The 71,894-nt window shown below is 41.4% G+C and overlaps 3 protein-coding genes across 7 annotated transcripts in view; 1 reads left to right on the top strand and 2 right to left on the bottom strand.

The window, feature by feature from the left end:
- LOC133450742 (sia-alpha-2,3-Gal-beta-1,4-GlcNAc-R:alpha 2,8-sialyltransferase-like) overlaps positions 1-2,091 on the bottom strand; it is a 10,836-nt gene extending 8,745 nt beyond the window's left edge. For both annotated transcript variants that reach the window (XR_009783122.1, XM_061729589.1), the window contains exon 1: positions 1,821-2,091. Coding sequence is in view for 1 of the 2 variants with exons in the window: in XM_061729589.1 (XP_061585573.1) it covers positions 1,821-1,975 (155 nt within the window). In the remaining variant the exon portion in view is untranslated. The remainder of the gene's footprint in view (positions 1-1,820) is intronic.
- Positions 2,092-2,955: 864 nt separating this feature from the next.
- LOC133451157 (cyclin-G2-like) lies at positions 2,956-9,833 on the bottom strand. The gene is made up of 8 exons (XM_061730114.1): positions 9,664-9,833; positions 8,235-8,358; positions 7,972-8,109; positions 7,018-7,268; positions 6,815-6,893; positions 6,615-6,713; positions 6,237-6,439; positions 2,956-3,494 (listed from the first exon to the last, which is right to left on the bottom strand). Exons 2-8 carry the CDS (start codon positions 8,355-8,357, stop codon positions 3,383-3,385), a joined length of 1,005 nt encoding a protein of 334 aa, XP_061586098.1. The 5' UTR covers position 8,358; positions 9,664-9,833; the 3' UTR covers positions 2,956-3,382.
- A 2,529-nt stretch (positions 9,834-12,362) lies between these two features.
- LOC133451156 (coiled-coil domain-containing protein 158-like) lies at positions 12,363-47,424 on the top strand. Of its 4 annotated transcripts, none has more exons than XM_061730113.1 (21): positions 12,363-12,576; positions 14,160-14,217; positions 28,939-29,069; positions 29,745-30,070; positions 30,186-30,238; positions 31,502-31,612; positions 31,753-31,834; positions 31,977-32,099; positions 35,510-35,725; positions 35,834-36,046; positions 36,153-36,321; positions 37,732-37,884; positions 40,709-40,821; positions 42,113-42,271; positions 42,443-42,535; positions 43,897-44,022; positions 44,355-44,512; positions 45,669-45,728; positions 45,930-45,985; positions 46,934-47,086; positions 47,243-47,424. In XM_061730113.1, the coding sequence occupies exons 1-20, from the start codon at positions 12,480-12,482 to the stop codon at positions 47,044-47,046; spliced, it is 2,610 nt and encodes an 869-aa protein (XP_061586097.1). In that variant the 5' UTR covers positions 12,363-12,479; the 3' UTR covers positions 47,047-47,086; positions 47,243-47,424. The 4 variants fall into 4 exon arrangements, with proteins under 4 accessions (XP_061586097.1, XP_061586094.1, XP_061586095.1 ...); XM_061730110.1 differs by having other exon boundaries at positions 45,666-45,728; positions 47,258-47,424; XM_061730111.1 differs by having other exon boundaries at positions 45,666-45,728; positions 47,246-47,424.
- Positions 47,425-71,894: the final 24,470 nt, after the last annotated feature.

Raw genomic sequence — 71,894 nt, 5'->3', positions numbered from 1 at the left:
AGTATAGTACAAAATAGTTTGAACCAAATGACAAAGTCCCAGCTCCTCTCGAATGCTCTGCTGCTTCTATGTGCTTTTGCATTTGGTTTTTCATGACTTTGTAAGTTTACCTGCTTTTTTTGCACTTTTTTCCTCTCTGTAATTAAATAAGAGATTTAAGTTTATATTTACTTTTCACTTGCCTCCATTCTACCAGTTTGGACCATTAACTCAGACCCTGACTGGTCCCTGTTCTATTTATTTATTTATGAATAAGTAGTCTTGTATATTGTAATATTAAAATGTATAATCCATTTAATCAGGTTTTACTCTCTATTTTAATTCAAACTAATGAATTATAATATTTTGTGATAAAGGTAACTCTGTATGCATATATATATATATATATATATATATATATATATATATATATAAAATGTGGGTGTCCTTTTCATGTTGCAAGAGGTTCAATTAGCAGTGGCGCCACCATGTGGTGGCCACGGCCCCCCTACAGATTTGCTGGCCACCCCATTGGTCTCAATAAAAAAATAAATACAATACACTTGCCGGTCACATAGATTCTATCGTCAGTTATGTGTTTCATCCCAAATCATTTGGGTCAAATGCATATCAGAAGATGTTTCTGAGCCAACAGTATAATAAAATCCTGCAATGATGGCTTTTAGTTTTGGTTTCCACCCCAAAAATCTAAGTGGCCCCATCTGGCCCCCCCTATGAAAAATCTTTGGAGGCACCCCTGGAAATTAGGATTTTTTATACCGCCGGTGTTCTGCCCATTTCTGCTCCCTGCAGAGAAATGCTACTTTGCGGTTCTGCGCATGCGGAGAGTCGATTTTCAAAGTTTGATTGCCACGCTAAATCGATATGGGATGTTGAGTATTTGATCCTTCAAAATACACTACCCATGACATGAATTGCATTACACTTTGTGAACATTATACGATAAAGAGGGGGGAAAAAAAACAATTCTATCGCTTTATTTGATATTCATTCATTCATTCGCCTTTATTTAACCATTCTTATTTACAATAACGGCCTGGCAAGCGACAAGGGCCACTTGGGGGGAAAGGAAGTGGTTTAGGGAGTAAGACACAGTAAAACTGTAGCTCTACAAAGGTAGAAAACCATTAGGTAGCATTTTTTGGCAAAGGAGCAGAAATTGGCAGAACACCGGTGCTGTGCCAAAAAGTGATTGCCTGCCAGAATCTGATTTCTCCCCTGAAAATGGGTCTTTTTACCTGCCAAAAATTGATTGAAGGCCGAATACAGTTAATGAAAGGTTGTTTCTAACTAAATATGATTTGATCTCATTCTTGAGCTTCACAATATAAACACTAGAGCTCACAGGATTGCTTTTAACTCTTTTTAAGGACCACTACAACACAAAATAGGCATTTTCACCTGCCAAAAATTGATTGATGGCCAAATACAGTTAATGAAAAGTTGTTTCTGCCTAAATATGACTTGATCTCATTCTTGAGCTTCATAATCTGAAAATCTGACGTTTTAGCGCTATCGCTCAACGGGCTGCTGTGCGCGCTCCCGCGGCCACAAATCAGAAGAAATCAGATTCTGGCAGGCAATCACTTTCTGGCACAACACCGGGTTACCTTGCTGAAAGCAATTTGGAACTACAAAAAAAATGGTTGTTGAACTACAAATATTGGCCAATGTCTTAATATATGCATTTCCATTGAGTGACTCGATTCAATTCCGCGGTTTTGTTGAACGCGTCCCGGTTTACGCGAGGCCACGCAGGGCCACGCGGGGCCACGCACCTGTTTACGCTCGTCCCGACGACCTGCTGAACACGTACTCACCGAAACCCCGCGTGGAACATGATCCGCGGGCCTCCCATATACTTGGAGGAGGCGTAGAAGCTGTCCTTCCTCAGAGACACGTAGCTGATGAGCGACAGGACGAGCACGACCACGCACAGGATCACCAAACCCAGGGCCTTGGCGATGCGCACCATGGTGGGAGCCTTTTCATTCCCTGCGTGTGTCTGCGGCGAGGCGTTGGCTCATGTTGCCATGGTGAGGGCCGCTGCTGATGCTGATGCTGCGGGTGATGCTGCTGATGCTGCTGATGCTGATGATACTGGTGCTGATGCTGCGGGTGCTGCTGATGCTGCGGGTGATGCTGATGCTGCGGGGCGGGCTGGCGCTCGGCGGCTCACACAGTCGCGCAGAATCTGCTCACACAGTCGCGCAGAATCTGCCGGCGGGTGTCGACGGATGCATGATGGAGACTCCGAGACTCGCTCCGCTCTCATCCCTCCGCCGCCAGCGACGCCGAGCCCCCAGACTGCCGCTTTAATCAAGGAGATTGGGCAGAAATGCGTGTCAGCGCATCCGGCCAGCCGCACACAACAAGCCCCGTCCACCAGCAGCAGCAGCAGCATCATCATCATCACCGCCACCTCCTCCCCCATCCAAACCCAACCCCCTAACCCCCAACCCCCCCTCACTGATGCACACTCCTCTTTAGATAAGAGTACAAAGAGAAGCTTGTATAGTGAGGAAGTGAGTGGGACAGAAATAGAGATGAGCAACACCATCTGAGCAAACGGTGAAATCCCTAAAATTCTGAGGGAACAGAATTGAAACAAAGAAGCGGATACAAAAGCATTTTCTTTTTTAATTGTACAATGGTTATTTCTAAACACGCATACATAATCGACACACAATAATCTTTAGCACCACTAAACATTTGTTCTTTTTTTTTTTTTTTTACAACTTATGTACATTTTTTATAGTTTTCTTTTTTTACAGTAAGCTTATCTTGGTAAACATCAGCAACATGCTTTGATAATCATGTGTTTCAACATATATCCATGCATTTACAGTTTGGCATTTTCTTACCACGTCATACGACTCATGAGAATAACATCTGGATGGAGATACATTTTCATATGGAGAATACTGTGTGTGTATATATATATACACAGTATATATGGTACTATGGAGTATAAATATATTATAAAACCAAATGAGGACATGTAATAATGATAGCTGGCATTAAAAACTGAATGTACGATCCGGAAGTCATTTCTTGTGCTTCGCTGTTTTTACTGGAATGTGCCGAATGTGGACACAAACACCAAAGAGAACAACTTGTAACATTTGGGAAATATTATAACCGAGCTGCCAAAGTATTGCAATTGTCTCTTTTTGCTTGATCTAGATATGTCCTATGGTCACCAGAGAAACAGACAGTAAAGTGAATTAACAGAGGCACTTGATGGAAAAACCCTCACTTTGCATACATATTTGACCTATACAATACACACAAATGAAACACACGCACGTTTGCCCCTAAAATCGGGATACAATTCAGAGTAAAATCACACTTCAGTTTCTAGTGCATGATCGAGACTCAGTCACTCTCCGCGGGCGAGAAACATGGAGGGGAAGAAGGCTCCTTCACCGTCGCTTCCCAGTGAACCACATGGACTGTCTTCTCCACAGCTCATGTCCTCGCAGGAATCCTCGCTGCAAGGGAAGAGGCATCCGTTAGTGCACAATTGTGCTTAAATGCCAATCCCACCCCCATGCAGTCGTAAGCCATTGTTCAGGTAATGTCACACAAAATCTCACTTATCAATAAAGTTCAGGTTTTATGGAGCATTAATTTTAAAATCCAGAACAGCCTTCACTAATCCTAATCCATCCTCTCAGTAACTGAAGGCAAAAATAACAACTAGAAGATGTCTGATCAGATTCAAAGTATTGAAGATGGGAATATTAAGGCCCGGAGCAGCTGAAACATTACTTTTCTAAAACACTACAGATGAAGTATTGAGCAAATATAACCAGACATTTTTTTGTCTAGTGTTTACTGTAATCAAATCTGAACTGAACAGGCTGTCAATCAGGATAGAAAAGGATTCCAGTCTACTGACTCTTCCATCATATTTATTAAATGCGAGACCAGATAATGATGATAACAAATATGTAAGGGAAAAAAAAGCAAATGATAGTATTTTTACAGGACTGTTCTGGTCTTGCTCAGCACTCAAAGCACTTTAAACCACACTAATTCATTCATTCATGCACATTCATACAGCGGTCTTAGGGCCCGATTTACTAAAGGTTTGCGTGTGTTAAAACGTGTGCAAACTTGACAGCACCCGCAAACCAAAGTGCCAGCTGATCTACTAACAGCGTGCAAAGACGACTGCGTCTCTGAAATGCGCAAAATTGCACACGCTGTTCATTTAGTACTTTTGCCCTGATGAATAATCAATATAGGGCGTACCCGGCAGAAATCCTAAATACTGGGAGGGGAAAATGCAAATTGGTCCATTTACCACGCGCAATGAGATTTACCAAGCCTGAAAGTAGTTGCGCGTATTGTGATTGCGTCTGTATTTAATACGTTCGAAAGGAAGGTGCTAATCTGCTGCTGCCGTTATTGTGACAAGGAGGCGACGTCCAAAATCAAAGAATACGCAGAGAGAGTCTTTATTCTGCTGCATGCTATTTTAAAAATGGTTGCACAAGTTTTATTAAAGGCCACTTTTTCTTTAGTTCTCCGCCTTATATCTTGCCACCTTCTCTTATTGTGCCCCCCTCCACTCGCCCACAAGCAGGCCAAGCCTTTCTGCAAAACTTTGTATTTTATTGATTACTTATCTTATTGAACGTGAAATCATCCTTCGTAAATTACATTTAATTAAAACCCGTGCTTATTAATCACAAAACACAGGTTAAACATCATGACCATCCGCTCCGACCCGCTGTGTCAGGATCAGCGCAGAGACTGCAGCTTCGCCTGAATTATGCTTCTGCGTTAAATCGACGGCCATATGATGGTCCCGTCTGTCACACATTTACTGTCAGTGTTTGCTATATAATATATAATATTTGCAATATACTGTGGACATCTGAATAAAAACTTAACTCATAAATAGATTGAATCAAAGCGCTCTCCAGCTCTGTGTCTGATTGTCTTTTTCTCCTCAGATCATGCCGAGCACCGCGGGGTCACGCAAACCCAAACAAACCAAATTGAAATATGAAAAACCAGACGTTTTTCCGTTTTTTGTGTTACCAACTGCATTTATTCTATCGAGGTTTTCTCTGATATTGCGTTTCTTTTGGTAATGTTTAAATTTCTTTGCTGTAGTTCATGAATGTGTTTATTTGCCTCTTCCACTAATATCTCTAACTCCAACTCGTCAAATTTCATTTTGCGCTTGTGACTTGTGACTGTGCATTCCATCCAGACTCTCCATGGCGCAGATCTGCGCTCGCAAACCTTAAGACACGCAACACCTCATTTAAATACTGCTGTTTGCACCTGTTATCAATTGTGCACGCAATCTTAGTTGATCACCCGCAAACCACACGCAAACAGCACGCGCAAACTTTTTCAGTGCACACGCAATTTAGTACTCTTTATTTAGGATCTTAGTAAATCGGGCCCTTAGTGGGCAGAAATGTACAAAAATGTCTAGACAGTGATTTTCCACCTCACACACACTATCACACACCAACGAATGCACCAGAGAAAATGTGGGGTTCAGTGCCTTGGTAGAGGACACTTTGACTTGTGAAGTGGCCAGGAATCCAACTTTACAGGTTGGAAAAAACAGCACTACCACCTGAGCCACAGATATCTACAGGCAACAAGCAGAATAAACAAGACAATGACCCCGGCCCGCAGAGGTTAAGTCATTAGACAACAGCAGATACATCCTCAAATGTTTCTTTCAGTGAAGAAATCTCACTGAAACATTATCTAGTGAGATCGGCCAGCTTTGGTGCTGAAAAGCAGCCACCATTTCAGTTGTAAAACTGGGTTTCTGAACAGTATGATCCAATGTGATTATACATCTAGAGCAGACTGGCTGTGACACCTGTTTGGTTTAAATGATGAAACGTTCATTTATAGTCATTTATAAGCCAATACCTCTTCCAATATGCATGTGCCTCTCTGGATGCATGTCTTTGTTTAATATTATTAACATTTTGTTGAATAGGCCGACATTTTAAAATGTTAGCCCAGATTCTTAGGAACCAGAAAAAGCAGTATCATGATCCTTTCAAAACAAAAATAGAGCATAAAACCATGTAGTTAAAAATGATTAATCCGACCTGAGAGATTGATGTAAAACTTGCAACACTGACTTGTTTTCACACCATTCCAACTTCTTCTAACTTGGGACAGCAGGACATGAATTCTACCTGTCACCGGCAGAAAGAAGGATGAATAGAAACGGGTTTATTAACCTCTCGCTTTCATCCCAGCTCATCTCAGGAATAGTTGGCAGGCCAGGTACGCTGAAATGACTGGTCTGCAGACTTTGCGCTGTTCTCCTCGACACAATCCAAACAAGCTTTTTGTTGTCTGGTTTGATGCATTCGCTAGAGCGGTACTCAGCCATGCACTTTGTCACAAGCTCTTTCCAGTTGAGCAGCTCACTGTCACTGATCTGGGAAGAAGACAAAACAAGAGGCATCTGAAAGGCTGCAGATGGTTATAGAAAAATGACATCACAGATAAATCGAAACAGAAAAAATGCAATGTGTCAAATATTATCCAAAAATGTGTAGATTAGGGATCCTTTCTCTGTCTTTAGCAGATTTATTTTCCTAACAAAAACATACCTTTAGATGCCTTTGGAATTGCTGGACGATCTTCGACAATGAGACTGATTGGAGAGATTCAAAGTCCTGAGCAATGAGGGACAGTGCCAACACTGATGGCTGCGGAGAAAGGAAGACGGAGCAGGTAGAGCATGGTTAACTTTGAGGTTTCCAGCAAATCCTTTTATGCTGACTAATTGTCACCTGAGAACAAGTCTTACTTTTGCTCTAGAGAAAACAAGCCGGCATAAGCAGGCTTTTAGCTGGGCTTCCAGTCTCCCAATGCTTGGGATCTCCTCCCTTAAAATATAGAGGGAATCCTAATGTGATCCTGTAGTACCGACCTCACAAACAAGAAATCTGTTTGCCCAGCTCTATGCAAACTGGAATAAGAGCAGCAAGTATGAGAAAGTGAAACACGTACCTTCCAGCAGTCAGGGAGGTGATAGCTGAGTGATAGAGGTGTAGAAAGGTTAAGGCTGTCACTGCTTTTGGCTCCACACAGAGTTTCTCTGAAATGATCTTCTCCATACGGCTGAGGTCGGACACAGTGAACTTGCTTTGGCTGATGCGAATGAGTTCGTGAATAGGTGAGACATTGATCTCTTCCTCAACCATTTTGGCAGCAATGTGAAGACAGCAGATCCCAATACATGGCACATGTTTGGGTTGCACCTGTCACAATGACAATACAATTAATAAAAATAAGAATCAAAGTAAATTATTCTTATTGTTAGTTATCTTTTTTTATATAGGTATAGATGCTTCATAACTTAATGCTAAGCCATAGCCAGACCACACTGGACTAACATCAAATATAAATGAAAGGAACATTGCATCAAAAAGACAAAATAAAAAAGGCTAAAAGTGATGTGCAAATATATAATCAAATAAGTATAATAGTAAATGTAATAAAGCACTCCAATCAATTAAAGTAATGTCTATCTGAGTCAAAAGCTGGCCTAAAAGCTAAGCGCCGCCTCACCAGAGGTTTAAGTTCTGTACTTTGGCTCAACTAACAGACTCATACCAGAGGCCCTGAAGGGTCATACCAGTTCACCAAGTGGAAGCACGTAAAGTACATATGTCACTGCCAGCTCAAGTCTGTGAGGTGCTTTGCACACACATTTAGGAATCTTGAATACAAATTAAAATCTTAAAGAGTCCCGAATCATCTACAACTGACATATAACATTGGTGAAAGGAGCAAATAACATTAACATTATATTTACTGCATATTTTCATGGAGTTTTTATTACAGATGGAGAAAAAAAAACTAATAGAGATGTTGGAGATGTGATATCAACATGCAACACTCACACCCGAGCGAGCAATACATTGTAGTATGTTTTAATATACCGGTAACTAAAATATTTACCTTCATAAGGGCAAGAAATCTATCAAGCAAATTGACAGCGTGAACAAAGGTTTGGGTGCTGTAGCCAAAGAAATTGGTCAGGCCCCATAGGTCTTCCACTCTGCTATCTCTGCATTTTGCAGACACTCCACTGAGATTCTAAAATAAAACACACAATTTTATAAAAAAAAAAAAGGGTCATAAATGGAAACAGCATACGTTTCAGCAAACCAAAAACATCTGCAAACGAAGTAAAAACAACAACATTGAAATAAGTGGGTCACCTCTGGAGGAGTTGCCTCCATCAGCTTCAGGCCCGCCTCCCTGGGAACAAAGTTGGACTCTTTGGCACAACATAGCCTGAGTTCTTTCAGCAGCACACTGTCGATGCTTTGGAGATCTCTCATCCTGGAAAAAAAAAAAAAAAAAGCATATTTAAACAATTTGACATTAAACTGTAAGAGAACAATAACCAGAGGTGTCAAGTAACGAAGTACAAATACTTTGTTACCTTACTTAAGTAGAAATTTCGGTTATCTATACTTCACTGGAGTCATTATTTTTCAGATGACTTTTAACTTTTACTCCTTACATTTTCACGCAATTATCTGTACTTTTTACTCCTTACATTTTAAAAACAGCCTCGTTACTCTATTTCATTTCGGTCTTTAAAAAAAACTATCCAGTTAAATTGCTCCATCTGGATAAAGTGAATTTGGTTGTGGTTGTTTCAGATGTTCTTGTCCAGTTTCGTTCTTACATCCGTTCCCTCAGATTCCTGCAACTAAACTTGGATGTACATTCCAATAAAGGTTAGGATAAATGATAACATGAACATGAAGTTTGACTTTTTGCACCATTACAATACTTATAGGCAACTAGTCATCATATCTCCTGCTCTCTGAAACACATGTTAATGCTCAATAGTACACATATATGCTTCTTTAATATGTTTACATTATACTAAGATACATTTATTTTCAATGGCTTTTGTCCTTAATGGCTTTTTCCCCCCTTACATTACTTTTACTTTTATACTTTAAGTAGTTTTGAAACCAGTACTTTTATACTTTTACTTGAGTAAAAAACTTGAGTTGATACTTCTACAGGAGTATTTTTAAACTCTAGTATCTATACTTCTACCTGAGTAATGAATGTGAATACTTTTGACACCTCTGACAATAACAGTAGAGCCTGAATTATGGTTCTGCGTTAAATCGACGGCGTAGCTAGGGCGTAGGGTGCGCGTCGCCGCGTACCCTACGCCGTAAGTTCTGCGTCGATGTGACGCGGAACCATAAATAACGCTGAGAAGAGGAGCCTATAAACGGCTGTTCCTGAGCCACACCTACGGTGTCAGGTATCAGCCGCCCAAAGACCAACACAGCGCTGTTTCTTACTTATTAATCACAATCAACATGAATAATGTTTCAAAGTACATACATATTTAACAGTTACAGGTTAAAAGTCGATGTTGCATTTACTTATACTAAATCAAAGGGCAGAACAACAAATCAATCTCAGCAGTCTCACTGTTTCGTGTTGTATAACAGGCTGACTTCCTCGATGTTCAATTTAAGCTATTTAAAAATATTACATTCGAGTAAAAAGCTTTAGCATAAAAAGAAAAAAAGACTAAATCACGGATAAATAACGTCGGTTTCGGCTCACGTAGCTAGGTTGCTATCGTGGATGAATAAACTGTCATTTTACCTTTTCCAGAAGCCGCTGCTTGCAGGAAAATAACAGCTCTGCAACCGAAATGCCAAGTTCACTCATTCATGTTTCCACTCTGAACCATAATCGGCAGTAAATGGAACAAAACAGTCGAAAGTACAAGACGTTCAAGCCCAGCTGCAGAAGGATGCCCTGGATAAACAAGCTGCTTGTGAACTACGTTACCCATCATGCACCGCTGCGAACACGGCGTGCCTGCGTCACGATAACGGCTCTGGATGTTGATTTCAAATAATTGGGAGGAAGATCAGAAAGGACAGGCTGTGACCATGGATGTATTATAAAACGGCTGTGACTGGGGGGCAGATAAAAAAATCATTAATTGACATATACAGGGCAATTATGAGGTCAACAATAGACTATGGTTGTATAGTATACGGAGCAGCAGCAGAGACATCATTACAAAAAGTAGACAGACTGCAGGATAGAGCACTGAGAATATGCATAGGAGCCATAAGTCAACCCCCATAAACGCAATATTAATAGAAGCAGGAGAGACACCACTGGACTTAAGAAGGGAAAAACTGACACATACTGTACATACTGGGTAAGATTAAAAGGGAGTGGGGAAGAAAACCTTGCAACAATGACAATAAAAGACTGTTGGGAATACTCTAAATTCCAGAGACATGGGTTTGGGTGGTCAAGGGATGAAAGCTGAGAATATGGAATGGAGACATTAGAATTCACTAAGTACACACCGGCGATGAGTAATATACCTCCTTGGCTCTTCCCAGAAGCAAAGATAGACATGAACATACTGGAACAGAAAAAAGAATGGAGAATGAATGAAGTAGGAGTCAAAGCGAGTGCTGAGAAATAGTTATTACAACTACCTGAAAATATATACAGATGGGTCAAAAAAATCAAACAGATTATGTGGGAATAGGTGTGTATATCCCTGAGTTCAATGTAAATATCTCCAAAAGATTATCCAACCAACTATCAGTATATACTGCAGAAATGGTGGCAGTCTTTATTGGGTTAAGGTGGGTGGAAGAGGTCAGTCCTGATAAGGTGGTGGTATGCACAGATTCAATAGCTGTATTGGAAAGTATACAATCAACAACAACGTGCAGAGAAGACTTACTCATAGATATTTATCATAGTTTACTAAGAATACACAGATGTGGCATAGACGTACAGTTCTGTTGGGTACCAGCACATGAGGGAGTAACAGGGAACGAGGCTGCTGATAAATTAGCAAAAATGGCTCTGCAAAAGGAACTAACAATACCAGTTCCACTAGGGAAAGGAGAAGGTAAAGCAATAATAAAGAAGAAAGGAATGGAAATATGGCAGAAAAGGTGGTAAGAAGATCAGAAAGGACAGGGATATCACAAAATACAAAAAGTCTGTCATAACAAAGAATTATACAGAAAGGAACAGAAGGGAGGAAACAGTTATAACAAGACTCAGACTGGACCTGACAGGATTAAATGGCACTTTGTATGTTATGGGGAAAAGGGATAGTGATAAATGTGAGAACTGTGGAATAAAAGAAAACAGTGAACATATTTTAATGTATTGTAACAGGTATGAAATAGAAAGAGAAAGGCTACAGGAAAAAGCCAAAAAGGCAGGATGTGAGTGGAATTTGAGGGGGATACTGGGAACAGAGGGAGAGGGGGTTGAAATCAGAGGTGTCCAAAGTATTCACATTCATTACTCAGGTAGAAGTATAGATACTAGAGTTTAAAAATACTCCTGTAGAAGTTGAAGTATCAACTCAAGTTTTTTACTCAAGTAAAAGTATAAAAGTACTGGTTTCAAAACTACTTAAAGTATTAAAGTAAAAGTAATGTAAGTGGGAAAAAGCCATTAAGGTCAAAAGCCATTGAAAATGAATGCATCTTAGTATAATGCAAATATATTAAAGAATCATATGTGTACTATTGAGCATTAACATGTGTTTCAGAGAGCAGCAGATATGATGACTAGTTGCCTATAAGTATTGTAATGGTGCAAAAAGTCAAACTTCAGAGGCATGTTATCATTTATCCTAACCTTTATTGGAATGTACATCCAAGTTTAGTTGCAGGAATCTGAGGGAACGGATGTAAGAACAAAACTGGACAAGAACATCTGAAACCACAACCAAATTCACTCTATCCGGATGGAGCAATTTAACTGGATAGTTTTTTTTTTTTAAAGGCCGAAATGAAATAGAGTAACGAGGCTGTTTTTAAAATGTAAGGAGTAAAAAGTACAGATAATTGCGTGAAAATGTAAGGAGTAAAAGTAAAAAGTCGTCTAAATAATTACTCCAGTGAAGTAGAGATAACCAAAATTTCTACTTAAGTAAGGTAACGAAGTATTTGTACTTCGTTACTTGACACCTCTGGTTGAAATCACCAGAAAGGCACTAATTCATTTCTTAAAAGACACTAGGCTGATAAATAAAATTTAAAAAACAGGCTAAATGAAATGATGTTACGCACTCTTGTACAGTAGGGGGCGGTATGCACCATAAAGTTGGTTGCAATCCGCCAATAAAACAGAAGAAGAAGAAAAGAAGATTTGAAAGAATGGGCGCTAATGCTCTTTCCAAACTATTTTTTTGTCTGAAAGGAGCAATTTATCAATCGACTTTTTCGTTTAACTTCGACAACTTGACATTTAATGAACTGTTAACGTGAAGCAGCAGCCAAATATATATATATATATATATATATAGAATGAATGCATGACAGGAATTCACTTCGTTTTCATGGTGACTTTCTGTTTACAATCAGCCTTCTAGCTGTTTTTAGTAGCCAGTTGTTGTTTTATGAGCGTAACATTTACTGTCCATGATTATAAGCAATACCGAGGACTTTATTGCGAGGTTGAGTCCAGATGTCATCGGACTTCACTCCCCGAATGACACATTACCAACACAAACACCTGGTGAGAGAAACAACCTTCTCAGTTCTGCTTTGGTGTGTTTGCTGAGTGCTGTTAACCTGAAGACTCTTATCACAGATATCTAGTATTGGATGGCAACAAACCTTTTACAGCTAAATGAAGGAAAAACAGATTATTTTAATTGGTCCAAGTGCTCTGAGGCAACATATTCTCCCTTTGTTAACTCCTCTGTCAGTAAAACCTTGTGAGCTTGTCAAAAACTGTTATTTTAGATGCTGATCTTAACTTCCAGAAACACATAGCTAATATCTCCAGGACTGCCTTCTATCATCTTAGAAATATATCTAAAGTAAGATGCTTTCTGTCACAATCAGACTCTGAAAAGCTGCTTCATGCCTTTATCTCCAGTAGATTAGATTATTGCAATGCACTTTTTGCAGGACTGACAAAGCAAGTGTTACATAAACTCCAGCTTATTCAAAATGCTGCAGCCAGAATTCTAACCAAAACCAGGAGGTGTGAACACATCACTCCTGTTTTATCCTCTCTTTACTGGCTCTCTGTTAAACAAAGAGTAGATTTTAAAGTACTTCTTATTGTCTTTAAATCTATGAATGGTTTAGCTCCCTCCTACATGATTGACATGCTGAATACATACTGGACAGATCCCTTAGGTCAGGGGTTCCCAACCTTTTTTCCTTATTCCCCCCCTACTTGTGTCTAAGACCAGCCAGGCCCCCCCGACCCGTACGTACTAGCACCAAAATAGTCTTTAATTGAAAAAATGAACATTAATTATGTTTTTTTTTATACATTTCTCTTCGGTTTACTCTATGAATTTGTTTTTCTCTTATGTCACCAATGTATAAAATACGCACAAAAGGACATAAAAGGACATAAAAATATTTCTGACAAATGTCTCTTCTAATATGAGACCAACATTTTTTAACATTTTTCCTTTAACAACCTGTCGGAGTAGATTAAATGTTGAGTAATGATTTAATAATAAGTAATGAAATAATTTGCTGTGTTTGTCACCAGTGTATAAAAAACAGAAAAAATATTCAAGACATTCATAAATTATTCCTAACAATGTCTTGAATGACTCGTGCGCAAATATAATTTTTACAACTGCATAATTTCAAAGCAGACAAAGCTTAGTGGCCCCCCAGAGATCTCTAGCGCACCCCCGGGGGGGCCCGGACCCCAGGTTGGGAGACACTGCCTTAGATCATCAAATAAGAGTTTATCATACCTAGATTTAACACTAGATCTGTTCATGGTGCTTTCAGTCACTACTACTCTCTCTGGAATTCCTCTCTGCAGGAACTAAGTTCTGCTCCAACAGTGCCCTCTTTCAAAAGCAGACTAAAAACGTAGCTTTTTGCACAGGCGTTTCATTAAACTCTACATGGTTGGCAGGGTGATCGCACTTTTGTTAAAATGGAATTATGGTTGTTATTATTGTTTTTCTCTTGTCATACTTGTTATCTATTTTTGTTATTGTAAACTTGTAATTTTGTTTGTTTGTTTGTTTGTTTATGTATTTTGAGCACATTGAGTCCATGCTCATCATGTGAAATGTGCTTTATAAATACATTTGCCTTGCCTTGCCTATCTTATAGAAACTCCTTGTGCCGATCGGCTGCTGAGATTCAACAGTCTGACACTGGATGAGCTGAGGTAATGTTGCACTCTTCCTCATCCACTCAACCTGTTCCTTTTCACCTCTTTTCTTAACTTTCCATACAGCTGAGCTGAAGTATTTCTGCAACTTTTTCACCTCCTTCTTGTTGCATCCTTGCTGTTCCCCTGTTTCGTTTTCTTTGACACATAGATCAGCTGTTTTGCTTCAACCGTCTCCCATTCCCTCATCATTCCTCCTCACCTGAGAGGACTTCTCCACCTGTCCGTAGTTCTTTCTTCCCCTAACTGTTCCCACACATAACTAAAACTAAGTTCATAATTTTTGGCACTAGAAAAAAAAAATCAAATAACAATTAAAATGAGTAGTATGGAAATAGAAAGAGTATATGAAAATAAGTTCCTGGGGGTAATAATTGATGATAAACTTAGCTGGAAATCACATATAAATAGTGTAAAATCAAAAATGTCTAAAACCCTAGCAATATTAAATAAAACAAATTATTTTTTCTGTCAAAGAGCACAGTTTTTGATGTATAACTCACTCATAGTTCCATACATGACTTATTGTGTGGAGGTATGGGGTAACACCTATAAAACAAATATAAACCCTGTTACAGAAAAGAGCCTTAAGGATAATTAATAGATCTGACTATTATAAACCATCAAATAATCTTTTTATTAAATATAATACTCTAAAATTCCATGATATAGTAGAGCAGAAAACTGTTTTATTTGCCTTTTAAAGCCCAGCAGAAACTGCTTCCAAACTGCATTCAGGAATTGTTCCAGATAAAAGAAACCCGCTATGACCTGAGGGGGAAACTCATGTTTGAGACGACGACAGCAAGAACTAATATTAAAAAGAGATGTACATCAGTTAAGGCTAGAGAAATATGGAATAGTTGTGACAACAACCTAAAAATGTCTAGTTCTATCTTCAAGTTTAAGGAAATGTTTAAAGAAAATACTGTAAATAAATATAAAACACTATAATTATAAAGTATACTATCTTAAACATTCTAGAATGTGAAACGTCAATTTTATATTTTGTCTTACTTATTTTTGTCTTCTTTATGTATTGTTTGTTTCCACGGAGTAAAGTTAATGTCTCATATTTATGCTGATCATAAGAAAAAAGGGTAGGCACTATAAGCTACGGCTTCTGCTACACCTTTTCGGCAAAAGAAATGTTGTTTTTTTTTTTACCTTTTCATCTTGTTATGCAAAAAATGTGTACAAGCCGAAATAATGATTCATAACTAACTAACTAACTTCTCTCACTACAGATTACAGCATTTGCAAACATCATACCACTTTCTGTCTGACTTCATATGCCAATATTTCCAAACGATAATCCCATCATGCAGAGCAGAAGAAAAGCAGGGCTCATCATTGGTGCCTCTGACTTTCACCTGGAAGTCATTCTTCTTTTTCTTTGTTACTTCCTTCATACATCAGTTCTCCAACGTGTTCTTTCCTCCTTGGCCTAATCTGTTGCAACATAGTTTCCATCTTCATCTCTCTCTCCAGCCAGTCCATACAGATCTTTGTCTCCATCCTCAGGTTTCAACTTCTGATGCAACTCTACGCCTCTTGTTTAACCTTTGCCTTCTCACTCTTTGCCTTTATGTTGCATTTTTTTGTATTCCCACTTTCTTAATCTCTCTTGATATCCAATTTCTTTGCTGTTAACATTTTCCTACTTATACTATATAGCCTCACATCTCATATACTCGTATACCTGAGCTTCCTCATGCCCCCACAAAGTTTCCCTATTATCTTTCCTCCCTCCAGATCATTTTTTAACATTTGCAGTAGTTGCCCAGTTACTGGGAGTTTTTTTTGCTACCATGCAGAGCCTGTTTTTTTAGGGTTTTTGTGGCACTTGTGGCCTTTATTGAGAAAGTAGGGAGAAAGGAAACGGGTAAAGAGTCCAAAGAGGTCTGTATGTAGGTTAGCATATATGTAGAAAGCCTCTTGCAGCCTGTGGGGCTTGACCAGGTTGGAAAACACGTTCGAATCAAAGACAGTTGTGGGTCTAGAGGCAGCAAGACATGTGGGATTCATCAAGGACGTTGTAAGGGTTCATTTATTTTACCCTTACCACCACTCCCTCCTCCCAGTCTTTGGCAGCTGATGGAGACAGAGGGGTGCTTTCCTTCATGGACTTTTACCATTTGATCTTCAGCTCTCCCTTCTCTCTTTTCCTCTTTTGTACAAGCAGTACTGAAGTTGAGGGGGGATGAGGGGGGGTGGCATCCCCCCCTGAAATAAAAACAGTCAAAATCATCCCCCCTGTAAAACTGCCATCCCCCCTTTCCATCCCTTATGTCATTTCATCAATGAATTTGGTTTTACTGCTATTTCAACATTTAGGGCCCGATTTACTAAGATCCTAAATAAAGAGTACTAAATTGCATGTGCACTGAAAAAGTTTGCGCGTGCTGTTTGCGTGTGGTTTGCGGGTGATCAACTAACAGGTGCAAACAGCAGTATTTAAATGAGGTGTTGCGTGTCTTAGGGTTTGCTAGCGCAAACTTTGCGCCATGGAGAGTCTGGATGAATCCGTGTATCATTCGTTCTTTCCAATCAAAAACCAAAACATGAAAAAGTGGTTATGTTGTTATTAGTTTTTTATTATAACACAAAAAACGGAAAAACGTCTGGTTTTTCATATTTCAATTTTAGGCACAGATCAAAAATACGAAATAGAAAAACGGGCCACAGGACTGAATTTGATTTTAATATTTAATTGGTCGGGTTTACGTGACCACGTGCTCGGCATGATCTGAGGAGAAAAAGACAATCAGACACAGAGCTGGAGAGCGCTTTGATTCAATCTATTTATGAGTTAAGTTTTTATTCAGATGTCCACAGTATATTGCAAATATTATATATTATATAGCAAACACTGACAGTAAATGTGTGACAGACGGGACCATCATCCGAAAGAAGAGAAGTGTTCAGAACCGCGCACAGAGCGCACACTAAAGGCTGATTTATGGTTCCGCGTCACACCAACGCAGAACCGACGGCGTAGGGTACGCGGCGACGCACACCGCACCGCGACCCTACGCCGTCGATTTAACGCAGACCATAATTCAGGCGAATTAACTTATTAACTTATTTGCATCTTATTATATACTTATTATTAACTTATTTGCATCTTCCCCTCCGAGTATTTAGCGCTCTCTGGCGGTTACGCCCCATATTGATTATTCATCAGGGCAAAAGTACTAAATGGATTGCGTGTGCTATTCTGCGGATTTCAGAGACGCAATCCTCTTTGCACGCCGTTAGTAGATCAGCTCGCACATTGGTTTGCGGGTGCTGTCAAGTTTGCACAGGTTTTAACACACGCAAACCTTTAGTAAATCAGGCCTTTAGAGTCATCACCAGAAAAATAACTTGTTTGACAATTTTCACCTGTTTCAAGTAAATTTTCACTTGAAATAAGTAGAAAAATCTGCCAGTGGGACAAGATTTATCTTCTCTTTACAAGCAAAAAAATCTTGTTCCACTGGCAGATTATTCTACTTATTTCAAGTGAAAATCTACTTGAAACAGGTGAAAATTGTTGTTTTTTCCAGTGATGAGTCTTGTTTTAAGTGTAATGAGATTTTTTTTTACTAAAATGAGACATTTTAACTAGAAATAAGACAAATATTCTTGTTAATATTTTGAGTTTTTGCAGTGATCCATTTTACTTATCCTGTGAAGGACAGAGTCATATTGATAAGTTCAGAAAACAGTTTTTTATTGTTGTGTTTTGATGTATTTGATGTAAGCCCAGTGGATATTTAAAGCTTACAGAAGGCTGCATTTATCTGCTGCTATGTCATTCCTGTGTCATTCAAGCTGTTTTGGTCAGTGCTATTATTTGTAATATATTATATTATTTGTAATCAGCACAAATTATCTGTCCCCATATGATAAAATCCACCACCCCCCCTGATTTGTTTTTACAACTCGAATACTGTGTACAACCAATGTCATTCTACATACTACCTACAAACCCGTGCTGCCAGGCTCCTCCCTTATTCTCTCCGATTGCATCAGCAGCAAAAACTGCAGCCCACCTGTGTGCCCCCCCAGCTTCATCTTCAAACATGTATTCACCACAGGCATTCCCATGATCTTTGTAAAACTGACAGCCACATATCCTCCCACACTCCTGACCATAATGCTATACTTTCCTATCACTTCCTTATTTCGTCTTCACTAACATGATTATTAAAGTCTCCTCCATAGATACTCTTTGCCACTTCATCTCATTCACTTCAGAAATTCTCTTTCTGTTCCCACTCCAACCTACTTGTGGGCCATAAAAGCACAGGCAATATTCATCATTACACCTCCCAGTTTCTGTTTTCATGCTCATCAAGCCTTTCCTCCATCACCCACTCTCTTAACCTCCAGATCACGCTTTACATACTCCTTCAGAATCACACCTACACCATTTCTCATGCCATCATCTTAATGGTAAACCAGTATGAAACCCTTCTCCCGTGTTTTAACCTTGCTGCCTTTCCTTGTCTCTCACTGTCTTTGACATGTCTGCTGTTTGTTAACAATGCTGTTGTTGTTAACTTGTACCCTAACCAATCTGACTTAGAGATCATCTTCATGCTCAGCATATTGATTTAGCACGGGTATGACAACATGAGGTGAGATCATGTGACTTTCTTTGATTGCAATGAGTGTTTACCAATCAACTCCAGTTTTATTTGGACTAATGGATGTAATTGGAGGTGGATTTTATCCTCTTGTTCAATACTGATAATTCACATTGTATGCTCATATCTGATACAGCTTTTCCAGTTTGTCTTAGCTTGGGATTGGAACAATGACAACACTGAGTTGTTAACCCTTAAAGGAGCTTGAGGCAGGATTGAGGCAGGATTTATGAAACGTTTTAAGTTTTCTAGTAATAAGGTCAGATGAAGCGTTCCAAACCAAAAAGAATGAGCCCTCTATGCCGCTTTTGCACTGGTACCACCTCAGCTCGGTTCTACCCGTTTTGCGCTTTCGCACTAGGGCTGAGACGGGTAGAGCCGCTCCAAGTCGGTACTTTTTTCTGTAACCATTTCAGCCAGGTTCTTTGCGGGCTGAGCAGGGACTATTTCTGACGTCACCACCCTCCGCGCCAGTGATTGGTCGGAGGGCGGGGCCGTCAGACGTTTGAATCAGGAAGCGGGAATCAGCGCGAGAACGATTTATGTTTGTGGTGCGCAACCGGTACGGGAGCGGCCAGTCTATTTCCTTATATCACAATATCACACGTTTTTTTCCCCACTTATTCCACCGAACACTGAAAGTGTTTTTTTGCCATTTTCGGCCGAACAATTCCGGTTACCGAACAATCGGTGCATCACTACTGCTAAACAGTCCCCTCACAAACAGTGTCCAGCGGCGCTACGTTCCGCCGCGCCGCGTTCCCAACGTTGTGTACGTTACTCTACATACTCACCGGTATTACGGTATATGAAAAATTCATATCATAAGAAAAATAAACACCGGTATTCGGTATGAACCGGTATACCGCCCAGCCCTATGTAGACGGGCTGTTTTACTCTCAGCCGCTCCCGGCTCCAGCTGATTTCTCATCTGCGCCGACATGAACAAAGGTGTTGCGCAATCGAGTACGTCACAGCAGCTTCACCCAAACCTGCCCGCTTCTCCCCTGGCAGTGCGAAAACACACGTGTGGGGCCGTGTAAAGCCGCGCCGCGCCGAGTCGGGCCAAGTTAGTCCTAGTGCGAAAGCGGCATTAGTGTATCTCTCCGTTGCCTTGAACAGTCTGTGTGCTGCAAAATGTCCTGCAATTCCGGTCCCGAATTTCCCGCACTGTCCTGCGGATGTGACGTCACATGACGCTGCATGCACGTTCTCCCCGTTCTCCCGTGCCGGCTTCACTGTTGGCTGCAGTACCCCCGACGGCCGTCGTGGTGAAGGGTGGCGCTATAGACAGGGCTGCACATAAGTGGGCCGCCAGAGCGCATGCGCCGTCAAAATCCACAGTGCGCTGTCAATCTTGTGCTGCGAAGCGCTTTTGCGTACCAACAGCTGGGGCTCATATTATTGGTTGTGGCCAGACCAGAATAATAATATTAAAAAATCTATTGCGAGAGCTTTTCCCCAGAACTGCCACTCAAAGTTTGTACTGGCCAATCACAGCGCGTCCTTACTCCCCCTCCATGCTAATTGCAGCGGTGGGTTGGGCAGGAAGAGAGGTAAGGATCAGCTTTACTGAACAAACCCCGACACGTCTCGTCAAAATGTCCAAGAAGCAAGCGCCATTAAGTAATTATTTTGGCGTTCCACCACCACCAACTACAAAGAGACGCCAAACTAAACCACTACCCGAACAGAAAACATGTGTTCGCCGAGAAGTGGCTGCAAGATGTTACGCGACGACGCGCACCGTACGTTCGCGCTCCCGCGTATCCTACCCCGTAAGCTCTGCGTTGGTGCAACGCGGAACCATAAATCAGCCAGTGTCCGTCAGTGCATGCAGCAGTTTCCTGCACCAGCAAGACGCTGCTCTCTGATTATGGCTCAAAGTTTATGAAAACCCCAAATAAAAAATAAATTAATTTATGAAATCAATAAACAATTCCATCATCAAAATTATAACAAATAAAGGTTCAACATATCTTGCTTTGCATGTAATAAGACTAGGTAATATATTAGTTTCACCTTTTAAGTTGAATTATTGAAATAAATTAACTTTTACACCATATTCTAGTTGAATTATTGAAATAAGTTAACTTTTGCACCATATTCTAGTTGAATTATTGAAATAAGTTAACTTTTGCACCATATTCTTCACCAGAAGCAATATTCTACACCTTGATGTGGACATGCATAGCATAGGCGGCTATTTCAGCTGCTATATGGTTGGCTGTCTGTACAGTCATGCAAGTTCAATGCTATTAAAGAACACGTTTTTTCATATAAAATAAACGCATTCTTATGCAGTTTAGAAGTTTTGGGGCTTTTTTTTGGCTCCTGCGCTGCTGAAATCGGGGCGTCCTTTATTTCTATTTCTGAAAGGTGGCAACCCTAGGTGCAAAATATGCCGTGAGCATCCCAATCTGGCCGATAAAAACTGTAACTTACTTATACTGACTCTACAGACTAACACGCACCATAATTTGTTAATTCATCTTTATAAGTGAATAAATATCGTTTTGCCTATAACTTATTCCTGCATCCCTCTTTTATCGATCCGGCGAGACGGGTCACCGCGTTTTTGGAGCCCCAAGTCACATATCCAGGGGCTCCTCTGAGCACCAGACCAAAATAATTATGTGCAGCCCTGGCTATAGAGCCTCATTTCTTAAAAGGAGCCTCATGCTCCTTTAAGGGGACCTATTATGAAAAACAGGTTTTTTCTTGCGTATAAAGTGGTCTCCCCTCAGCCTGCCAACTCAGAGAAGGAGGAAAGCAACCAAATTCTGCAGTGTCTGTACAGCCGCCCGGATGAGCCGTCCAGTGTGATGTGACTTCTACGAGCCGTTCAGATTCTGCTCCCGTCGTTACGTAACCAAAATGCGAAACCACGCCCACAACTACAGTGTCCTAACTGCATGCGAGCGTCCGACTATCGTAGCACTGCGTGACATCAGACGCTCTCTGTCCATCTCCCTCCAGCAGCTGCCACTTTATTGAGGTTTTTGTAGTGAAATGAGGAGGAATCATAGAGATAACGTAAGTTACGGATGTAACTATGGTTCTGTGAATTCCTGGATGACTGCCAGTGGCAGTAAACAGAGTGGATATGTCTCCTCGCGCTCCGCGCAGGTCGAGATTTAATAACAACAGTGTCACGTGAGTGACGTGTAGGCTACCTGTGCGTCTATAAATACCGCCCGGTAGACTACATCCGGCCTCCCAGAATCTTCTCGCAGGAAGTTCGGAGTGACCGGTGTGACTGGCAGTCATCCAGGAATTCACAGAACCATAGTTACATCCGTAACTTACGTTCTGTTTCATTCCTTGCAGACTGCCAGTGGCAGTAAACAGAGTGGATGACTCATACCAGCACTGTCACGAGGAACAACACCCACCTAGTGGTCAGCCGCAGAAGCCAAAGGCAGAACGGCCGAAGCCAGCGTGGACCCAGAGGCCACGTTAAGGCGATAGAACCTGGAGAAGGTGCACGGCACCGTCCAGGATGCCGCTGCACAGATCTCAGACAACGGTACCCCTCTCATTGCCGCCCAGGAAGTGGCCACACCCCTGGTGGAATGACAGACAACGCCTGAAGGGGCAGGTCTACCTGCCACGTCATAAGCCTGTTTGATTGCTTCAACAATCCAGTGGGAGAGACGTTGCTTCGACAGGGCACGGCCCTTGTGCGCCCCCCTGTAGCACACAAACAACTGCTCAGAGCGTCGAAAGCTCTGTGTTGCCTGAAGGTAGAGCTGCAACGCCCGGACTGGGCACAGCAAATTAGCCCGCTCCTCCAGCCGGGACTCAAACGGGGGAGGATGGTATGCTGCCAACTCTATGGCCTGATTGGCATGGTCAGGGGGTAACACCTTTGGCAGGAAAGCGACATTTGGCCACAGGGTCACTCCTGAGCTGTCTGCCTTCCACCGAAGGCACGTAGGACTGACTGAAAGGGCGTGGAGCTCGCTCACACGCTTGGCAGACGTAACAGCCAACAGAAAGGCGGTCTTCCATGACGTCGTCCTCAAGGACCCCCCTGCCATAGGCTCAAAGGGTGCCTCGCCCAAGGCCTGCAGGACCAGCGGCAGGTCCCATGCTGCTGCACGCTGCACTCTGGGGGGGCGCAGTCTCCTGGCACCTCGCAGAAACTGTGCCACCCAGTAATGCGCACCAACTGGTCTACCATCGATGTGGCCATGGTGGACAGAAATAGCCGCTACGTGCACCTTCAAGGTCGAGGCCGCCCGGCCCGCCTCAAACAGATACTGCAGGTACCGCAGTACAATTTGTAACGGACAGGAGATCGGGTCAAAACCCCCGTCCCTGCACCAGGAGGAGAAAGCGGCCCAGCAATGCGAATACACCCTTCTTGTGGAAGGAGCTCTAGCATTCTGCAAGGTCTCACATACCGAGGGCTCAAGGTGCGTCAAGAATGACCCTTCCCTCTCAACGGCCAGGCCCAGAGTTGAAGAAGGCTCGGAGAGGGATGCCATACCTCCCCGCCCAGCTGGGACAGGAGGTCCGACCGTACTGGGAGCTGCCAAGGCTCCCCGTCCAACAGGCTGAGGAGCGTGGAGAACCAAATCCTCGAGGGCCACTTGGGCGCCACCAGGAGGACCCTGTGACCTGATAATCTCACCCTGTGAAGCGTGGGCATCACCAGGGGAATCGGAGGGAACGCATAAAGGAGGCCTCTCGGCCAAGTGTTGGCGAGAGCGTCCATCCCGAGCGGGGCACTGGTCTCTGCCAAGGAGAACCACAGTGGACAATGAGTCGTACACTCCGAGGCGAACAGATCCACACGGGCTTCCCCGTATCGATCCCAAATCATTCGCAACCGCCAGTCCCCCGGGGGCAGCTGCCGGCGTGAGAGGGAATCCGCCACCACGTTGGCTCTGCCAGGGAGGTGCATTGCCCTCAAGGAGGCCAATTGAGGATGAGCCCACATCCACAACCTCCGGGCCTCGTTCAGGGAGTCCAGCGACCTGGTTCCCCCCTGGTGGTTGACATGAAACACTGTCGAAGTGTTGTCTGTCCGGACGAGGACATGCTTGCCCCTGAGAAAGGGCAAGAAGTGCCTCAGCGCCAAGTAGACAGTCCGGAGTTCTAGGACATTGATGTGCCGTCCCCGCCACAGAGGGCCCCAAACCCCCTGGACTGACCTCTTCTGCCATACCGCACCCCAACCCTGAGGTGAGGCATCTGTTGTCACCACCTCTCGCCTCGAAGGGACTGAGCCGAGAGGAACACCGTGCAATAGAAAGGTGCTGTCCCGCCACCGGTGGAGATGAATAAGGCACTGGTGGGTAACCTTGACCTTGACCCACCTGTGAAGGCGAGGGTCCATCTGGAGGCTGTTGAACCACATCTGCAGGGGGCGCAGGTGCAGCAGCCCCAGAGGTGTCACAGCCGAGGCCGCCGACAGCATCCCCAGCAGTCGGAGCCATGCGTGGACGGGCAACCTCATCCCGAGGCGGAAGGACCGTAGCAGGTCCTGAATCCGCTGTGCCCGCTCTGCAGTAAGGCGTGCCTGCATTGACACGGAATCGAGGGACAGGCCGATGAAGGTGGTCTGCTGCGTAGGACGCAACAAGCTTTTCTCCCAATTTACCGACATGCCCAGAGCCTCGATATGTGTGAGGACCCTGGATGTCATCAGCTCCGCCTCCTGGAGCGAGGGGGCGCATATAAGCCAGTCGTCCAGATATGGGAGAATCTTTACTCCCGACAGGCATAGCGATGTCAAGGCCGCCCTCATGCATCTGGTGAAGATGCGAGGAGCCAGGGACAGGCCGAAAGGCAGGACGGTGAACTGGTAGGCGTGGCCTTGAAAGGCAAAACTGAGAAACCGTCTGTGGTCTGGGTGTATTGGGACGTGAAAGTAGGCGTCCTTGAGGTCTATGGAGGTGAACCACTCCCCTGGAGTGACAGATTGAAGGACGTCGCGTGTACGCAGCATCCGAAATGGGAGGACCTTCAGGTACTGGTTCAGACCCCGAAGGTCCAGCACAGGCCGAAGAGAAGTGTCTTTCTTCGGAATGAGGAAGTATGTTGAGTAAAACCCACTGCTCTGTGTATGTGGGTGAACTCTTGTGATGGCCTTTTTGTCCAAGAGTTTGGCTATCTCCTGTGACAAACACAGGGCCCTCCCGCGGTCTCTGACCGAGGTTTCCCTGACCCCGGAGGGTGGTGGGGGCCGGCGGCGGAACTGCAACCTGTAGCCCTGGGACAGTGTTCTCAAAACCCATACATCTGGAGAATGGGCTGCCCAATAGGCCAGGTGCTGATGTGAAAACCTGCCCACCGCCCGAGGCCCTCATAGAGTGCCTCGAGGATTATTTGGGGGTTTGGGGGGACGCTGGTGTTGCCCCTGCACCCGCTGAGACCGGCGAGGTGGAGGGTGTGCGCCCCTGGGCTGACGCCCACCACCCCCAGCAACCCGGCTGTGCTGCCAGGGCTGCGGAGGGGGGCTCGGGGGATGTGAGCGGCGCAGGTCTTGTGCGCCCCGTCTCCTGGAGTGCTGAGCTGGGGGTCCCATGCTCGCACTCCGACGACCCCAGGCCTCTGATGCCTGACCCGACTGCTTCCTGCGCTCCAAGGCCTGTTCTGCCTCTGGCCCAAACAACTGGCCCGGCACTACCGGAAGCTTCCGTAGCGTCTGCCTGCAATCATCAGACATGGGTGCCTGCGCCAGCCACACCTGACGCCGCGTCACCACCAGGGTGGACATCAGGCGGCCAAGCTCTCTGGTCATCAGCCCGAAGGCTTGGAGCGCAGCGTCGTTAGTGTCACCCAACTCCCCGCCCTCATGCTCCGACTGCAACATCTGGGACTGGGCGAGGAGGAGCACGGAGAGGGAGTTCCCAATGCGAGCCATGCGGCCTGCCGCATCATAAGCCGTCGAGAGAAGGCTATCCGTTACCCGGCACTGAGGCCTAGGACAGCGGGCCTTATCTTTGAGCGCCTCATCTGGTGAAAGGACCAGTGAGGCGATACACGGGTCCACGGGAGGTATGTGAACCAGGCCATGTTGCTCCGCCTGGCGCATGGAGGCCAAAGTCCTCGCATCCTTGCCATGGTAGGCAAACGCCTTTGGATCTGCCCAGCAGCGCCGCAGCTCCTGCAAAAAAGCAGGCGAGGGCGGGACATCAAAGGGCGGGGCTACAGGAGTCCGGCGAAAGAATGGGTTGCTCGCCGGTTGGGCAGCGGGCGCATCATCCAGCCCGACCTTAGCCAGGGCCACACGTAGTGTTGCCTGCAAAGGGCAGGGGCCCTCTCCCAGCTCAGTGCTCCCAGAGCTCCTGAGGGATGTCTCCGAGCCAGCCTCTGCCTGTATGCTAGCTGGGTCAACCACCAGACACGGCAGCTCAGGGGAGGGATACTCGCCAGAGCTAAACACACTGTCACGGCCTTGAAACATGGAGTTTGAAGCCCTGGTAGACATAGCATCGTCTCCACAATCTGACTCCCAGGGGACCGCCAGAGGTGGGGAGGGCAGAGCCCGCTCCCTCACTAAGGCCTTAAGCTGCTCCAGTTCAGCCCGTAAATCCTCCATCTCACTGCGTGAGGGAGCATCCTTCGCCTTCTTCTGCGTAGGGCCACTGCGCTCGTCATGGGGCCCCGCTCTGCGCTTGTCCCGGTGCTTTTTGCGGGAACCTGCACTGACATGAGCGGGCCCAGAGGGTGGGAGGTCGCTCCTAAAGAGGAGGCCTTCCACCTGACGCAGCCGGTCCTCTCTCACCGAGAGCGGCAAAATGCTGCAGTTGATGCAGGGGTCAGACAGGGCCTCCCTCAGGTGCCCCACCCCCAGACACTGGGGGCACAATTCATGGCCATCCTCTACCAACAGTAGAGTGCCACATGATGTACAAGCCATCATCGCTTCCTCCAAAAAATAAAAGGGTCAAGTTAGGAAATCTGGGCGAGAACCGAGACTCGATCAGAACATCTAACAGACTCCTCACACCACTGTTCGTAATCCAAACAATTCAGTGTGGAGCCAGGCAATCCAAGCGAGAACTGTGGCCGCCACAGAACGCGTCCGGAACCTCTGGATTAGCTTTTTTTTTTTTTTTTTTTAATATATATATATTTTTAAAATTTATATATATATATATATATATATATATATATATATATATATATATATATTTTTTTTTTTTTTTTTTTTTTTTTTTAAAGCTTAAGTAAAAAATACTCACCAAGCCAGGCTAGGAACCAACAGACGAGAGCAGTGGGCGGACCACTGAACGCGGCTGGGACATCTAGCATGTGGAGGAATCAGCTCAGCACAAACAATTCAAGACCGTTTGTGTGGCTGGGGAGCGAGCCAGCCCGACACACGGGCGCTCGGATCCTCCCGATGGAGAAAGGGAGAGGTAAGATGGCTTGACAGCCACAGCCTTAGAGGGCACAACGTGCGCTCCGACCAAGAGTCACAGGCAGGCTGTCAAACACCACCAACCAGAGTTGAGCTTACCTCCCCGAACCTGCAGAAAATATAGATCCGAAACACGGATCTACGGAGCGATTAACCAGCGATGTACGTCAGGTTAACAGCGAGAAGATTCAAGAGGCCGGATGTAGTCTACCGGGCGGTATTTATAGACGCACAGGTAGCCTACACGTCACTCACGTGACACTGTTGTTATTAAATCTCGACCTGCGCGGAGCGCGAGGAGACATATCCACTCTGTTTACTGCCACTGGCAGTCTGCAAGGAATGAAACAGAACTTCTCATTTCAACTAACTGGATCAGCCGTTCCTCATCCGTGACCGTTTCCTACAGCGCTTTCAATCGGCTTTCAACGCGAGCGACAGAAAATAGAAGCAGGGCGTCCGACAAATGTTCAGCTCAAAACGATGCGCCGCGTCGCTGCAGCCAGTTAGGACAGTCCAATAGAAAATAAAGCAATGGAACTGATTTTGACGCTGACGCTCGCTCGCATCGCATGCCGTTATGACACGGTGTAACTCTGCCGGCCGGAGCTTCCGCCATTTTTTTCGTAGCGGTGTATCGCGTCATCCAGGCAGCCAATCAGCACAGTGCCTCATTATAGCCCCGCCCACTAAGAATCCTGCATAGATAATGAGGTTAGAGACTGGGAAGATAATGACATGGTTTAGAGGCTGAATTTCTAATTTATTTAGCAAAAACAATCAAAAGGTTGTTTTTAAGACATTCACAGCCTGTTTAAAATAGGTATTAGACGCCATAATAGGTCTCCTTTAGTTTGGTTTGGTTGGTAAAAGCCCATAGACATGTGAAAATGTGAGGACTGACTACATGTGGATTTTTGTACAATGGAGATTGCCACAGAGTTCAGGAAGAACTGGTTTACACTTTAACACTCTGTTGTAGAGACAACGTTTGCTATCTCTCCCATTGTGGTACATATACTGTATGTCTTAAACCTGGTACTTTGTGGTACAAGTGCCATACAGTTGTATCTAAATACATTATTTGAATAAAATAGTTGTTTTTAAATGAATCTGTTATGAAGATCCATCCATCCATCCATCCATCCATACTCGCGTTTCCCATTAGGGTTACAGAAATCTGCTGGAACCTGTCCCTGCCTTGTGAAAGTCGGGCACAGGCCCAATTACTCCTGGGAGAAATTTAGCTTCATGCTCACACCCTGGTCACAATCTTTTTGAACCTCTCCCCTCTGGGCGGCGCCAAAACAACCAGACACAAGAGCAGCTTCTTTTGTCAATATGTGTCTGTGTAAAACAGCTAAAACAATAACTCTCAAACACTTACTTATATACATATATCTATATATTTATTTTACCTACTGTTTTTATTTTTTATTTTATTTTTATTATTATCCTTTTTTTTTTCGTATTATTGTTCTTACTTATGTTTCTATTCCCATTCTTTATTTTTTTTCACTTAAAGAGAGCCAAGTGAACCAAAGGCAAATACGTCATGCGTGCTGAGACACCTGGCAATAAAAGCGATTCTGATTCTGATGTTGGAAAGATAAACGGCAAAATAAATGTCTATGTACAAACCCAAACACCAAAAAATAATGAAGATAAGCTGTAAGTGTGTAAACTTTTATTTGTTGACAGTGAGGAGCTTGAGAGACGCACCAAGGAGACAAAGCGACTACAAGAAGAGGTGGAATGTGCAACCAGGGTCGCCTTCCAGAGGCTCAGGGGCGCTTGCAGCAACGGATCACCTGGAGAAAGCTGGCACAACTGTGAGTTTAATGTCAAGAAATTGAAGCATTGTAACAAAACATCCTCTATGTCCAATCAGACACAAAAATAATTATGTAAAAAGGCCTATTTGAAAACCAAGATCGCCTCGACTGAAAGTATATCTTAAAAAATGAAGCTCAAAACGGTTGAATCTGAGTAACAGGACTAGATAAAGATGCGTAGTAATATGTTTTGAAAATCAAATTGTAAAGATTTCAGATAAAATCCTCTAATGCATAACAAAGGCACAACCAGAATGTTGAGATTCAATAATTTATTGTCATTGTTATAAAAAATAACATAACAAAAGAGCGTTTTATGCGCAACCAAGTTCATAAGACTAACAACATACAGTACACAGTGTATGTTTTAAATTTAATTTGCTCCTTTGACAGATGATTTAGCCGAAGATTTCCTCCGTCTTTAAAAGATTTTATTTTGTAAAGAATGTGTTGTAAAGTTTTTTATTTACTTAGTTGTTGTTTTTTAATTAATTAATTATTTGTAAATTTATTTCTTAGGAAGAAGGGACAGATTAAATAAGATTGTTCTTCTGTCTGCTCCCTTTCATTCACAATTTAGGAACGTTTGTGTTTGTATTCAATCGTTTGTTGTTTTATTTTTTGAATGAAATAAAGAATAAATGAAATGTATCACATCACTTCAACCCACAGACCGTTTCACTGTTAGGTTGAAGGATTCGAGGAAACACGTTGATCAGATGGAAAAGATGCTGTGCTTGTTACAAGAGGTTCAGAACATCAAAATGTCTTCGGACCAGAAACTGCAGGAGACCGAGGATGAGGCATTGGATCTTCACGGGAAAGTAGAAACACTGGAACGGACTATGAGGGAGGTGTGCCATGCGCTGCCAGAGAAACAATGTGGGCACAGCTCCATCTGCAATAAAGATCCAAATAAGCAAACGCTGCGGTCTCTGGCTTATGTGAATGAAGTTCTCCGCCGTGACACTGAAAAGCTTCAGGAGAAAGGGTTTTCAGTGAGTTCCAGAAGTCATTTAAGGATAATGTTCGTTGCCGTTTCAGCAACACCTTTCCTTATATTATAAAATGATAACTTTTGTCCCTTTTTCCCCCTCATTTGTTTCGTATCAGTCAAAAAGAAAACCGAGGAGTGAAGAATATAATGGAATCAATAAGCAAGAAAGGTATAGTTTTTCATTTTGGGATGTCAAACCACTAATTTGCTGTAATTATGTAACATTTGAACCATTTAATTAATTTTTTTGCACCAAAATATGTACATTCTCACGTAAGTCATGCATCACTTTATTTCTTCAAAACCAGTACTTCATCTGTTGACCTCGGAGTATTTTCTTTTTTTGTAACAGACCACAACAGCAAGGCCCCACACAGAATGTTGATGCTTTCCTGAGTCTGTCATTAGGATTAAATTAGTTTCAGACTCACCAATGAGACAATAATTCCTATCAGAAGTAGTCTGAATCAAGAAGCTAATGACAATGCCTAAGAGAGTGTTCTTTAACATCCATTTCACCGTGGAAACAGCATCTCTCGCATTTGCTACCAAACACTAGGCCAAATATTGTATATTTGTTTTTTGTTTTTTTAATAACTTTTAAATTTGCCTTGAAATTTACTATTTGTAACAAATATACACCTAGAACGTCTAAGAGTTATCAGAGGTGTCAAGTAACGAAGTACAAATACTTTGTTACCTTACTTAAGTAGAAATGTTGGTTATCTATACTTGACTGGAGTAAATATTTTTCAGACGACTTTTTACTTTTACTCCTTACATTTTCACACAATTATCTGTACTTTTTACTCCTTACATTTTAAAAACAGCCTCGTTACTCTATTTCATTTCGGCCTTTAAATAAAAACTATCCAGTTAAATTGCTCCATCCGGATAGAGTGAATTTGGTTGTGGTTGTTTCAGATGTTCTTGTCCAGTTTTGTTCTTACATCCGTTCCCTCAGATTCCTGCAACTAAACTTGGATGTACATTCCAATAAAGGTTAGGATAAATGATAACATGCCTCTGAAGTTTGACTTTTTGCACCATTACAATACTTATAGGCAACTAGTCATCATATCTCCTGCTCTCTGAAACACATGTTAATGCTCAATAGTACACATATATGCTTCTTTAATATATTTGCATTATACTAAGATACATTCATTTTCAATGGCTTTTGTCCTTAATGGCTTTTTTCCCCCTTACATTACTTTTACTTTTATACTTTAAGTAGTTTTGAAACCATTACTTTTATACTTTTACTTGAGTAAAAAGATTGAGTTGATACTTCAACTTCTACAGGAGTATTTTTAAACTCTAGTATCTATACTTCTACCTGAGTAATGAATGTGAATACTTTTGAAACCTCTGAGTATTATGTGACTGCTATAAGGAGTGCTTTTAAACAGGAGTACCGTGTTGCCCTCAGTATGGAAGAGCTGATTACAAGTCTCGGCCAGGAGATGGCGCTGTTGACTAACGAACTGAGCTCATCAAAAGACCACAGCATCAGATTGTGTGACAAGTTGGAGCTGCTTAAGTAAGTGTTCATCACAAATATTGTATATATTTCTGTTTATTTATCATCCAAGACATTGCAGTGTATTACATTACTGTGAATATATCAAACAATACTTCAGGTATCTACTAAAATACTAAAACCATCGTGTGTGTGTCTAGAAAACTGGCAGAGAGACGGGCATCAGTGCACCGGTGTCAGATCAGTGAACTTGAGTCAACCCTCTCCAGCTACAGAGATAAGGTATACAAGAATATACAACAATCCTATTGGTGGGAATGTTAGCATTACGAATATTAGACTGCTGATCTTTACTATTAACCAAACATGCATCTTCTGCACTCATTGTGAAGGTCATTCATGATTTTGACTTGCTGTGTTGAAGGTTTGTGGTTTGGAGCAGCAGCTCCGTGAAGCTCGGCTGCTGAAGGTGTGCAACACCCAGAAAGAGAGAGCACAATCACAACAACATGCAAAGGAGCTTCAGTCACAGCTGGGACAACTGGAGGTACGGCTGTATTCCACAAATGATTAACCAGCGTCTTGTTTCTGTCACATGCTGTGACACCCAAAGCCTGCTCATTGGTCGTTGCTCCAGCAGATAAAAGAACTGTGATCAAAGCTGCTTAAATTTCACATTGACTTCACATGATGTAACGTATGTGATGTCCCACTGAAACCGCTTTACGACATGAGAGAGCAGTCAGAGAGCTTTGACAGAGTCAGGCGTTGGTTCTCAGGCGGTGATTGGCTGTTAAGCCCCAGGGGAAATCGGTTTGTGTCAGTAATAACTATATATATATATACATTTATTCTCAGCAGGAATATCTGTATCATTGGGCAGCATTTCTGTGATTTAATTTGAAAAATAGCAGCCATTTATGTCAACTTTTCCTGAAATACCAAAAGAAGAAGGCGTGAGTTAGAGATGCAGATGTCTGAGAAGATAGCTGGAGTGAGTTAGTTAGTTAGTTAGTTAGTTAGTTAATATTTATTTCGGTCAATCACAAACAAAAATCAACAAACAACATAACACAGGTTTTTCCTTGGTCAACATGGTGATTATTTGACCGAAAAGGTCTGGGCTTGAAGCATAAAGCTTATCTTGCCCACCTTTTAAAGGGATTGTGACATGAAAAACACATTTTTCTTGATTTTTTGTGTTTTGTTGGGTGTCTTGACATCAATTACACCCAAAAAACAACAAACTTTTAACATTCAGTGTATTGTGTGCTTTCTGGGATTTTCCGCATAACTGTGCAAAAACGGCGCATGTGGTTTGGTGGCGGATCGTTACGTAACGATCCGCTAAATCACCGCCCCCTCCACCCAGCTCCCTGTCTCCTCTCCTCTCCAGCGCACCATAAAGGCTGATTTATGGTTCCGCGTTACACCGACGCAGAACCTACGGCGTAGGGTTACGCGGCGACGCGCACCGTACGCTGAACCCTACGGCGTAGGCTCTGCGTCGATTTAACGCGGAACCATAAATGATGCTTAACACGGTGCTGTTTAGAGCGTCTTTTGTTCTAATCACCGGAGGAAAACTGCTAAGAAGACCCGCGGCCACTGACTGGACTTAAGATAAGGGGACAGTGCTGCTTGCATGCCTTTATTTTTATGATTGTTTGCTGTGGTTCGCCGTGCTGCTTTTCCGTGCATGCTTCGCCTGTCGCTCCCGGCTTAACTCTCCGACGCCGCTGTGAGCGTATGGCTGGAGGAGGAGGAGGTTTGGAGGAGGAGCGGAGCAATGATTGACAGGAAAGGGGGGAAAGGAAGCATTTTTCACGGCGCAAAAAAACACTGTAATAAAAAGCCAGGAATAGAGTACTAGAGTGAAGTTTTTCTTGTTACACTCTTTTAGACACATTTGAGGGATGTTGGCCAAGACTTTTAATAGTGTTAAAAGCATGTTAAAAATGATGTCACAATACCTTTAACAGAACAGAATAGAATATACAAAAAGAACAAATGAAGTATCATAAGTCGACACAAAATAATAATAATAATAACAATAATGATGATGATGATGATGATGATGATAATAGTAATAATAATTAATAATTAGGAGTTAGTTAGGGGTCAAGCTGGGTGGGCAAGATAAGCTTTATGCTTCAAGCCCAGACCTTTTCGGTCAAATCACAATGTTGACCAGGGAAAAACCTGTGTTATCTTGTTTGTTGATTTTTCATTTTTGTTTGTGATTGACCGAAATAAATATTTACTACTACTACTACTAAGCTGGGGAGAAGAAAACCCACCTGTAGGCCCCCAAGAGCAGAAGGCCCTGGCTTGGGTTGAAATCCCTGGAGCAGGTAGATGTGGCTGTGTGGTGGGATTATGCAACAAAAGTTACTTATAAATGGTCATAGAGTGGGTGAGTAAATCCATCCTAATGTTTGGTTTAAAAGCGCCCAGCTATTCTTATTCAATATGTGCCTGACTTAATCAGTGGCAATTTTCCCACTTCTGTTTGTGTACTTTGCGGGTCTCTCTCGGTGCTCTTCCTGCCCCAGGCAGTGCAGGTTTGTCTGTGAGAAGGCAGGAAGATCCCAGAACAGGGCTGTACCACCAAATGTAAACAACCATGAAATGCTAATATAATTGCCGACAGTAAGATTTGTTTTTTGTTGGGGTTTTTTTTTTTTTTTTTTCCCCAAGTGTACTTGCACTTTGTTTGTGTGTGCTATACAAGTCTGATAAGAGTTATGCATAACTAGTTTCCAACCTTAATGTGCACTTTAGTGATTAGTTCGGAGTAATTTACTCGCTTCTTTGTCTATTAACATCCTGGAATCAATACAATGTTCTCATTAATTATTTGCTCAGTTTTTATAAGCTCTTTATGTAGTCTTTACACACCCATACGAGTATGTGAACCAGGTGTTGCCTCCAGAAATGTTGACCTAAGCACAGAGGATCCCATAATAAACCTGAATTACATAAGATCTAATGTAAAATCAGTGCTTCTTTCATCACTAAGACTGTATTTCTTCCCACAGCTGTAGGACTATTATCTCTTTGTCTGTTTCAATACCGTCCGATCCCTGTGCCTCCTTTTTTTGTTATTTAGAGGTGCTGTGAACTAGGGCTGGGCGATATGGATCAAAAGTCATATCTCGATATTTTCTAGCTGAATGGCGATACTCGATATATATCGATATTTTTTCTGTAACATAAGTGGGGTTTCCTCCAAAGCATTATAGCATAGCATCTCTGTTAGCTTCATTTTTTTCTGAGGCAAACCCTTAAAAAAACAGTCAGTTTTAATACAAAGCCTCGTGCCAAATGTCACACAGGTTCCTTTATTAACAGAGGTCTGCACAATATCAAAATGTATAAAACAAATGAAATAAAAATAAACTGCCTGCATATATAGAATAAAAATGCTTCTTGAATAAAATAAAACAAATATCCCTTTCCTGCATAACAATTAAATTAAAATACACTGTGCAATTAATACATTGTAGACAGTAACAGGCAGACTTTTCCACTGAGGTTGACAGTTGTGCAAATAACAAAACATTTTTTCAAAATCTCAAATAAAACATTCAAGTCAATTTGTCACAAAATAAGCTATATCAAAATCATATATATTTTTTTTAAAAATCGATATAAACGATATTGTCTCGTGCCATATCGCGTTTAAAAATATATCAATATATATTAAAATCCCGATATATCGCCCAGCCCTAGTCTTTACACACCCATACGAGTATGTGAACCAGGTGTTGCCTCCAGAAATGTTGACCTAAGCACAGAGGATCCCACAATAAACCTGAATTACATAAGATCTAATGTAAAATCAGTGCTTCTTTCATCACTAAGACTGTATTTCTTCCCACAGCTGCAGGACTATTATCTCTTTGTCTGTTTGAATACCGTCCGATCCCTGTGCCTCCTTTTTTTGTTATTTAGAGGTGCTGTGAACAACAGCAGTTTGAGCTCCAGGGGAATGCAGAGGTCCTGAGAAGGCAGCTGGACATAGTCAGAGAGCAGCTTTGCAAAGCTGAAGTGGAGAAAGTCTGCCTGCAGGCTCGACTGGAGCACAAGGCACGGGAGGGGAGCAAATCCCTGGAGCTGCTGCAAGAAAAGGATGAGGAACTTCAAATCAGTCAAGACCAAATTCAGAAGGTAATGCTCCCTTGAAAGTGTTGATACCCAGGTTTTTTTTATATAAATATATATATATATATATATATATATATATATATATATATATATATATATTTCTTTCATCAGCATCTCACCAGGTTAGAGGAGGCTCATAGTCAGTGCCAGAGTTTGCAGACTGAACGAGAAACTCTGAGGCTGAAGCTGAATGACAGAGAGAAGATGATAGAGACTCTGAGGCTGCAGATGGAGAGCAGCGTGACACTTGACAGCCTTCAACAAGAAAACAGCCTGCTCATCATCCAGCTAAACCAAAACAAGCTGGAGATTCAGCAGCTCAAGGTTGGAAGAAGAAGAGAAAAAAAAAAACACTGGAACATTTTTATCTTCTTATTGATTTGCTAACTTCACCGTCCGTCTGACTCATTTTCGCTCATTTTCTGATTAGGCCGACTTGGTCCAGCACAAGTCAGACTTGGCCGCCGTTGAACGTGAGAAAGGACATTTGCAGACCTCTGGAACTGAGCAGAGTCGGCAAATCCAAGAAGAAACTCTGAAGAAGCAGAAAGTTACAAGGCAGCTGGAGCTGCAGCGAATGCAGCTGCTCACACTTACCAGTGAGTTCAGTCTTTATCATCCTAAGATCGAGATATTCCAATACCAGTTTTATACTTTCTGATTCCTAGGCTTTAGGTATTCACCAATACGAAGTATTATTCTGTTATTTTCCTCTTTTTTTTAACCATACCAAACATTTTTTTCTTAATTTACATCTGATAAATATTAGAGTTGTATTTCTACCACGACTCCAGATGTTTAATTACACGGTGAAAGTCAGCACTTTCAATGCCCAACAGCGGCCGGTCATCTAGGACCATGAATTCTACAGTTGTGGTTATGATCCTTCTGGTTGTAGTCTGGAAATCACAGCAGATGAGGAGGATGTCACAGTCTTCTTGGCAGGATTTTCCAGCCTTAAATAACGCAGAACATGGTATCAGCTGGAGCATAGACGTAAATACTCACTGATACCAGTAGCCCTTACTTATTGAACCAACTCTTTTTTTCTCTTTTTTTTGATATTTTTATTAGGGGGTAAGGCACAGTTGAACAGGAATAAACAAAAAAAGATATACAGTCTACCTCCTTTTTTTTTTTTTTTTTGGATTAAGAACAGAACAAAACATCCACACAAAATAATGACAAATACATGAAAATTATTATATTCTTATATATAAGTAATATTTAAGTATTAAAGCTAAACAGTATGAATTAAAAAATAGATGAATAAAAAGGGGGAGAAAAAAAGAAAACAAAAAAAACCCCAAAGCAAAAAAAAAAAAAAAACCCAAAAACAAAAGAAAAGTAAATAAAAAGATAAATAAAAAGGAGGAAGAAAGAGAGGAATGAGAGAAGAGAGGGAGGGGGGGGATCCGTCAATCAGGAGGCAGGGACTGGAGAGAGTGGAAGAATGTAAGAAAGGGAAGCCACTTATTATAAAATTTGTTGCAACTACCCTTCAGTGAATATTTAATCTTTTCCAGCTTCAGAAATTATTGAACCAACTCTCACTACTCATATCCTTTATATATTGTCACATCATGTATTCATAGGAAATTTTTCCTGTCAAGAAATGTGTGAAGATTTAAGATGCATTTCACTGACAAAATTTCACTATATAATAAACTGAGGCATCCATGTATGTTTGTCTTTAAGTCTCATTTAAGGCATAATTTACTGGAGAAGTGGATGTATACATGCACCACTGTTCTTTCTAAGCGGTTTGAGGTCGCAGTCCAATCTACCTTTTTATCAGGAGCTATATTTTACATTCTTTTTCCTAGTAAAAGTATAGATCTTATAATTTGTTTTCTCTCAACTTGAATCCTCCACTTGTCCCGCAGTGCTGAGAAAGCAAAGCGTGTTTTTACGGTCAACTAAGCCCTTCTTTTGTTCCTTGTGTTTGCTTATGTGTCAATGTACTTTCTTTGGACGTAACGCGAGTGTTTTTGTGGGCACGATTTCAGAGGAGCACAAGGAGCTGCAACAGCTCCACAGCTGCAGGAACGATGAGCATGAGGGTGTGGTGCTGAAGCTGCAGGAGCAGCTAAGGAGCGCCCAGGAGGAGCTGGAAAAGATCAGGCGCGCCACCAGGACCCTCAGAGGAGTGGATGGACACGGTGGGAGCCACGTTTTAAGTTGAACTGAGACTCAACTCAAAGGCCTCACATACAAAAAAAAAAGAAATTAAGAGAAAGTCTTAGGCTGCGTCCGAATTTGCACACTTCCACCCTAATGAGTAGCAAAATGAGTATGCAAGATTTTTTAGTGCGTCTGAAACATTAGAACGTACTCAATAGTAGGGGTGGGCGGTATGGACTAAAAAATGTATCACGATAATTTCTGGCATTTATCCCGATAACGATAAAAATGACGATAAAAAAAATACCAATTCAACTCCACCTTTTTAACTATAAATCTATCTCACTCTCAGATCCGCCATGTTTGTTACACAAACACGTCATCAACGGGAATTTATCCTTTCTTTCTTTCTTTCTTTCTTTCTTTCTTTCTTTCTTTCTTTCTTTCTTTCTTTCTTTCTTTCTTTCTTTCTTTCTTTCTTTCTTTCTTTCTTTCTTTCTTTCTTTCTTTCTTTCTTTCTTTCTTTCAGGCTCATTTCTTTCTTTCTTTCTTTCAGGCTCATTTCTTTCTTTCTTTCTTTCAGGCTCATTTCTTTCTTTCTTTCTTTCAGGCTCATTTCTTTCTTTCTTTCTGGCTCATTTCTTTCTTTCTTTCTGGCTCATTTCTTTCTTTCTTTCTTTCTTTCTGGCTCATTTCTTTCTTTCTTTCTTTCTGGCTCATTTCTTTCTTTCTTTCTGGCTCATTTCTTTCTTTCTTTCTTTCAGGCTCATTTCTTTCTTTCTTTCTTTCTGGCTCATTTCTTTCTTTCTTTCTTTCTTTCTTTCTGGTTCATTTCTTTCTTTCTTTCAGGCTCATTTCTTTCTTTCTTTCTTTCTTTCTTTCTGGCTCATTTCTTTCTTTCTTTCTTTCTTTCTTTCTGGTTCATTTCTTTCTTTCTTTCTGGCTCATATCTTTCTTTCTTTCTTTCTGGCTCATTTCTTTCTTTCTTTCTTTCTTTCTTTCTGGCTCATTTCTTTCTTTCTTTCTTTCTTTCTTTCTGGTTCATTTCTTTCTTTCTTTCAGGCTCATTTCTTTCTTTCTTTCTGGCTCATTTCTTTCTTTCTTTCTTTCTTTCTTTCTGGTTCATTTCTTTCTTTCTTTCTGGCTCATATCTTTCTTTCTTTCTTTCTGGCTCATTTCTTTCTTTCTTTCTTTCTTTCTTTCTTTCTTTCTTTCTTTCTTTCTTTCTTTCTTTCTGGCTCATTTCTTTCTTTCTTTCTTTCTTTCTTTCTGGTTCATTTCTTTCTTTCTTTCAGGCTCATTTCTTTCTTTCTTTCTGGCTCATTTCTTTCTTTCTTTCTTTCTTTCTGGTTCATTTCTTTCTTTCTTTCTGGTTCATTTCTTTCTTTCTTTCTGGCTCATATCTTTCTTTCTTTCTTTCTGGCTCCTTTCTTTCTTTCTTTCTTTCTTTCTGGCTCATTTCTTTCTTTCTTTCTTTCTGGCTCATTTCTTTCTTTCTTTCTTTCTTTCTTTCTGGTTCATTTCTTTCTTTCTTTCAGGCTCATTTCTTTCTTTCTTTCTTTCTGGCTCATTTCTTTCTTTCTTTCTTTCTTTCTTTCTTTCTTTCTTTCTTTCTTTCTTTCTTTCTGGCTCATTTCTTTCTTTCTTTCTTTCTTTCTTTCTGGTTCATTTCTTTCTTTCTTTCAGGCTCATTTCTTTCTTTCTTTCTGGCTCATTTCTTTCTTTCTTTCTTTCTTTCTTTCTGGCTCATTTCTTTCTTTCTTTCTTTCTGGCTCATTTCTTTCTTTCTTTCTTTCTTTCTTTCTGGTTCATTTCTTTCTTTCTTTCAGGCTCATTTCTTTCTTTCTTTCTGGCTCATTTCTTTCTTTCTTTCTTTCTTTCTTTCTGGTTCATTTCTTTCTTTCTTTCTGGCTCATATCTTTCTTTCTTTCTTTCTGGCTCATATCTTTCTTTCTTTCTTTCTGGCTCATTTCTTTCTTTCTTTCTTTCTTTCTTTCTTTCTTTCTTTCTTTCTTTCTTTCTTTCTGGCTCATTTCTTTCTTTCTTTCTTTCTTTCTGGTTCATTTCTTTCTTTCTTTCTTTCTTTCTTTCTTTCTGGTTCATTTCTTTCTTTCTTTCAGGCTCCTTTCTTTCTTTCAGGCTCATATCTTCCTTCCTTCCTTCCTTCCTTCCTTCCTTCCTTCCTTCCTTCCTTCCTTCCTTCCTTCCTTCCTTCCTTCCTTCCTTCCTTCCTTCCTTCCTTCCTTCCTTCCTTCCTTCCTTCCTTCCTTCCTTCCTTCCTTCCTTCCTTCCTTCACATACGTTGTGCGTGGATTTAACACAGAACCATAAATCAGCTTTACACAAAAACGACATCAACGGGAATTTATCGAATGTACCGCGTGATGACAAATTCTTACCGTGGGGAATTTTTTTGACGGTTTATCGTGAACGGTAAAGTATCGCCCTTTCCCACTCAATAGTATGCACTATCCATACTCTAATTTATTAGTGTGGATTGATGGACACTAGCTAAGCAGAAACTTCCCACAATGCAATGCAGCGGTGTTTAGTCACTTCCTCCCAACGACAGGAAGTGATGTGTGCGCTCTAAATAGTACGTCCAAATTAATGCACACTACTGATATTTACTCAAAAGTGTGCCCAACTTAAGTATACTTTTTAGTATATACTGTTTAGTATGGCATTTCGGACGCACCGTTAATCTAATTTAGGTTCAATATTTCATTACATCTGTCTCAATCAGCTCTAGGAACAGAAGGTTTTTTTAATGAATTATTTACACTAGCCCTGCTTGTCTTCAGTCAAAGAGATAAGGTTGATAATCTACTGTGCTTATCAATCAATTTGTCATCACATCAGGCTTCCAAATGGCCGTGGAAATGCAGAAGGAGATCACTGCCCGAAGAGAACAGGTGGACTCTCTGCAGAGCAGAATTAAACATCTGGAAGAGAGAACGGAGAAGCTACAACAGGTGAGACCACAACGGAGCGGAGAGCTGTTTCAGCGAGTCCCATTGGTAGACGGCCTCAGGGGAGAGTTTGTCTATTGTTTGGCTTGAAGATTTCTTGTGCCCCTTTTCCATTCTACAGTTTTCAACACGACTTGACCCGACTCGCTCTCGTCGTTTTCCGTTACAGTTCAGTACCACCTTTGTAGATTTGTAGGTATGCATTGACGTCACTTTCCCACTGGACCAGCCCCCTTACTCACACTGAGTGGCAAAAACAGCTGCAACTAGTGGAAAAGACGGAATAACAGATGATTATCGGCTTAAATTAAAGTCAGTTGGATTTGACAGTGACCTGTACAGTTACCCCAAGAACCAGTGGTCCATGGACATTAATATTTGGTACAGTTACCAAGAACCAGTGGTCCATGGACATTAATATTTGGTACAGTTACCAAGAACCAGTGGTCCATGGACATTAATATTTGGTACAGTTACCAAGAACCAGTGGTCCATGGACATTAATATTTGGTACAGTTACCAAGAACCAGTGGTCCATGGACATTAATATTTGGTACAGTTACCAAGAACCAGTGGTCCATGGACATTAATATTTGGCCACGAATCCAGTTTCCTGATATTTATATGTACTTAATTTCTACGCCGGGGAAATACATGAAGCAAAGCTTGAAGGCTTGCAAAAGTCTTGATGCTTGGTCCGACTTCAAGGCAGGATTTGTTGGCGAAATTAAAGTGATGAGGACACTGAACTTTATGATTTGACCGTTTAACGTTAGCTACCCAAAAATCCAACATTACCTGATACAAAATGGGAACCACAAATCCACGTTTCGGTGCCTGGAATCCAGTTGTTTCTGTGAATTCCATCCATTTGTCTTTCTTAAGCTTATTTTTCGGCAGTCTGTAAAACGATAACTCTTGCTAAATCTGAAAATCTGATCTCAATAAAACTGAAAGTTTACGCTGCCATTCAGTCTTTCTGACACTCAGTCTTTCTGACACTCAGTGGGTGTAACCTGCTGTGAAGTTGCATCTGTGACGTCATGCGTTTCCCTCTATAGCCCAACTCAGCTCAGTTGGAACCTCGGCCAAGTAGGTGCAAAAAACTATCACCTAGTGGAAAACCCTGAAAACAGAGTAGAGCTGAGTAGGTACGAGTGGAAAAGAAAAAGTTGGTGTCTTCCTGGGAGAGGCTGGGAGGGAGGGGGAGGTCTGGGGATTTTATTTAGTTTTATTAGGCTATGCCAGTTTTTCCATCCCTTTTGTTCCACTTTGTTTTCTTCTGGCTGTGCAGGAGAAGCGCCAGCAGAACCTGGAGACCCAACGGCAGCTCCAGGAGTTTGCACTCATCAGGGAGGAGAAGAGACAACTTACTAGTGAGTTGAAAGTCCTCCGTTCCAAGGACCAGCAGCTGAGGGAGCGAATCAGTGAGCTGGAGGCCATCCTTCATAAGGTAAGTGCACACAATCACTAGCGACTGTCAGAGTCAATCTTTTAAGATGAAAACATCTGAGATTTGTGTTTAAATGTTGAGTTAAAATAAACATATGTATGTAAATCCCCAAATCCCATTTTTGATCTCTTATATTTTCCTGTGTTTGGTTTTTCTTTTGTGCTCCCAAAGATGTCAGAAAGGTTTGCAGGCTGTCAGGACTTCATTCAGACGAGGGAGCAGGAGTATTTTCGTCTCAAACTCCAACATGCTCTGGACTTGAAGGTATTCCACATAAAAGTAGGACAACGCCTTTTTGTTGTCAAAAAAAAGATGGCTTGCCCATTCTTTAAAGTTTATCTTAAAATACATGGATGCAAATTAAGTATTTAGACACTTAAATTTTCTGCACGTCAACCTCCAGAGACACCCCCCTCTCATTATTCTAAACAACAAGCAAACACACGATCTGGCTGTCTTGGTAATTAAATGACGAATTAAGAATTCAGGAAACATAACTTAAGGCAGAAATATCCCAATTATTAATGAGGGGTCGAGACCTGTGTTGTTGTCCCTCTGTTAGAGCCTTGACCAGCTTGATCAGACCTGAGTCCACCTGAGCTTTCACATTCGGGGATCGATGTCTGGATAGAAACAAATCCAAATCAGCATCCAAATCAGGACTGTACCCCCGCCAAAAAAAAATTGGGCAAAAAAAATCTGCACTATTTAAAAGAAATCGATTTCCAGTTATGTACACTAGCACCAATACAAAGCAAGTTATCCCAGGCTACTTTACAGAGAAAGTATACATGTTTAATCCAAATCAACTTCATTACAGTCCAGTACAATCAACATATAACTCAAATCGATGAAGTGTGATCCAATTCAGTCAACTTTGATAGACTTCTGGCTTTCCTTTTAGAATTTAACAAAAAAAACCTGAATGATAAAGAATAAAGACAAGTCCTTTTTTGATTTTTAACTCAGTTTTGACAGAAGTGTGATCCAATTCAGTCCACTTTTGTCCAATATATTAAAATTGTATTTTGGCTCCTATTTATAAAATTAAGAATACCTGAGAAAACCAAGAGAAGCTGAATTTTGAACTCAGTTTAAACCCAAAACCAAAACACCCTGACATCAATTTAAAGATAAATGGTATTTGCTGTGATAGACTTCTGGCTTTCCTTTAGAATTTAACAAAAAAAACCTGAATGATAAAGAATAAAGACAAGTCCTTTTGTGATTTTTAACTCAGTTTTAACAGAAGTGTGATCCAATTCAGTCCACTTTTGTCCAATATATTAAAATTGTATTTTGGCTCCTATTTATAAAATTAAGAATACCTGAGAAAACCAAGAGAAGCTGAATTTTGAACTCAGTTTAAACCCAAAACGAAAACACCCTGACATCAATTTAAAGATAAACGGTATTTGCTCTGATAGACTTCTGGCTTTCCTTTAAAATTTAACAAAAAAAAAAGAATGATAAAGCATAAAGACAAGTCCTTTTGTGATTTTTAACTCAGTTTTAACACAAGTCTTTAAAAGTTCACATCAGCGTGCTTTTTGATATTTATCATATTTAATGACGATCATTCTTCAAGTGCATTTTGACATTAACCAATTGTACATTTTGTGTAGGAGCTCAAAGGTCAGCCTGTGTGCGCGGCTCTGCCTGCGGCTCCACCTGATGTGGACTCGTGGATCCCGTCTGCGAAAGACGCTGCTCCACCCTCTTCCCGGCGCGGCTCCAACACCCACATCAAGGTACGCTCAGAAACTCCCCACATCTCGCCTATCCCCCTTGCTTCCAGCCCGTCCAGCGCACATGTGAATCATTTTTATCTGGCTGCTCTGACACCGGCCCCGCACATCTATTTTCCCTGTAAATCAGAAACACACGGGCAGAACCAGACTGTCGTTTCAACACAGCTGTGAAGTACTGCTCGGTTTGTTTTGACTTACAGAGTTACCCTGCTGGAACAATGTTGATTTAAACCCGATGAAAGATGTGACCCAGTTAGAAGGAATGGTTCCATGTCTCTGGACCTCTTTTAGTCACGCTGCCTTTCGTCCGTCTTTTTCTTTGGCTGCTGAAGTGGAAGAAGCAGAGGGAGAGATCCGCCGGCGAGCTGACGTCCCTCGTGGCAGAGCTGCGAGGAGTGCTGTCAGAGAGACCACACACCGACCAGAGCCCCCCCGGCAGCCGTTCCCACAGGAGGAGGTCTGCTCCGGAGAGAGAGCGCACCACCACCCCGTACGTCCGGCTGCATTCACACACATTACAGGGATTACATCCTTACGTCACATTTTAAAGCCATGTGATCACGCTGTCACTGGAGGTCGATGGATTGCAGGAGGTGGGCAAATTTACGCTATAGGTTTCACTGCCAACTCTCATAAAGTAGAAGGAGGACCTTTTTAGAAACTCCTTGCATCCAATTTTTTGTAACATCATAATTTCTTTTTTTTTTTTTTTTTTGATCAAATGTTTTTATTTATGTTTCATCATTTTTCTAACTATAAATGATCCACAATGATGTCAAACAAACATTATACACATATTTTCACCCCCTTCCAAACCCACCCCCCTCGGACCTAAGCATTCGATGAAAACAATTAATAATTGAAGCTGCAAGCAGCGATGAACGGGCCCTCGCACGTGCAATTTTCACCAATTGAGGTCAAGGACTCAAAACCAAGTCTGATGAAACCACCATGACTCTTTATGTCAAACCATTTAAAAGTTATGGCAAACTTCAAAACTCACGATTTTGATAACTTTTCATGGTTAACGTCTTTTGTGTCTCCTGAGCGAGTTTTATGTCAAACGGACGATCCTGCTAGGAGGAGTTCGTTAAAGCACGACACGTGAAAATGCCATAAAATTGCGCCAAAATGACACAATTAATTCAAAATGGCCGACTTCCTGTTCGGTTTCGGCCATGGCACCAAGAGACTTTTCTTTAAGTTGCGACATGATACAGGTGTGTACCGATTTTCGTGCACGTACGTCAAACCGTATTGTGGGGCTTGAGGCACAAAGTTTTCTAGGGGGCGCTGTTGAGCCATTAGGCCACGCCCCTATTTGACCCTATAAGAATACGTAATTTTTCGCCACCTGGGACGTGCGTCCCAAGTTTCACAACTTTTCCAGTAAGTTTTGCGCCTCAAAAACGCAATAGTTTTCGCATAAAATAAGAAGAATAATAATCGTACCGATTTCAATAGGGCTTCGCACAAGCCTTGCTGGTGCTCGGTCCCTAATAAGGAAAACAGGAAAAAAAGACAATACAACAATAAAAAACAAACAAACAAAATAAAACAAAGGCAAAACATAAAAATATCAAAAACTGGAGAAGGATAGCTGCAACAAGGTCATTATTATTTATTTTCTTCTTTCACGTTAGCAGTGCTCACACCGATGAAGACGTACTAGCTGCCTCCAGATTGAGGAGAAGGACATGTGGCAGGTATTTATTAAATGTGACTGGTTATTTTCTTTTTCTTTTCATAAGTTGTGTTGAATATGATTCAGCGTGATGCTATCAGATGCCCCCATCATGCGCCCCCTCCTGATGTTTCCCCCTCATGCAAACATGTGATGTACCGCAAATCGCTGCAGGCCGTGTAAAGTGATGTAATATTTGTCTGTCTTGGTGCGCCGGGTGCAGCTCGCCGCGGTTTCTGAAGACGGCTGAGGCGAACCGGAAAACCACCGGCGCTGAGAGTGAGTTTCATAACTGGTCTTGTTGTCTGAATGTCTTTTTACTTAGTCATCAATGCATCATTTAGCTTTGAATAGAAAATATTCATTCTCGCCAAGGCTTTTTGTTCTTAAATAGAGGGTCTGCATTGACGTCACTTTCCCACTGGACCAGCCCCCTTACTCACACTGAGTGGCAAAACATCAGCAAAAACAGCTGCAACTAGTGGAGAAGACGGGATAACAGCTGATTATCATCTTAAATTAAAGGCAGTTGGACTTGACAGTGACCCGTACAGTTACCCCAAGAACCAGTGGTCCATGGACATTAATATTTGGTACAGTTACCAAGAACCAGTGATCCATGGACATTATTTGGTACAGTTACCAAGAACCAGTGGTCCATGGACATTAATATTTGGACACGAATCCAGTTTCATGATATTTACATGTACTTAATTTCTACACGAAGCAAAGCTTGAAGGCTTACAAAAGTCTTGACGCTTGGTCCGACTTCAAGACAGGATTTGTTGTAGAAATTAAAGTGATGAAGACACCGAACTTTATGATTTGACCGTTTAACGTTAGCTACCCAAAAATCCAACATTACCTGATACAAAATGGGAACCTCAAATCCACGTTTCGGTGTCTGGAATCCAGTTGTTTCTGTGAATTGCAGCGATCCATTTGTCTCTCTTAAGCTTATTTTTCGGCAGTCTGTAAAACGATAACTCAGATTTCTTACTAAATCTATGAGTACAGTCGATCGCACAACAGCTCTTTCCCATTTTAGATGTTTTCCAGTTGCTCAAACTGAAAGTTTACGCTGACACTCAGTCTCTCAGTAACCCGCTGTGAAGTCGCATCTGTGACGTCATTCCCTCTATGGTGGAACTATCTCAGGCTCTCTCCGAGGTCTCAAAACTAAGGATTTGATAGCATATCTCTCTAACAGATGCTCTAACTGTCTAGGCCTCGGTATATGGAGCTTGGCGACGGCGGTGCAGCACCCCTACAGCTTCCTACAGCTACCAGGTCGCAAGTCCCCCGTCCACGCCCTCCTGACCTCTGACCCTGACTCCTGACACCATGACGCCACAGTCCTGAGCCCGGTCCTGTAATTCAGTAAGTTGTTAAACTTGTTGATAATATACATAATATACACAGATTGCCACAAATGCAGCGTTGCAACAACTGAAACGTATTAACAGTTATATAACTTTCTGATAGAAAAAAAATAAAAAAAGTTTAACAACAACATATCTTCCCTGAAAATCGAAGCAGCTGTTTCCACAGATCGAGTGGATTTCTCTTCAATATTCTGTTCCGGGCCAGTGTCCACTTCAAAGGCTGAAGAAAACATATCGTGACTCTCATCTTCAAGGAAAAGCTGGATAAATCATTTCCATCAAAATCTCTTCTTATTTATTGGTCAATAAAAGCTTTACAACGCTATCAAGTGTTTTGATGGATTATTTAATATCGGGGCCAGGAATGTCGTACAGGATCTGGACTGGTCATGATCTGGACTCAGCGAGCAAAGCAAAGCAACTTCCCCTCCCCGAGGCTTCAAAGCGTGGCAGGATTTCACTTTTGACCTGTGAAATAGTTTCTCGCTTGAACGTGGAAAGTTTGTGACAAAGCGGTGCTGAAGGGTGTTGTCAGAAAGCCTCTCCATCCTGCAGCAGTCAGATTCATGTCTCTCTTGTGATTCATGTCCAAACTGGAGCATTTATCTTATCTAATCTTGTCTCAAATAGTCTTACAGGAAAGGAAAATCATTTCCTGAAAAGTCCGCTAGCTGTTTCTAAATCCACGTGTCCTCACATGTTCCTGTGAGATTAGAGTTTGAGGCAGTTCTAGTAATATTGCCCAGTAATCTAGCGTTGTATGTGGAAGTATTTTTGACCTGCCCCCTTTTTCCTCGCTTGGCTCTACAGTCTTCTTCATCTCTTCTTCATCCTCCTCTGCTTGGTCTCCTGTAGGCACATGGGGCGCTGAGGCCCCGTTCCACATACACGGATCAAAAACAAGCCCCCTGATCAAATAACTGCAGAAAATTAAAAAAAAAATCCACACTTTGATTGATTCAGGCTTTGCTGTATCAGCCTACTCTGAAGTTACGCTCTTGTTCGGGCACAGTGGAGGTTATCTTGGGAGTCATCTAGGACAGATGCGCGGTAAAGGCTTTGTTTCCTATAGAGAAACCATACACCCTGATCTATTCTTAAACCCTGCTCTGCCTTTGGATTGTTTGCTTCCACAGAAAATGCCCAGATTCTCCACACAAATCTTTGCAGGTTTCGTGTTCGGCAGCTCCCTGAAAAACCGTGGGGAAGGATTAAACTTCATCTACAGGGGTCGGCAACCCAAAATGTTGAAATATTGGACCAAAAAAACACAAAAAACAAATATGTCTGGAGCCGCAAAAAATGAAAAGTCTTGTATGTATAAGCATTAGAATGAAGGCAACACATGCTGCATGTATCTATATTAGTTAGAACTGGGGGAAGATTTTTTTCATTATGCACTTCGAGAAACAGGTGGAAATGTTGAGAAAAAAGTTGAAATGTCGAGAAAAAAGTTGAAAAGTCGAGATTAAAAAGGAAGGAAAAAGGGAAAAAAAGAAGAAAAAATGAAGAAAAAAAGAGAAAAAAATGCATGCGGCTCTAGAACCGCAGGTTGCCGACCCCCGATCTAGATGAACAGTTTGTCTGAGCTTTCATATTTGGATCTACAAAAATCAAATCAAATTCTATATAGCACCTTTTTGTACAATAAAATGCAGCTGAAAGTGCTTGACAGTAAAAACAAAGTCAGTCCCACCCGTCTGTCCACCGCTTTCCCCAGCAAGTTGCACGGTAGGCCACACACCCCCTCCCAAGGTGGGGTAGGGTGTCAAACACCACCTCTGTAGGATGGATGTGTGGACCCCACCACAACCCAGGGAAGAGCGGACCTCTGCCATCGCTACGGCAACCAGTCTTCCCCCAAGCTGTTGCTCTGATGAACTCTCATCACTCATAGAGTCTAAGAGAAATCAATCACTGTAATAATAACCACAATCATATGCTGTAACAATGCACCTTTCATTAACCATGTCTACCTCATACTGCTGCACCTTTCACTTTTAAAATGTTTTATAGAGGACTGTCTCAGAAAATTAGAATATTGTGATAAAGTTCGTTATTTTCTGTAATGCAATTTAAAAAAAAAAAAAAAATAAATAAAAAAAAATGCCATACATTCTGGATTCATTACAAATCAACTGAAATATTGCAAGCCTTTTATTATTTTAATATTGCTGATTATGGCTTACAGTTTAAGATTAAGATTCCCAGAATATTCAAATTTTTTGAAATAGGATATTTGAGTTTTCTTAAGCTGTAAGACATAATCAGCAATATTAAAATAATAAAAGGCTTGTAATATTTCAGTTGATTTGTAATGAATCCAGAATGTATGACATTTTTGTTTTTGTAATTGCATTTCAGAAAAAAAAAAAAACTTTATCACAATATTCTAATTTTCTGAGACAGTCCTGTATATGTTAATAAGGGCTGTCATTTGCCTATTTACTGTACAGTGAGTGAAAATAACCGAGTCAAATTCCATGTCTTGTTTGACCTGACTTGGCCAATAAACCTGATTCTGATTCTGATTCTGATTCCACAGCCCTCCCAATACAGAAGACTTCCGGTGCGTCCAAAATGCCAGACTAAACAGTATACACTCAAAAAGTATACTTTAGTTGGGCACACTTTTGAGTAAATATCAGTAGTATGCATTAACTCGCACTATTCAGAGCGGACACGGCACAGTAGCAGCACTGCTCCGCTCTTTCCCCTTTATCCTGGCCCAAACAAGATGACATTATATAATATTATTATATACGAATATTATAATATTTATATTATATAATAATATTATTATACTTAATATTATACTTATGACATATACGTAAGTTTCTGCTTAGCTAGTGTCCATCAATCCACACTAATACATTTCTCCAGAATGAGTATGGAAAGAGCATACTATTGAGTACGTACTAATGTTTTGGATGCACTAAAAAAAAAATCACATACTGTTTTTGCTACTCATTAGGGTGGATGTATGGGATTTAGGACGCAGCCTTCCACTGAAGAAACACTGCAGTTAAAAATGAAAAACTATCAGAAAAAAAGTAAATGTATATAAAAAAACTGATGACAAAATAATAATTTGTGATTGAAATTGACAAATATGTTAAAGGAAATATAAGCAAGACATATCAGTCAAAATGTGGCTACACAGAAAATCTAAAACAGGATTTAAAAAAAGATGGGGCGTTCATTAAAAGCCCGATTAAAAAGTTGGGTCTTGAGTCTGCTCATGTTCTCTGCAGTCCTCATGTTCTCTGCAGCCCTCATGTTCTCTGCAGCCCTAATGTTCTCTGCAGCCCTCAGGTTCTCTGCAGCCCTCATGTTCTCTGCAGCCCTCATGTTCTCTGCAGCCCTCAGGTTCTCTGCAGCCCTCATGTTCTCTGCAGCCCTCATGTTCTCTGCAGCCCTCATGTTCTCTGCAGCCCTCATGTTCTCTGCAGCCCTCAGGTTCTCTGCAGCCCTCATGTTCTCTGCCAGGCTGTTCCGTACTGAAAAGCAGCCCCACCATGGGTTCTCGTGTTAACAAAGGGAATGTTAAGAGGGCCGACATCGGAGGACCTGAGGCTCTGTGAGGGTTTGTAAGGTAAAAGGGCACAAGACACCTTTGCAAACAGAACTTTGCTGTTCCTATAGAGCTGTTTCAAGTGGATATGCTGTATTAGTTGAGTAAATGAGGGCTCTGTTAGTAATCGGTTGTTCAGTCTTACCTCAGGGAGGGAGACTAAAGCGTTAACAAAGCAGCAAAGAGTGATTCTGAGGTCATCGTGTTACTGCGCACCTCTGACGCGTTTCATGGGGTTGTGTGTCATCAGCCATGGTTTCCAACGGGAACACCGGGTTAAACAACATGTGTCACAATTGATCATATGACAGCAGTTTGTCAGATTCACCAATCTCTTTTTAACTAAAAAAAACAGGCTTTACTGTAAATGGTTACAGAAAGAAAAAAAAAAACTTTCATCCGCGCACACGCTGCTCACAAAAATATTTTTTTAACCTTCTTTTATCCTCTGCCAGTTGGATGGTCAGCCTGTACATCCCTGTGTCATGTCCAGATATTACACAAGAGCTGTTAAAACAGATAAACCAGGCTACTTTGATGTGTCTTCTTGTTATATTGTTTTATATAAATTGTCTTCATTGTATGGTGTCGGGATCTGATAGATGGTAGTCTGCAGTAGGAGCTCCTTTTGTTAACTTCTTTCTAAAACTGAAAACGTTACGCCTACTGAAGCTTACTGTACCGTTTAAATGAAATCAAGTGTCAGTTTGTTCCTCTTTTTTTTTCAAAGTTTGAACTCCACAAACCTCACAAATGTAGTCCAAATTGTAGGAGGGGCTGAAGATCCTGAAGTGTCTGCGTTTATGGACAAACACTGTTATTTGATCAGTTGTCAACCAACACAGATACAAATACAATTTTTGATATCTAATTTATAATAATTCTGACTTCATTTAATCCTGGACAACATGAAACCCGGATAGTTCATGTTTTTTCTCTCATCAAAACACATGTCATTTGTTGAAATACATCCATTTACCCCACAACACATCCCAGAAAGCTTCCCCTTCCCTCTCTTCTCATTCTTGACTCATTCCTGCTGCAAACACAACCTAATGTGCACAGATGTACGGGGTCAATATTGAAACATTTTTCATTTCAAAATGCTTATTGGTTATCTGGAGCAGGTCAGTTCTGTAGGCAGTCATGCAAATAAATTAAAAGCAAACGACCTTGAAGTACTTTCTGCGTAAAAATCACAGATGTATGAATTATGTTTGCAAAAGGCACTGATACATCACAGACTTTGGCTTTTGAACTTTTCATAACTTTTCACTGATAATAGCCTTGGATGGAGCAGTCGGTGCACATTTCTTCTTTGGAAAAAAGTATCGAAAGATATGTATTACTAATTCTCCTGGCCATAATATACGTTTCCACTGTGCGATGGTTCATCGCAGCTGCCTCCGACCCCGGTGATCTTTGCCCTACACGACCATCTACAAGTAAATTCCTTACATTTTTCTGTGAGTTGCATTGCTTTTGTGCATTTTATACAATTTTTCTTCTTTCTATTGCAAATGCATATTGTTACATGTTGTTGAAATCTGACTGTTCCCCGTGTCCCCCACCTTCTCAGTGGTTCCCACTGGCCTGGATGAAGAACGATCTCTTTTCTAACTCTAACTCATTCCTAGCTCTAGTCAGCAAGTAATGACTTAGAAATTCAACTAATGTAAGTAATGACTTAGAAATTCCTTGTCATTATGTGCTGCAGACCAGAAATGCAAGAATGGATGCACATTTTAAGTTGAAATGAATATGATTAGACAAAACTCACTTATCTGTGGTTAATAATAAATAGAAATCAAAATTCATGTAGGAATTATTTTTTCAAGTTTGCATTTTCCATACAGTTGTTTGGTGTATTTGAGCATCTATGAGATAAAATGACAAATTAAATTGGTTTTGTCGGTTTCCCTAGCATCTTTTCACTTTCTGTTTTCAGAGCTATCATTATTATTATTATCATTATTATTATTATTATCATTATTATTGCTATTATTATTAGGGCCCGAGCACTTGCAGTGCGAAGGCCCTATTGTATTTGCAGGAATTATTCTTTTTCTTCTTCTTCTTCTTATTGTTCTGACAAAAGGAAGGCCTTTTTGCCCCCCTAAACGTGCCCAAAAAGTCACCAAATTTTGCACGCAAGCCAGGCCTGGCGAAAAATTTTATATTTAATGGTTTGCATTAATGGGCGTGGCAAAATGGCTCAACAGCGCCCCCTTGAAAACTTTGTGCCTCAAGCCCCACGATACGGTTTAACGTACATGCACGAAAATCGGTACACACCTGTATCATGTCGCAACTTAAAGAAAAGTCTCTTGGCGTCATGCCCGAAGCCGAACAGGAAGTCGGCCATTTCGAATTAATTGTGTAATTTTGGCGGAATTTATGCCATTCCTTCGGCAGTTAATACGGCCCGAACCGTAAAGTGCCCCCAGGTGTGTTATACATCAAAATGTGTGTCTCCATCCTCCGACACCACGCATTACTTTTCTCTTTCAAAAGTGTTACCATGGCGACGCTAGACGCCAAAAAGCACGCCCACCCTTCATCTGATTGGTTCAGAGAGAAAAAACTTTGCGCCTCAAGCCCCATAATACGGTTTGACGTACATGCACGAAAATCGGTACACACCTGTATCATGTCGCAACTTAAAGAAAAGTCTCTTGGCGCCATGGCCGAAACCGAACAGGAAGTCGGCCATTTTGAACATTCTGAATTAATCGCGTAATTTTGGAGCAATATATGCCATTCCTTCGAGAATTAATACGGCCCGAACCGTATCGTGAACCCAGATGTGTTATACATCAAAATGTGCGTCTCCATCCTGCGACTATGCGCATTACTTTTCTCTTTCAAAAGTGTTACCGTGGCGACGCTAGACGCCATAAGGCGCGCCCCCCTTCATCTGATTGGTCCATATTTGATAGTTCCCCAAAAGTCACCAAATTTTGCATGCAAGGCAGGCCTGGCTATAAATTTGATATTTCATGGTTTGTATTAATGGGCGTGGCAAAATGGCTCAACAGCGCCCCCCGGAAAACTTTGTGCCTCAAGCCCCACAATAGGGTTTGACGTACATGCACGGAAATCGGTACACACCTGTATCATGTCGCAACTTAAAGAAAAGTCTCTTGGCGCCATGGCCGAAACCGAACAGGATGTCGGCCATTTTTAATTAATTGTGTAATTTTGGCGCAATTATGCCATTCCTTCGGCAATTAATTCGGCCCGAACCGTAACGTGCACCCAGGTGTGTTATACATCAAAATGTGCGTCTCCATCCTGCGACACCACGCATTACTTTTCTCTTTCAAAAGCGTTACCGTGGCGACGCTAGACGCAAACAAGCGCGCCTCCCCTTCATCTGATTGGTCCATATTTGATAGTTCTCCAAAAGTCACCAAATTTTGCATGCAAGCCAGGCCTGGCGATAAATTTGATATTTCATGGTTTGCATAAATGGGCGTGGCCTAACGGCTCAACAGCGCCCCCTAGAATACTTTTCTCTGCCATAACTTTTGAATGGTTTGACATAGAGAGTTGTGGGTGGAGTCATGGGACTCGATATTGAGTCCTTGACCATAATTGGTGAAAATTAGCTCCGCCCCTTCTTCTGATTGGTTGTCCATATTTCCTGCCATAAATTTTGAATGTTTTGACATAGAGAGTTGTGGGTGATGTCACCTGAATCGGTATTGAGTCCTTGAGCTTCATTGGCCTGAATTAGCCCCACCCCTTCTTCTGATTGGTTGTCCCGATTTTCTACTATAACTTTTGAATGGTTTGAAATAGAGAGTCGTGGGTGGTGTCATCAGATTCTGTATGGAGTCCTTGACCTTCATTGGCCTGAATTAGCCCCGCCCCTTGTTGTGATTGGTTGTCCCGATTTTCTACTATAACTTTTGAATGGTTTGACATAGAGAGTCGTGGGTGGTGTCATTGGACGCTGTATTGAGCCCTTGACCTTCATTGGCCTGAATTAACCCCGCCCATTCTTCTGATTGGTTGTCCCGATTTTATACTATAACTTTTGAATGGTTTGACATAGAGAGTCGTGGGTGGTGTCGTTTCTGATATGCTTATGGGGGGCGGTGGCCGTGAGTGCGAGGGCCCGTTCATCGCTGCTTGCAGCTTTAATTATTATTATTATTACTATTATTATTATCATCATCGTCATTATTGTTATTATTATTATTATTATTACTATTATTATTATCATCATCATCGTCATTATTGTTATTATTATTATTATTATTATTGTTACTATTATTATTATTATTATTATTATTTTGTGTAAACTTATGATACTTCATTTGTTCTTTTTGTATATTCTATTCTGTTAAAAGGTGGGCAAGATAAGCTTTATGCTTCAAGCCCAGACCTTTTCGGTCAAAATAATCACAATGTTGACCAGGGAAAAACCTGTGTTATCTTGTTTGTTGATTTTTATGTTTGTGATTGACCGAAATAAATATTAACTAACTAACTAACTATCTATACTGTCAACTAATCTGGAGGATTTAACCCAAAAATGCTTTAACAATTTGAAAACTTGATTATTGTCAGTTTATCTTTGCAGGATTTAAATAAAGCACTGTCAAAACAGCGAATCAGCAGAGTTTGGCTGGTTTCTGATAGGACTTTAATGCACAATTGTGATTTCTTTCAGTAAACTCATGAAATCAGATGATTTGTCAGAGAAAAATTTAGAATCCTATTTGATAATGTCTACTTCAGTAAACAATTGTGAACAGTCATCAAGTAAATGAACTCAGATAAAAGAACGTATGGGTTTTAATCCTCATCGGTTCTGTCAGTGAGTGTTTTGACGTAATAAGCACTTCAGTCTGCACCAGGTTTCTTAGACACATCCCACTGTCCCGTTGACTTTTTTCAGCAGACAAACAAATGATCTTGTTTACTCGTTGACATCACCTCTCATCCTGTGGTATATAAATAAAGCAGCTTGTGACACTTTTAAATAGCAACACATACGTACTTTATCTGTGGCAATATACTACAGTTGGTTTTTTGTCTATGTTTTTGCCCTGCCCTTTTCTTTTTCTTCTCAGTGTATTCCTCACTCTGTCATGTTTATCCTTTTTTTTTTTTGTCCAGATTGCTTCAGATAAGTGAACTAAGACGCAATAATAACACTTGTAAAATGTTAGTGGTGTACTAGATGCAGCTTTAGGAGGTTGTCTTGTATGTTTACCTTTTGTTACTTTGTCCTGCGTTTCCAACCGTCTAGAGAAGCTTGATCTTTTTTCTTTTTTTTTTTTTTAAATTGCATCACTCTACATAGTTGAGTGTAATCTTATTTTTGAAACTTCAAAATGATTTAATTTGCTATGAAGAAATGGCCCATTTTTCAGTTCAGCTAACGCCGGCCGGTCTAAGAGCATGAGGAGCAACTGTTCCAGTAAATGTATTTGTGCAGCGTGGCTGGCTGTGAGCTCGCACCGTCGCCACCCACGTGGTGGCCTGTCCGCGTGGGGGTTGTTTTTCTCCCACAGTCCAGGAACATGGATATCAGCCCAACTGGTGATCCTAAACTGACTGTAGGAAAGTGTTTTGTCCATGTGTGGTCCTGTGACGGGCTGTCAACCTACAACCCTCCCCGCCACCCAAAGATAGAGTAGCTCCAGGGTGGACGCCAGAGCTGAAACACCGTTCTCCAGGAAAAAGTGAAATATTTCAGTAATACGTCAATGTGAAATTTAAAATGTATTTTACATTTTAACAGTCATTCAGGAAACGTGTGCTCTGCAAAGAACGGGAGGGGCTATGACAGGGGTCGGCAACCCAAAATGTTGAAAGAGCCATATTGTACCTAAAACACAAAAAACAAATATGTCTGGAGCCGCAAAAAATGAAAAGTCTTGTATTAGAATGAAGGCGAAAGGCGAAATGTTGAGAAAAAAGTTGAAATGTTGAGAAATTAGTCGAAATGTTGAGGAAATAGTCGAAATGTCGAGATTAATGTTGAAGTACAATCTCGAGAAAAAGTCGAAATGTTGAGAAAAAAGTCGAAATGTTGAGGAAAAAGTCGAAATGTCGAGATTAAAAAGGAAGAGAAAAAAAGAAGAAAAAAAAGAGAAAGAAAGAGGAAAAAAAGAAGAAAAAAAAGGTCAAACATTTTTGAAAAAGCTCCAGGGAGCCACTAGGGCGGCTCTGGAGCCGCGGGTTGCCGACCCCCAGGCTATGAAGTTCTTTTATTCCCGTCAAAACAGTTGAAGGCATAAACAATTTTCTCACGTATCTGTAAAATTAAACCACAAATTAGTTTTTTCACTCAATAAATCAGAAGAAAATGCGTTATTTCTGACCCTTAAACGTAAGGAGTAGGCTACGCGTATAAACAATCGATAGATGGATGGAAGGCATTATGTTCACAGTGTGTGTCATTTACCAACGGAAAATTTAGATACAGTAAGTTGTAAGTTTTTTTTCTCCTTTCTTCCAGTTTATGTTTTTATTCTGACAAAAATGTAACAGTTGACCTAACCAAAGTCTTGTTCATAGACGGACGTCTGTTACTTGCTAACTAATGGCAATATTGAAGGGGGACAAACCTTAACTAAAATGGGAACCAAAGATCTGTCTTGATGATTTGTTAGGCCCCTCTAGTCTACTGTATATAACACACATTCACATTGGCAATGCTTCAAAATGCTTACGCAAGGTCAGATTTGGTCATATTGATAGTTACCCTTTCTTTCTTCTACCATACTGAACGCTGCCAACTCTCTTTGATGGGTAAGCAAATAACCAAATAGATTTAAACCGACAAAGATAAAAGTAGATCTTTGGTACATGATTCAGTACATTTTGTATTTATTCAAATCTTGGTGTCTTTGCTTTATTCATATTTGTTTGGATGCATTAAATTTATAACATAGTTGTTATAATCGGGGGGGAGAAAAAAAACAGCTCTTTTTCAAAAGTGGTGTGGTTAAAATGTTTTTAAATACTTAACTTCTACGAGTAATCCAATGATTGTTAATGTATCATACAACTTACCAGGGCAGATATGTTTTTACGTCGCTCTTACAGGGTTTAATTAACAACAAATTTGAGAAGCTAAGATGCCAAGACAAAGTCATCTGCCGAGCCAAAGAAGTTGTTTTGTTGTTGACAGAGTCACATGGTGTACCATTCAGAGCTTATGAATTAGCTAATTAGCCTCAGTTCAGGTCCCCGGACGTACCCGCTGTTCAAACACCAGGGAAAACACGGCTGGGACAGAGAGGCCTCTGTTTCTCCTCGTTCAGCGCTGCTGATCCCTATCTATAGCAACAAAATCACTTAGTAAATGCCCTCAGTGGAGGCAGCGAACCGTCTCATTCGCCGTTTTAGATAGTTTGCCAACAACACAGCCGGCTTAAATGCAGACAGAAAATAATGACATTTTGGAGTAACTTTTGAAACCGTTACTGCGTTGATGAAAATAAGCAGCACCTGTTGAGTCTGAAACCAGCACTGAGACCAAGCACATCTCTCTCAGGAACCTTTAACCGGAGCTATATTTATGCTGAAAACCCCCCTACCCAGGAAAACAAAAGAACCTAAAACAGACTTCAGCTGTCGGAAAAAGCACACATTTGTAATAAATGTCCCTCACTGGATGCACAAAATCAAATAAGTGCAGGCATGTGAAACGTGATGCTGGTGCTGCGTTTAGATTGAAGCGCAGAGCGGAGGATAGCTGTGAATGGATCTGCTTGTGCCGATTGTCCTGAGTCTCCTGCCCATGGAGTCCTCGTGCTGTCACCGGACTGCTCTGAGGTGACGGCACGATGCCTCGGCAGCAGCGCTCCTCTCTGGACGCGTTGGTCGTGTTGTGTCTGGAGACTGTTTTCTTTCTACCAGTGACTTGGGGCCAATCCCAATACACCCCCTACTTTCTACCACTAGCCCTAAAAATGAGTAGGGCCCTTGTAATGTTCCCTAGGGATTGGGACACCACTTGCTACGTCACTGCATGGTTTACGTTCGGGTACGTAAGCGACTGCGTAGTTACGTTTGCACTTACGTCACACCATATCAGGAAGCTGAGAGATAAAAGCTGTTTTAATTTCCGCTGTAGCGCTGTTAATATGCCACTTTATTAAGTTTTAATATTTTTTCAGGCCTAAAAGTAACCGTTAAGATCCCCAACCTGGACTCAGTTTATCCAAATAACGCCTGTTAAGAAATTTGATCCAATGTTTTCGGGAAAAGAGCAGCCGGCTCGGAGCTGATTTATGGTTCAGCGTTAAATCGACGCAGAGCCTACGGCGTAGGGTACGGCGTACGGCGCGCGTCGCCGCGTAACCTACGCCGTAGGCTCTGCGTTGGTGTAATAAATCAGCCTTTATTCTGGCAAGATCTTCGCAACAACGGGCAAGCGAGTGATTATGTACATTCACTGAGTGAATATTATGAAAGTAAAATATATATTTCTCGCTAGAAATGTAATCAAAACTAATTTTTATGCAGAAACTAACTCAAAATATTGATTTTCTTCACTAAAAATGTGAAATGTCCGTCATGTTTTTTTGTTTGATTCAGTCTGCAAATGATGACGTAAAGCATTCTGGGAAATTTCTCTAGCCCTCGGTCAGCTAGTGTGCATCTGAAATCCCTCGCTCTGTAGGGCTAGATTCATACACACTAGCCCAGTGATTCTTAACCATAGGGCCGCAGCCCACACTTGGGCCGCGAGCGCCATCTAGTGGGCCGCCAAAAAAATTCAGTTTTGTACGTGTGGGCCGCGGGGGCCGCGGGACTGCATAGCAACTCCCAACCAAATGAGGAGAAGAAGACACTCAGCTAGTACGTGTAATAGTAAGAGAAATGGTGTGTATTTACAGAAAAAATCATTTATTTTGCACAGAGTTCGTTAAGATCCACCAGGATCAGGGATTCTACGGCGTAGGCTCTGCGTCGATTTACGCGGAACCATAATTCAGGCTAGAAGCCACCATGAGAAGGGGGAAGGGGGGCGTGATTTGCCAGTGATTGCCCGGCGGCGGCTCCGCAGAGGCGGGCCGGAGAGCCGGAGGAACCGCCCGACTGAGCGGGAGCCGACGCGTCCCCGCGGCCGCGGAACCCGCTGCCGCTCGGGCGGCGGCGGGTTCCATCGTTACTGCTGAAGGATTGTAGATGCGTCGGCTGAAGTGTCTGCTGGACTGGACTGTTGTTGCAAAAGCATCGGAAAGTGACTGGGCTGCAGCGCGGAGACCTGCGGGCTCGTCCCCGTCGCAGCTGATCAGGCTCGGATGAAGCCCGACACGCTGAGTCCTGACAACTGATTAATTTAATATCTTAAATAAATAAAATCTTAAAACACCCATGTTTGAGTCCAGATACAGCTGTGAGGCAGCTTTCTCCACAATGAACATAATTAAAACTAAATATGAGCACCTTCTCATGTGTATGAGAACCTGACACCATCCAGACCAGATTTAAAGTCCTGGCAGGAGAAATTAGAGCTCAGTTCTCTCACTCTGAACAACAGAAAGTGGGGGCATACGATTATGGGGAAGAAAGACAAACTGCAAAACTGTTCAATTGTTAAGATGTGTTTATATTCATTTATTATAAAAATGTGTTGAGACAATTAACAAAGAAAAGGGGAAATTCAAACTGCTGGTAGAGAAATAAAATAAGATAGCATTTGAAAAATAAGATAAAATCAATTTTATTTTTAAGAGAAAAAAATATGTGTAATTCAAGTTACACATGTTAAGTGTTAAATATTTTTGAAATGTACTTTTTTTAATATAACAGTCAGATGCAGATGTGGATACAACTATGAGGCTACTTGAATATATACACACACATATATATATATATATATATATATATATATATATATATATATATTATGATGTTCTGGACCTTCGCTTGAGTAAATCTTCTCTAAATGGACCTCTTAAAGTTTTAGTTGAATACCCCAGCTATACAATTTTAATATTTAATGGGCCCCGGGCCACTCTGTACTGGAAAAATTGGGCCCCAAGGTCAGAAAGGTTAAGAACCCCTGCACTAGCCCTCGTTTTCCCCACTCCCCCTAGATGAAAAGAGGAATTGGGACACCACTACCCTCACGGGAACGTGCAACATTTAGGGGTAGTGCTGAAAAGTAGGGCTAGGGGGGATTGGGACTGGGCCTTGGGGTCTTCAGTTTCACCACTGGCGCCTGTATCAGTGTTAACTGTATCTGCAGACACTTTTAACCTTTCAAGTTAGTGTCCCCTTAATGTGAAGCTGCCAGCATGGGGAAGGGGGGGGGGGGGGGGTTGTCATTTACACACATCAAAGAATCAGGGGATCATGCTGTAGCTGCAGCGTGGGTTATTTTCAAACTTTCCCTCATGTTGGAAGCCCAGTCTGACCGTCTGAACAATGGTGTTATTCGCTAATTGCGGGGGTCTGCTGCGTGCTCACAGGGGCCTCACAGTTTGTGGAAACTGTTTTATTTTTACTATGTGTGTGCATCTGGCTTATCTGCCTGCTTGATCGCAGTGAGGAAACGCTCGAAAACTGGGTTCACTCTTAAGTTTTACCGATCGCACCTTTCTTTCCTGTTCCCAAGGATTTCCCTGGGAAGTATCTTAACTTGCAAACGCTGACACTTTGTGCCATTGGTGATTGTCTGCAAGCAGCTGTCTAAATGGCTGCACGGAGATGGCCTGACTTTGCCAAGTTCAGCCCTCTTTTTAAAAAAAATAGGCCCGGAGTAAACATTTAGATACACAGGACTGTCTCAGAAAATTAGAATATTGTGATAAAGTCCTTTATTTTCTGTCATGCAAGCATGTCATACATTCTGGATTCATTACAAATCAACTGAAATATTGCAAGCCTTTTATTATTTTAATATTTCTGATCATGGCTTGCAGCTTAAAACTCAAATATCCTGTCTCAAAAAATTAGAATATTCTGGGAATCTTAATCTTACACTGTAAGCCATAATCAGCAATATTACAATAATAAAAGGCTTGTAATATTTCAGTTGATTTGTAATGAATCCAGAATGTATGACATTTTTGTTTTTTTAATTGCATTACAGAAAATAAAGAACTTTATCACAATATTCTAATTTTCTGAGACAGTCCTGTAGACATATAGACATATTGAACTGTTTACATGCAAACTTGTGTTTGCTGAAACACCCGAACCTCTCACGAGTTGAAGGGATGAATTAACGATGCATGCTGCATATATTTCTTGGCACATTTTGTAAGCATGTGCCAAGAAATGGAATATTTACCTTTCTCGGACGGTAAGGTTATTTGATTATTTCTCCAGCGAAGTTGATTCTGTATTTGCTTATTTATTAGATTGATTCACAATGAAATAAAACCAAACAAACAAAAAAGACAAATCAACAGGACAACTTAATTTTCCTCTGGAGACTTTCTACTTCCCATTGACAGGATGAGTACAATTGCGGGAAACTTGTGTAATACACAGGAAATGTTTTTGTTTAGAGTAAAATCAGAGAGTTTGGCAGCGTGCTGCTGTCCCTTATTTTGCCATTTCCATTTTTAAAAGTGATTTACACCCTTTGCGGATGTTGGGCAGCTATGGAAAACAATGCAACAAAAAGGATGTGCAAACCTCTGCATGCACTGTCTGTACAGAATACAATACAGGTGTGGCAGCGCAGGTTTCCCCCCCCGACCTTCAGCGGCCTCGCCCAGGAGAAAGCACCAACGTCTCATAAGGTGAGGCCAACTTTATATAGATTATGTCAAAGCCACGTTCAGATGTAAAAAGCTCCAGCAGATCCCATGAAGTGTTAAAAGCAACAATGTTTAAATAAATAAATAAAAAGTAAAATCTGGATTTTGATCAAAGTTCCAGTCAACACTTCAAATGAAAAAAATACATTTTAATAGTAATTGTCTGGCTAATCATTTACATGTAAGCCTTTAATATTTAGTTTAAGCTTTATAGCAAGTATTTTTTTTTGTTGTTGTTTTCTTTACATCTTTTTTGGGAGATCATTTTAGACTGAGAAGAAATGTAAATAAGTTGATATTGGGTCTATGAATCTCTCTTGACCTCACAAGAAAAATCTTATAAAGTCAATGAATGAGTGTTAGAGAACGCAAGTGATGTGATTTTACAATGTCAAACTATCATTGTTGTATTTTTTTTTTTAATGTGCATATTTATTTAGAATAAAAAACACATGGTATATATTTCTATTGCACTTCTTGTTTTCTCTCCAGTCAGCTTCTTTTCCCTCGTTTGAAGTTGGCATTGAAGTTCTCAAAGTGGCTATGTTACTTCCAGTGTTTTTTCCTTCTTCATATGTGCAGATTTCCTGTTGAAGCATCACTTTGCTAGACTGCCTTCCCCACCCAAAAGCTCTGCTCTGATTGGACGGCTCCGGTGGTCTGATCAGGCCTCGCCCCCTGTCCTCTCTCATCTCCTGAAATTCCAAGCACAAAAATAAATTCAAATTTAAATGGTTGAATAATTATTATTATAAGGCTCCAAGTGCCAGGATGACTTATGATCATTTTATTATTGTTTTCCAGGTTTTTACAAAACTCCAAAATACCACTAAGTACATTAACAAAATGACTTTTGTGGTCAGATACTGGTGTATGTGACTTTTAGTGCACCATAGGTAATACAACATACAATAACAAAAAACATGAAAACTGATTAAACTGGGAGTATTTGTCGTAATCTTTTGCTTTTCTGTTTGTTCATTTTTAGAGCCTGAGCACTTACAGAGCAAAGGCCCTATTGTATCTGTAGGCATTTTTTTTCCCATGGTTTTTTATTTTTATTTTTACGACGAAATTAGGGCCTTTTTGCCCCCCTAAACGTGCCCCTAAAGTCACCAAATTTTGCACGCAAGCCAGGCCTGGCGAAAAATGTGATATTTAATGGTTTGCATTAATGGCCGTTGCCTAATGGCTCAACAGCGCCCCCTAGAAAACTTTGTGCCTCAAGCCCCACAATACGGTTTGATTTACATGCACGAACATCGGTACACACCTGTATCATGTGACAACTTAAAGAAAAGTCTCTTGGCGCCATGGCCGAAACCGAACAAGAAGTCGGCCATTTTGAAATAATCGTGTAATTTTGGCACAATTTATGCCATTTCTTCGACCGTTAATGCGGGCCGAACCGTAACGTGCACCCAGGTGTGTTATACATTGAAATGTGCGTCTCAACCTGCGACGATGGGCATTACTTTTCTCAGTCAAAAGCATTACCGTGGCGACGATAGACGCCAAAAAGCACGCCCCCCCTTCATCTGATTGGTCCATATTTGATTCTGCCATAACTTTTGAATGGTTTGACATAAAGAGTCGTGGGTGGTGTCATCGGACTTAGTTTTGAGTCCTTGACTTTTATTGGTGAAAATTGCACGCGCAAGGGCCCTTTCATCGCTGCTTGCTGTTTTGTTTTGGGGTTTTTTAGGGGTGGGGGCACTATGTTCACTCACACTCTCAAGAGTTTTGAATTAGAGCTGTTTAGCATTTATTTACAGGTTAGATTGAATTTTTTTTTCCAATTTCAATCTTCTTGTCTGATTCAAATTGAAATTCATTTTTAAAACTACTTGATTAATCCCTATGGGAGATAGAAACTTTCAATTTTTGACATTCCTTTTGTAGAGACCTGAGGAATGAAAATGGAGTGAATAAACAACATCAATGATTAATTAATTCAATGAATTAATGAATTGAATAAACAGTGGTCAGTCAAGTTCCTTGACTGACCACTGGGGACTGGACCATTAACCCCCTTCCTGAAAGATCCACCCTTCAGAAGAATAAACATGCTGGCAGCCTTGCTCTAAAAAAACTTTTTTGTCTTCATAGCTAGATTTCACGTTGATGACAACTGTGCCAGAGGGGTTGGTGTTTTGTACCACATCATGTTAAATTACACAGAACAACAAAGGTTATACATAATTTGGGAGGTAGTCTTTTGATTGGCGGGTAGCTGTCATCACTTTAGCAATTTAGCTCTTAGGACTGTCTTGACAAGAGAATGTGTTTTGTTATTTGTAGGCTGGTACCTGCTAAGAGACAGCCATGACTGTGGGTTGGACTGAGGGTTCCTGGAGGAACTTTAGCGAGGTGTGTTCTCTTAACCGTGGATATGTGTTGACTAGGGGTGGGACGATACGGTAACTCACGATTCAATACTGTGGCGATATGTGGCCCACGATAACGATAATATCACCATACACGATATCTACGATATTCGATATATTGTAAGAAATTTCATCAACGATATATGTGACTGAAAAAGAAAAAATACCCATAAAAAGGAAAACGTCTGTAGTTATGCATTTATTAAATGCCGAAACTTCATACAATGTACAAAGAAAGTGTATTTGTATATAAACCTCACTTCCTCCTAGTCTTGTAAATGTAAACACTGTACAGCTGGACAAATTAAAGTGCATGAATATTAATAACATGTTTTATATAAACCAGGACAGTGCACTGCTTTGTTTCTAATACTGAAAAGTCAGTAAGCAACTTAATTTTGCATAATACTTCACCGAGCTGTCACAAACCCAATGGACTGAAAAGTCTGGATCATTTCTGATGTCGCCACCAAAACAACATTTGAACTGAGATATCCTGCCACGGCCATCCCACCCTTTCCACTTTGAAATGACTCTTTTCAAATGCTGTTTTGGTGGCGACATCAAAGATGTGGACAGATTGACAAAGTAGGTCAAAATGAATGTAGGGTAGTTGATACCAAGAGAAGATAAAACAACTAACATCTGGTAATGGAAGACAGCGGGCGGTTCAAGGTTTCAAGGCTTAAAGCCGAGGACACACACCAACGGTCATCGCCCGCGTCGCCTGTGTCGGGCTCAAAAAGAAGCACTAGACACACCGCAAAGACGACACCCAACGGCCAACTAGCACGTACGTTCTGTGCAGCCTGCGTTTCAATTTGCTGCGATGTTTTTGGAGAAGAGCCGCCGGTCCGGGGAGCAGCAGCAGCTCACGTACAGACGTGATCGCCAGGTCAACCTGCCGTCGTCCCGGGGAGAAACCTGCAGCTCTGTGGAGAATTACCGCTGGCTGAAATAAATCATTTAGGAAGATAAATGTTGGTTTAATAGATGAAATCTAACAGTTACAGCTACGCCTGTTAAGAAATTTGCTCCGAAAATTTCGGGATTTCTGTCTGCCGGCTCCGGAGCTGATTTATGGGTCCGCGTTAAATCGACGCAGAACCTACGGCGTAGGGTACGGCGTAGGGTACGGCGGGCGTAGGGTACGGCGTAGGGTGCGCGTCGCCGCGTAACCTACGCCGTAGGCTCTGCGTTGGTGTAACGCAGAACCATAAATCAGCCTTTATTCTGGCGAGGTTTGAAAAAGACTTCACAACAACGGGCAAGCGAGTTATTATGTACATTCCCTGAGTGAATATTATGAAAGTAAAATATATATTTCTCGCTAAAAAATGTAATCAAAACGCATTTTTATGCAGAAACTAACTAAAAATATTGATTTTATTCATTAAAAATAAGAAATGTCCGCCATGTTTTTTTTTTACTTCAGTCCGCAAATGACGACGAAAAGCGAAATTCTGGGAAATTCTGGGAAACGCCAATCACAGAGTGAGCTGTTTGACTGACGGCCGACGCCGATTCAACATGTCGAATCGGCTGAAAAGCTGCCGACGGGCGCCTGACCTGTGGCGATGTGCGGGACACACCGGGAAAACTAGGCCGACAGACGCACCGACGCTCATCGACGGCCCGATGGCCGACAGTCGGCTTGGTGTGTCAGGGCCTTAAGGTCTGCTCGGTCTGCCTAGTTGCACGATTGCGCCCCGCAGAAAGAAGAAAAAGAGGTTTCAAAAGCTTCAGAAAGCCTGTGGGTGGATTCCTCCCTGATCCTCACAGCTTAGAGGTTTTTGAATCCTCGCATGGACAGACGCGCGAGTCCTGAATCCCCAACTCTAACAAGTTAAGTCCTAGTACAAGGGCAGCTATTCATCAGGTCTCTGTAGTTGATACTAATTGTTGACACAAGCTGTTGTTTTATTCATCACTCTCCATGCATACACGTCAGCATAAGACACGCCGCTGAAGACGGATCAGCTGATCCGGATCCGCATCTGAACAGAGTCACCTGAATCCCCAGACCCGCCCAGGTCACACACACGTAGATCGGGGATTCCCGTGTTTCTCATAAATGCTCTTTTTGTCAAAAACTCAGATGGACGCAAACAACAGAAAAGACCAACTTTGTTCCATATTTCTGTTTTTCTAGTTGATAAAAACAGAAATATGCCTTTATGTATTTGAAAAAATAATGGGAAACTATATTAGTCTCTTCCTTTAAAAAAAAAAAAAAAAAAAAGCTTGTTAAAACAATTAACCGTGCATAGCAATACAATAGCTGTCAACTTTGCATGTATCCATTGGAAGTTAAGAGTCAATGTTTACTGGGAGGATTCCTGTTTGTTCATACGGAGTCGAGGGATCAAAAGAACTTGTCAGACCAGTCTTTATAGCGACTGATGCAGACGGATATGGATCCGGTAAAGGAATCAGATTTGACACTGCCAACATGTTGTCCCCTTGGGGGCCTCACTACAGTCCAGTGAGATTAACCCCGTGAAAAAGGACAGGTTTTGATTTGCAGGTTTGCAGATTATTCTGCATGACAAAAAAACAAAAAGCCTTTAAAAACAACAAGGTATTTGTAAAGATTTGCTTCAAGAGTCGCTCCTCTTGGTCATTTCATGATTTGCCACATGATCTTTACTGGAAGATAACACACAGGCCTCGTTTCTAATGTCTAAATGCATGTGATCAGATCTGACCTTCTTGTTCTATATGCTAAAATAAACCAAATACATAATTTTGGTTTATTTTCTTACCACCAAAGGCAGCGGCTGGAGAGCAGTTGGTGTAAGTCACAGTAAAAAAAAAAAAAAAAGTTTTACCAGAAATAACAAGAGGAAGTAAAGCCACCACAAACTTTTCTTATTATTCTTCTTCTTCTTTTTTCATAAACTCTTTTCAAAAAAGGATAGGAAGTACAAACCAGGGTGCAATATTTTTGTTGCAGTGATTCACAAGTAAAATCTAATGAGTTATCATTTAAGCTGATGCTGTTGGTTTCGTAGGCGGACCCTTAATCCATCCCAGGATGCTTTCATGATACAACTACAAAAGGAACATGGAAACAAGTGTCCCAAAACACCTCCAAATGCGTCTTGAGTGGCCGTTCAGCGTTGTCCACTTGTGACCAGATTTTGCATTTCAGCACATGGGCGGTCGTAGGGGCGGGGCCAGGGGAGCGTTACCTCCAACTAAACTCTTATTGGCTCCTGTGCTGTCATCCGTCTTTTCTTTATCCAAGAAGGACATAATAAGGAAATAAGTCATTTTATTGCATTTTATAACATGATAAAGTTTACAGTTTTTAACTGCTTCTTATAAATGTATTGAAGAATTTGCCTCCAATGTTTATTGTGGCTCACAAAGGTCAGTGTACATGTTGAACACTTGCAATTAAATGAGTGAAGCAGATCTGGGACTGACTTTGTCAAGACTGTGCCTAACAGACAATGCACACATTGTTGCATACGTCCCCTCTATAACCTGGGGTCAGCAGGGCTAAACAGGGGCAGCATTAAAAAATAATGCACTTGAGACAAAAATTGCGTTAAGGTGTTTTCCAAATACGTTCAGTCGTCAATAATATTTTTCTGCCTTTGTGATGATGTGTAACACCCGAGCCTCCTTGAATTCTTAATTTAACACTTTGTTGCTTTGGGTGGGAACAATGAGTCGTTGTTTTCACTTAGAAAACACACCAGCTGAATGGTGGGAAAAGAGCCACACCTAGACGGACAAAGGAATGCCATGGTCAGTCCATCACTTAACGGCTGTCGTTGTAAATAAACTGGAATTCCTCGAGAACATATATCCAGCACATACAGTTGCAAAGACGCAATTCTTCCTGGGCACTAGACTCCACTGAGTGGAACATTAACTTGTATCATTTACCTGCCATATTGCAAATTAAAAGTAAAGGCAATGCTTTCAATTTCAATGTAAATGTCAGCAACCAACTTTACAAACATATCTTTGGTTTAAAAAGTCCTGCTGCTACACAGAAACAGCCTCATTTGAGGCAAGACTGATTCATTCTTAGTTCAGGTAGGATCTATATATATATATATATATATGTATATATATATATATATATATATATATATATATATATATATATATATATATATATATATATATATATATAAGAATCTGTAAAGTGAATAATACAAGAGTGCATTTGTTTTTTTTGTCTCTAACGCCTCCTGATGAGCTAAATAGTCATGCAAATGATTTTAATTGTGACGTTAAGTATGTCTTTTAAATGTAAAATGTGTAGTGAGGTAAAAAGGACAAGTAACAGTGTAAGGTTTGGCATGCATTAGTAATTCCCAGTACTCCAGGACTGCTGGAGCGATGTAAAAGTATATACACCTTATCTACTTTCCATTTGGGATGTTTGCATTGCCAAACATTTCTTTTATGTGCTACTACGAGACAGCAAGTTTTGGTCACCGCGATCTTCTCCAAGGAGAACAAGGAATGGATTAACCCAGGAATAAATCTCACGCAGTGCTCTCTTCCCTTCACATTTAACGGCTCTGTTTCGTGTTAATCACCTCCAGTGAAAAGGTCTGCCACTCCTCACTAGTCTCCTCTCCCACAACTATGCCTGTATATCAGGCCTCTGGCCTCACAAAGACTGCCTCTGCCTCGCAAGATCTGTGACTTAATGTTTGGTACCAGGCTCCAGCGCGGCGTGGGCCTGTGGGGTGAGAGATACGGCTCAGCCTCCTTCCAGAAAGAGTTAATGTTGTTTCTGCTGCGGCAAAGGAGGGAGCTGCAGATGTAACGGGAACAGAGGATGGAATGTGACTGGAGGAGGCTGTGGTTGGTTTCCACAAGTCTTTTCCTTATCGAAAGTAGATTGTTGCTCTCAAGCAGAATTACTGCTCCTCCCAAATTTCATGCTTTAGAAAATACTTGAGAAAAACCTTTATTTTTCTTGATAATCACACGATTTTGAGGTTGCCTGCAAGTACACTCAGTTTAAAAACATTGTTTTTCATCATTTCAAATGGATACAGATCATTCTACTGTATATTAAAGTTTAAGCTTTATACAGTGTTTTAATAAAATTATTAAATCTACAGTCAGCAGATTTAGGAAGGCTGTGGCCAAAACGCGTGGGCTGTAAGTTTTTTAATCTTCTACATGAAATAGCCATTTCTAATAAAGGCTTTTTATATTTGAAGAAGAGTGCCTTGGATTTTTCTTCTTTTTTTTTAGATCCTTTTTCCCACCAAAGAGCACCTTCGTCACATGATTTAGATCAGAGGTCGGCAACCCGCGGCTCTAGAGCCGCCCCAGTGGCTCCCTGGAGCTTTTTCCAAAAAAAAAAAAATGTTTTCCTTTTTTTTCTTTTCTTTTTTTCCTTTTTTCCTTTTTTTTCTTCTTTTTTCTTTTTTTCTTCTTTTTTCCTTTTTTCTCTTTTTTTTCCTTTTCCTTTCCTTTTTAATCTTGACATTTCGACTTTTTTGTCAAAATTTTGACTTTTTTCTCGACATTTCAGGTTTTTTCTCAACATTTCGACTTTTTTCTCAACATTTTGATTTGAAGTGCATAATGAAAAAAAAAAAACTTCCCCCAGTTATAACTAATATAGATACATGCAGCATGTGTTGCCTTCATTAAGGATTATACAAGACTTTTCATTTTTTGCGGCTCCAGACGTATTTGTTTTTTGTGTTTTTGGTCCAATATGGCTTTTTCAACATTTTGGGTTGCCGACCCCTGATTTAGATGAACCTTCTGAGCACTCTGGACTTTCTTTTTGTCTGTCAGCAGATTTAGATTCAGTTGAAACTTCTTTCAGTTTTTTTCCCTTTTAGAGGTTGCCACATGCGATGTTCTGCATGTTGGCATAGGTTTTACATTGGATGTCCTCTCTGACACAACCTATTCACATTTATCAAGCGGCCGTCTGGGCTTGGGACCAGCACTACAAGGACACCGGCTTGTGACCTCTTCTTCGTGGGTTTGAATTTCAGTGCCATCCAAGCTACGTCAAGTGTGAGGACGGTTACATGTGAAAACAAACACCAGCAAAGTCAATCAATGGCAACTTTCCTTTCAAACTGTGCTCAAGGTCAAAATCAAATGTTCATAAATGCTATCAAGAAAACTGAAGGTGTTCAACTGAAAAAAAATCCATGACATCCACAAGACCTGTCATGGAGGTGTCTGACATGCTTCGATCTGTAAATTGACTTTCAATTCAATTTTGTTCAGTTCAGCTTTATGTAGCATCATGGTGATAGAATCATCACAACAAATGTCATCTCAAGGCACTTCAGCACTACGGTTCAAACCAGGCCATTTTATACAAAACCAATAAAATAGTAATCATTGCTTTGCTAAGGAAAACCAAAGACGTTTATGTGATACCACCCCCCGTCCTGAGCAAGTACTAGGCGACTGTGGAAAGGCAAAAACTCTTCAGGAAGGGGAGCCGTCTGCTTCGATCGGATGGGGGTTCAGAGGACAGGAAGAGGAGCGAACGGCAACAAAAACATTTCAATTCAATTCTATTTTATTTATATAGCGTCTATTACAATACAAGTTGTCTCCAGAGAGCCAGAACATGAACATAAACCCCCGAGCAATTATTACATAAACAATGGCAGGTAAAAATTCCCCTAGTGGGAGAAAAACCTTAAGCCAAACAGTGGCAAGGAAAAACTCCCCTTTAGGAGGGAAGAAACCTGGACCAGGACCTGGATCATAAGTGGGGAGACTCAACCAGGCAGAGCAAGAAAAAGGGAGATAAGAAAGCGAGGATGAAGAACAGAGAGAGGAGAAACACAATGGCTAACTGGTGGCTAACTACAGGTATGACAGGTGTAAACAGCAGACGCTGAGGTGGTCGGGGGAGAGGTGGTCGGGGGGACTGCAGGTCAGCATGCAGCTCCTGAAGCTCTGGCCTGCAAACATGCACAGAAGAGAAAAGAGGGGGGGGCAGACCAGCACCACAAACTACAAGAACAATGGAGAACAATGATGGCTATGAGATACTTATAATTAATAACTGAAAAAGGAAGAAAAGGAGGGGTGATGGGCACCGCCCAGTGGATCATGTCAGTGCCCCCC

This window comes from Cololabis saira, chromosome 9 (genome assembly GCF_033807715.1).
Source record: "Cololabis saira isolate AMF1-May2022 chromosome 9, fColSai1.1, whole genome shotgun sequence".
Lineage (NCBI taxonomy): Eukaryota > Metazoa > Chordata > Actinopteri > Beloniformes > Belonidae > Cololabis > Cololabis saira.
Note: the sequence above shows the minus strand (reverse complement) of the source record. Positions and strands in the feature narration are given on the sequence as shown.

Coding starts and splice junctions, on each gene's coding strand:
- LOC133451156 (XM_061730110.1), top strand. CDS start 12,480: ATGATTATAAGCAATACCGAGGACTTTATTGCGAGGTTGAGTCCAGAT. Junction 36,322..37,731: donor GCAGCTGCTCACACTTACCA/GTGAGTTCAGTC, acceptor GCACGATTTCAG/AGGAGCACAAGGAGCTGCAA. Junction 45,729..45,929: donor AGGAGAAGGACATGTGGCAG/GTATTTATTAAA, acceptor CGCCGGGTGCAG/CTCGCCGCGGTTTCTGAAGA.
- LOC133451157 (XM_061730114.1), bottom strand. CDS start 8,357: ATGAGAGATCTCCAAAGCATCGACAGTGTGCTGCTGAAAGAACTCAGG. Junction 6,894..7,017: donor ACCTCCCTGACTGCTGGAAG/GTACGTGTTTCA, acceptor CTATATTTTAAG/GGAGGAGATCCCAAGCATTG. Junction 3,495..6,236: donor AGCTGGGATGAAAGCGAGAG/GTTAATAAACCC, acceptor CTTCCCTTGCAG/CGAGGATTCCTGCGAGGACA.